The sequence below is a fragment of the Lissotriton vulgaris genome, chromosome 7 (genome assembly GCF_964263255.1).
Source record: "Lissotriton vulgaris chromosome 7, aLisVul1.2, whole genome shotgun sequence".
Lineage (NCBI taxonomy): Eukaryota > Metazoa > Chordata > Amphibia > Caudata > Salamandridae > Lissotriton > Lissotriton vulgaris.
Genome location: NC_141695.1, coordinates 1,696,421,499 through 1,696,493,587, shown reverse-complemented (window position 1 = coordinate 1,696,493,587; position 72,089 = coordinate 1,696,421,499).

The following is a 72,089-nucleotide window of genomic DNA, read 5'->3' as shown; positions in this document are numbered from 1 at the left end:
AGTGCCAATTACTGTGAATTATGGCCACGTCAGATTGACAATGTACGTAGTGCCATTTTTGGGAGGGTCAATTATAACAGTTATTTGTAGTATGTAAGAATGTGACACGCACACACACACATATACAGTGCAAGACCCTGGAAGGAGTTGTATGTAAGGATGTGCGAAATTTATGTAATTCACTTTCACGTAATTATGCTCATTGTCAGCAAAATTATGAAAAATAGAAACCTGTCATTCTGTGCTATAGTTCCAACAAGCTTTGAAGGTTTTGGACAGTGTCTTCCAGTAGGGCTGATGCCTAACAGAGTCTGAAAGCGGATTCCCTGATCAAACCTAATGCACTTTGATGGCTCATCCTGGAGAAACATATCACAGAACTGAATTTCCACAAAGCAACATGGCAGAGGAGCTTCTCCTTACAGTGCGCTGACAGTGTCCTTTGCTAGTACACTAAACACACAGCCTACCACCCCAACATGCGCTGCATGCATGTCACATGCCAGAAATCACTATATATTTTCAGGGGAAAGGAATTAGCCCAGCTATGGGGGACTTTACAGCTTTTACAGATGAATGGTTGAGAGACTCCTTTGTAAATGATCCAAGGGCATATTTACAAGCCCCTAACGCCACTGGAGCAACACTTTTTTGACGCCCTGGTGGCATTGTGTCATTTCCACATATTTGCAAGGTGGAGCTAAGCAGGGGCGGCTCCTCCATTAGGGCAGAGGAGTGTCGTCCCACTGCTTTCTCACAGTGCGAGAAGCAAAAACCTACAATGGTATTTTAAATACCATTTTATGTTTCTGCTTCTCGCACTGCGAGAAAGAAGAACGGTATGCCTGGTTGGGGGCGGGGGGTGGGCCGGTAGGGGAGGAGTGGCTTGCCCAATGTTACGGGCCCAACTGTTTGGTTGGACCTCTGGGGCCGGCCAAACCAGTAATGCGCACTCTGGATTTTCTCTATGCAGGCTAAATGCAGCCTACATAGAAAAATGGCCTCCCATAGGTGTCCGGATGGGCGTCGTACTCGCCAATCACAACATTGCCATTGCAGCGTTGTGATTGGCTTAGGGGAGGGGAGGAAGGCTGGCTTCTTCCTCTTCCAGGAAAGAGTAGGAAAGCAGGTAAGCAGAAGGATACCAGAAAACACGGGATCTGACCCGGAGGTAAGTTTTTATTTGTATTTTTAAACCCCCAATGCGCAAACCCCTGTGCGACCTGCTCCCCCCACCTGCGAGTGATGCCGGCCACCACTGGTGCTAAGCCACTTTACGTTAAATAGGCCCCTTACTGCCAAAGTCTGCTGCAGCAAAGGGGTAGGCAATGGGGGTTCCTGTGGGCATTCCACCAGGCCACCCATTGTTTTTTGACGCTGCCCCAAATCTACAAGGCTGGGGCCACGCCAAAAACTAACACCAGGTAATACAAGGAGAAATTATTAATTTCTCCTCGTTTTGTGCTTTTTCCATGTGTCCAAGCAGTGTAGGCACCCTTGCAACATGGCGCATGGGTGCCTGCACAGGCACTAGGCAGCTTTTTTAGCACCAGCGGTAGTGGAAAAGCACCAGTGCGCTGCCTTTTTGTAAATACTGCACATTTTGAAAATATCAAAGCATGGCATTGCCAAATTTGGCGTAACACTATGCTCCAGCATTTTCTTGTTAATATTCCCCCAAGAGTCACTGTCCCTTAGTGCAGTGAGTGCCTAGTAGCTTCACTCTGCTGTGGGCTAGGGCGCACCAGGGGTTACCGCATGTAACAGAGTCAGCAGTCTAGTAGTTGGCTGGGTGGAGTTAGCCGGGGCCAGGGAAGGAGGAGGAGCGTAGGCAGGAAAGGGGCTGATAGGATAGGGACAGGGACATGGAAGAAAGTAAGGAATAAAGCTCTCTAAAATATAAAAGAAGCGTGGCTGTCGTTCTTGGGTCAAGACATGACAACTGACGACGAGGGTGGGATGAGCAGCCTGCTCTCCCTGAACCCTAGAAACAGCGTCCTGTCCCGGGGGCATCGTGTGAAGAATAGTCGCGGTCGCGACATATGTGCCCCGAAGAAACTGCCGCCTAAAAGAAGAGGCCCGCAGCCAGGGTCCCAGCTCCGCGATCTGGCGATTGTGTGGAGCCATGTGAGAGGAGCGCGGTCGAGCGCTAAATGAAATTTTAAACCCGGCGCCATTTCACGCCCAAAAGTGAAGGTGAGCCCGGGAGCCGTGCGAGGCTAATGTATAAACTGGGAGCCCACCCCAGACTTACTAAAGAGTAAGTATGGGCGGAAAATCCGTTCCGCTCGCGGATTTTGCGGATTTTCGGTAAATTCGCAATCCGCGAGATTCGCGAATTTCCCGCGAAATCCGCAAATCCGCGAGCAGCGGATTTTATGGCTTGCTCGCACTGTTCGCGTGAGTTCGCGGCTTCCCAGTTCAACTTCGCGCCCCGCGAATAAGCGCTAAATTGCAGAAATACGATCTTAGCAAAACTGAAACTACTTACCAGGTTCAAAAGTTCAAGCTCATCATTAGTAGCCATTTCCTGTAGTGCTTCCTGAGGGGCCCCTCCAGAGTTCAGTTGCCTACTTGCAACTATTATGTGACCCTGCTCTGACCCTCAGAATAGTTACACATATGCCACAAAGGTCCTGAATTACAGCTAAGGGAGACAAGCAGGAGCCAGGCTGGAAGTTCAAATCCAACAGTGACACATTAATCAGCCCCTAATTCATTATTGTCAGTTGGGGCAGGGCAGGTGTTGTAACTAATTTTGCAACAATGAAAGCACTTAGCAAGTGCAAAAGATCACTAATCAGGAAGCACTAAGGAAGCAGGTGCCAGCTAAAAAAATATTCTGTGACACATTAATCAGCCCCAAATTAATTCAGGTCACTTGAGACAGGGAAGGTGTGCTTTGCTTTGCCACAATAATGTACACTGGACAACCAGAGGGTGCTGTGATGAAACAGAGGGTGGCATGGGTGGGCCAGAGGGTGGCATGAGTAGTCAGAGAGTGGCAGTGGTGACAGAGGGTGGCAGTGATGAAGAAGAGTGTCCCAAACAGGGTGGACACGTAGAAACAACAAGTTCGCAAAACTTGCGACCCAACAGGTAAGTTCGCGTTTGCGAAAATGTACAAAACCCTCGCGAACTGGCAGAAACCCGCGCGAACACACAAAAAAAAAAATCCGAGAATTCGCGGATTTTTGCAGATTGCGAGTTCGCAAATCCGCAAAATTCGCGAACGCGATATTCGCAAAATTCGCCCATGCTTACTAAAGAGCCCTGAAGGATGAGACTGTCTGGAGAGGTGTAAAGAGCTGCTGGGGAGTTGAGAAACCCCGTCTTGAGATTGCCGAAAGTCGGAGCTTACCCCCGATGCGTGAGGAACGGCATGCAACCACTTGATAGAAATCGGGAGCTGACCCCGAGCCTACCTGAGGGTACAAGCGGACAAGAAGCACAAGAAGGACTGGTGCCTAGCAAGAAGGCTGCTGGTGAGTGCCGTGTGAGCCCTGTGAGCCTGAAATCGAATGCAGCCCCAAAACCTCATGGTGCATGGTAGTTTTAAGTGAGCGGCCATCGTGGAGTCAGGCAGCCTAAAGGGACGTCCCTGTGCAAGTTGAGAGAGGCCATTTTGAAGTCAGGCGCTGCATTGAGGAGCAAGCACTGGTGCCCACGAACAGTTGAAATGAAGCAAGCACGAGTACCTACAAACAAGAACCAATAAGCCAGCACAAGCCAAAGAAAAGACGTGCCTTCACAATGGTGACTCCGAACACCTCCCCACAACGGAACGAAGTCAAACCAATCATCACGGGGGTGTCACATCTGCGGCCTCCAGAACCTTTGACTCTGACCACTGGAGGGAGCATGGGCCCCAGATGGCAGGAGTGGTTTGAAGAGTTTGAGGACTACATTAAGGGATCGAAAGTGACAGCTGATGAGGAAAAATTGATTGCACTCCGCAATTTGGCGGGCCGGGAAATCAGTAAGATAATTAAAGACTTTCCTCCTGCGGACGTAGGAACCTATGTGCGTGAAGCCCTGAACAAGAAATTCCTCCACAAAAGAAATGCCGATTATGAACGGCATGCGTTCCATCAGGCACGTCAAGGAAAAGAAGAAGCAATGAGCACATTTATCACCAGTAGGCATGGGTGAATGTTGCGAATCCGCAATTTGCGAATTTTGCGAATTTGCGAATTCGCGATCCGCAAAATCCGCGAATTTGTGGATTCGCGGATTTTGCGGATTGTGTGGGGCATGGCCGGGAGAGAAAACGGTGCACATCGCTAGTGTGAGGGGCAGGGCCAAACGGGCGAGGCTTATATGCGAGTTCACATGCCTCTTGTGTGCATAAAAGGACAGGCATGGATCAGAGAAGCTCGTGGTCACAGGAACTGCACAGGGATGGAGCTCGTGGAAATCAATTATGCAAAGGCCTCCATCAAGCATCATAGCTAATTTTCGACGATAGATATGGGGAGAGCGCACACCTACCCAGCCTCGACAAAACACACATTTTTGGGTGGGGGGGATTAACTTTGCCATCACACCAAAGAGCGCCGGGGTCCCTCGAGTGAGCTGTCCATCAAGTGGGTAAAGGGCGCGAAGACGGTGCACACACCACTAGTGTGTGGGGAGGGGCCAAACGGACGGGGCTTATATGCGAGTTCACATCCCTCTTGTGTGTATAAAAGGACAGGCACGGATCAGAGAAGCTCGTGGTCACAGGAACTGCACAGGGATGGAGCTCATGGAAGTCAATTATGCAAAGGCCTCCATCAAGCATCATAGCTAATTTTCGACGATAGATATGGGGAGAGCGCACACCTACCCAGCCTCGACAAAACACACATTTTTGGGGGGGCTAATTAACTTTGCCATCACACCAAAGAGCGCCGGGGTCCCTCGAGTGAGCTGTCCATCAAGTGGGTAAAGGGCGCGAAGACGGTGCACACACCACTAGTGTGTGGGGAGGGGCCAAACGGACGGGGCTTATATGCGAGTTCACATGCCTCTTGTGTGTATAAAAGGACAGGCACGGATCAGAGAAGCTCGTGGTCACAGGAACTGCACAGGGATTGAGCTAGTGAAAGTCAATTATGCAAAGGCCTCCATCAAGCATCATAGCTAATTTTCGACAATAGATACGAGGAGAACCCACACCTACCCAGCCTCGACAAAACACACATCATTAGGCCTAACTAACTATTTTAGGATGGCGCCGGCAAGCTGCCAGCGCCATCCTAAAATAGTTACTAAATAAGCTTTATCAGGAAGCACTAATAGAAAAAATAAAGCAGGTGCTCAAGCACCTGCTTTATTTTATCTATTAGTGCTTCCTGTTGAAGCTAACTTAGTAACTATTTTAGGATGGCGCTGGCAGCTTGCTGGCGCCATCCTAAAATAGTTAGAAGTTCAACAGGTTTGAACTTTTGCCCCTGAAATCCGCCGCTCGCGGATTTTCAGTAAATTCGCGGGAGTTCGCGGATCGCGGATTTACCGAAAATCCGCGAAATCCGCGAGCGGAACGGATTTTTCGCTCATGTTTAATCACCAGACTGCGGCGGCTATCGAGACACTGTGAGTTTGATACCTTTTCAACAGATGCTGCCATTAAATCACAGATTATAGATGGGTGCCACTCTGAGACACTCAGGAGGCGACTACTGAGAAATCATCATGAATTAGATGATATCGAAGAAATGACTTGTGTCTATGACCAGGCGGGAGAATATGCTAAGAACATTGAAACTGGACGGAATGTAAGCCTATAACAGGTCTGTCGAGTACAGGCCAGCAGCAACAGTCGTCGAAACTCAAGGGAGAAACAATGGAGGCCTCGGCCGTCGTCCCGCCAACGACACACTGAACACAGGAGGCTTGACCCAGGACGAAGAGAAAGGAAGCCAGAGAGAACAAAAAGGTGCTATAGATGCAGATACGACTATCCACACGTCGAGGCATGCCCTGCCATTGGCCAGCGATGCCGAAGATGTGGGGGGACGAATCACTTCGAGGCGATGTGTGGGGAATATCAAAAGGAGAGACGGAGTGGAACAACTAGGCCATCTTGCTCTGAAGCCAGAAAACACCATGTAAGAGCGGTTCAGGACAGGCCGAAGTTGTCCTCGGGTTCGTCACACTCCAGTTGGGAATCGCGAAGATCCCAGTTGGAACGAGGATCGACGTCCCGAGAGTCTAGATCGACATCCAGAGACTCTGAATATACAGTTGAATATGTGAACATGATTGCGGACCCTGACCAACTCAAAAAATATCCACGTTTGGACATCAGTGTGGGCAATCATGAGACCAAATTTGTATTAAGCCTGGGCGGGCAACTTCGCTACGCCCACCCTTTGCAAAGTAGGCGAAGCAGGCAACACCACGCCCACTTCGTGGGTGTAGCGAAGTTGCCCGCCACCCGCCTCCCTCCCGCCCTCCCTAAATGCTTACATTAATATATAAAAGAATCATAAAACCACTTACCTTATCCTGCCACGTCCCCGGGGCTCCCGCTCGTCATTGCGCCGCCGGCGTGCGCGTCGTGGATGCTAATGCGTATGCTCACGAGAAATGCGCATGCGCGGGCGGCCGCGCATGCGCATTAGCATCCACAACGCGCGCGCCGGCAGCGCAATGACGAGCGGGAGCCCCGGGGACGCGGCAGGACAATGTAAGTGGTTTTATAATTCTTTTATATATTAATGTAAGCATTTAGGGAGGGTGGGAGGGAGGCGGGTGGCACGTAGTGGGGCTACGCGAAGTGCGTGGGTGGACGTAGTTTTTTGCCCACTTCGCGTAGCTTCGCGAAGCCCCACTGCGCCCACCCTTAATTTGTATTAGACAGCGGAGCCTCACTAAATTACATTCCAGTCACTGAATATGAGAGGATGAAGCCCCAGCCACCTTTGACTCCAGCACACGTCCGGGTATTCACCTGGATGTCCAAGAAGCCACTTCCCTGCTTGGGGAAGTTTCCAACAACACTCAGACACAAAACCATATCCATACCAGCCTTCATTCATGTTATTGAAGGCCCGGAGGCAGACTGTCTTCTCAGGCTACCGACTGCAGAGCGCCTCCGACTTGTCGAGATTCTTTATAGGGTCAGCGATGATCCAGACATTATCCATAAATTCCACAAACTATTTCAAGGATTAGGAAAGATGAAAAGGTGCCAAATTCGTCTTCGCATAAATGAACAAATCAGACCAGTGGCACAACATCCCCGACGTGTACCGTTTCACCTCCATCAAGCTGTGGAGGATGAACTTCAAGAACTATTATCAGCAGACATCATTGAAAGGACCTATGGTCCAACTCCCTGGGTGTCGCCAGTAGTCATCGTACCGAAGAAAGGCACCCCTGGCAAAGTGAGGCTGTGTGTGGACATGCGGCTCCCCAACACAGCCATTGAGAGGGAACGTCACCCTGGGCCACACCTCAGTGACATGATTTCTGCACTAAATGGAGCGAGGGTGTTCTCAAAGCTTGATTTGAACAAGGGGTATCACCAGCTGGAGTTGCACGCCAAATATCGATACATCACTACGTTCGCAACCCACCTTGGATTATTTAGGTACAAACGACTAAGCTTTGGCGTCTCCTCAGCTGCAGAAATCTTTCAGGAGGCAATTCGACAGATCATTCACCACATCCCCAACACTTTAAATTACAGTGACGACATCCTTGTGTATGGATCTAACATTCAAGAGCATGAAAAGGCTCTCGATCGGGTGTGCCATGCCCTCCTAGAATCCAATTTGACACTTAACAAAGACAAGTGTGAGTTCCACCAATCCACTTTAAAGTTTTTCGGTCACATATTCTCCGGTGCAGGGATGAGACCTGACCCAGAAAAGATAACGGCCCTAAATGAGACAAAGAGTCCTCAAGATGTCAGTGAACTGAGATCTTTCCTGGGCATGGCCAGCTATTGCGCTCGCTACATTAAAGACTATGCAACGATTAGCCATCCGCTTCGAACTCTCACAAAACAAAGTCAACCATTTGACTGGTCCCCACAGTGTGAACAGGCCTTCAGAGAAATCAAGCAGGCGGTGGACTCTGCCAATAATCTTGCATATTTCTGTCCCCACAGGAAAACAGAGATAACAGTAGATGCCAGCCCGGTGGGTTTGGGTGCGATCCTAGCGCAGTATGAAAATGACTCTGATCAGAGACGTATTATTGCCTATGCCAGTCGCAGCCTTTCAGATCCTGAAAAAGCATATTCTCAACCCGAGAAGGAGAGTCTTGCGGTGGTATGGGCGTGTGAACATTTCCATGTTTTTATTTATGGCAAGCACTTTACCATGATCACCGATCACCAGGCGCTGGTCACAATCTTTGGCAACCCAAGATCCAAGATGCCACCGAGGATTGAACGATGGGGCTTGAGGTTACAAGAGTATACATTTACCATCATACATAAGCCCCGGAAATCAGAGAACCCAGCGGACTACATGTCACGTCAACCGCAGGCATCGTCCGGCCATTCCAGTTGAAGCCATTCAGGTGGCCACTGCACAAGATGTCATTTTGCAGAAGGTGCTACGTCGGCTCCAGACAAACAGGTGGAGACATGAAAGTGAAGAGGAAGCTGGTGATCCGAATGTCAAACAAGAAATGCAAGCTTTTCGACATGTCTGTGATGAACTGTCTGCTACCACGGATGGGTTGGTACTGCCAGGTCAGAGAATCGTTATTCCAAGACAACTACGACAGGGTGTTGTCAACCTTGCTCATGAAGGTCACAGCGGAGTGGCGTCAACGAAACGAGCTCTCCGTGAACGGGTGTGGTTTCCCCTCCTTGATCAGATGGTAGAGCTAACCCTGAAAGACTGCCCCCCAGTGTCAGTTGGTCAGTCTTGGAGATCCTCCTGCTCCATTGCAAATGACCCCGCTACCCAGTGGGGTGTGGCAAGAACTCGCCATGGATTTTTATGGACCACTGCAGTCAGGCAAATATGTCTTGGCTATAATTGATGAATACTCCCGGTTCCCCATAGCTCAATTTGTGTCATCGACAAGTGCTTCCAGCACCCTCACCGTGTTGGATGAAGTGTTTGCGGCCTGGGGTGTACCCAAGGAGCTGAAAACGGATAATGGCCCTCCTTTCAATGAACACGAGTTCAGTGCCTTTGCAAAGCACTTGAATTTCAAACATAGGAAAGTCACACCTCTATGGCCGCAGGCCAACGGCACCATTGAACGGTTTATGGCCACACTTAAAAAGACTTTTCAACAAGCCACCACGGAGAAAAAGAACTTGCAAGTAGCTTTGAACGAGGTTCTTAGGGCATACAGATCAACCTCTCATGCCACCACTGGAAAATGTCCGGCCACACTGATGCTATGGCGACCCATACGAACACGCATACCGACATGGGAAGGAGCCCTGCGACCTGTGTCGCCTCTCCGTGTTCATCAAGAGGTAATGGCAGCGGACAGTCATGGCAAAGACAAAATTAAATCATACACAGATGCCAGGAGGAGAGCGCGATCACCATCTCTACATGAAGGAGACTGTGTTATGGTCAAACAAGAACAAGAAAGAAAGACTGATTGCCACTTTCGAGCGGAACCTTTACTGGTTACCCAGCAGAAGGGCACCATGATAACAGTAGAGTCCGACCGTCGACGAATCACCAGGAATGTGTCATATTTTAAGAAGTGCACTCCAGACATGAGAGAATTCCTCACGAAGATGACTGCAATGCCGGTCAATAAAGGACATGATCGATCTGACCGAGAGAGTGTGAGTCAGACAAGAGATCCTCCAGCGGACTCTGGAACTGATCATGGAACAGTGTCTCTGCGGCCCCGCCGAGACATTCAACGACCAAGAAAACTTATTGAAGAAATTTGAGCCAGTTTGTTTGTTTGTTTGTCTGTTTGTTAAGAAAGGGGGTGATGTAACAGAGTCAGCAGTCTAGTAGTTGGCTGGGTGGAGTTAGCCGGGGCCAGGGGAAGAGGAGGAGCGTAGGCAGGAAAGGGGCGGATAGGATAGGGACAGGGACATGGAAGGATGTAAGGAATAAAGCTCTCTAAAATATAAAAGAAGCGTGTCTGTCGTTCTTGGGTTAAGACACGACACCGCAGAACAGTACTCCCTTTTTGGAGGCTTTCAACATGCTGCACTCAGTGGATTTACACATTAGTAACACACTAAGGGAAAAATGAAGGACAATTGAGAAGAAGTGGGCCAGGATGGCACAACATTTCTTGCCACATGGACTTATATCACTACAACTGGAAGAAACTATTTCTGCCTGTGCAAAGAGCTTTATGTTCAGCCAGAGTGGAAGGACACCGGAATGTATTCCCTCCTTTGCCAGCAACCAGGAGTCTATCTCAAGAGTAACTTTGTCCTAACTGTGTCCAGTTGGGAGGGCAAAGAGCTCGAGATGAAGCCTCGCCAATGGGCATTTCTTTCAATTAACACATTTGTGTTACAGTCTCACCATTCTTTACTTGGTGGTTGTCATGGTCTCGCTTCCCATACTTTGCAAGTGCTAAAATCACATGCTTTTGTGAATGGCCAAACACAACACCTTAGCATTTAGAATGTCTACCGTTCTAGTCACTCTGGGATGGTAATGCGATGAGTACTCATTCATTCCACTGCATATCTTAACTGTCTCTAGTTTTCTAGATGCATATCATCTGTAGCAAGGGCCACTGGAATTATGTGCCATGGGAGGACCAAATTATGCAGCAGGGTTCTGGGCAGCCCTCAACCCTGACCTATAAAAAAAAATCCCTGGGTTCTAGGGTGCTTTCTGCCCCAGGGGGGCAAATTGGGAGCTACTGCCACCATCTGCCCCCCAGGGGCAGAAAGACTGCACATGCCATTTTCCATTGATGGAGCAAAGACCCTTTCCCAAAGGGCTGCTCCCCCTCCCCGGTGTTTAATGGGTGGATCCCTACTTTGGGATCGCCCTCCTGAGGCGATTCCCAAGCAAGTATTCACTAGGGAGGGGTAACATTGAAAAGGGGAACTTCTCCCCTTTCCAACGATACCTCTCCTGTGTGTTTAGGTCCTCAGGAGATGAGATAGCCCCATGAACACAGTGAAACCCGAACTAACTTTTAGTTTCATTTTCAATGTAGTGGCGTCAGCGCGCCATGCGCACAATCGTAATTACATTAGAAATTTTTTATATAACCACAGGAGGTTGGAGAAGCTCTTCCCCACCTCCCGAGACCAAAAAAAAGGAAATCCCTCTGCTATTTGAAGCAGAAGGATTTAGTGCTCATGTGTTGGAGAAAAATAAGTTATGGTCTGTAAAAATGATTGACGGTGGGCCCTACTAGCAACCACCGGCTCAAATTGAATACTGTAAAATGGGACACATGGGGAACTAGTCTTTTTGATAGATGTAGTGTTATAATCTTCCTCCCAATAAAGCCCTCAGAGCAAATGACTGGTTGTTAAGGACACACCATCCAGAATCGTAATATATGGGTTTTCTCAAACAGAACAGCACTCTCCATTGCATAAGAACTCGAGACCAATGGTAAGCACAGCCTTACCTGCACATAGTTTTCACATATTATCTGAAGTTTTCTTGCTGTTTGATTTACATAAAATTGCAACTGAGGCACAGGTTGATTAATCGCAATATGCACAATTGCAAGTCACCCTCATGTAACTTGGGAGACAGTGTGAGCTAGAAAATATGTTGTTACTTATGGACCACTGGGATCAAAGCCAGGTTCCTCATGGAGCCTATGCCTGGATACCCTCACGGATGATTACCGCGCTCTACAAATCCTGCTTGATTGATTGATTGAACCAAAATTCTGAGATGTAAGAGTCATTATCAGCTCTTTCATGCTATTTTCTATCAACATCTAGTAAACTTGGATAAAGGGAAATCCCACTAGTGCCAATCTTTGATGCTATGATAGTGATTCAACTCACCCATAAAAGCTGGCAAAGCTGGACACTTACATTCACATAAATGTATAAAGGCTTCATACATTGTTACTGCTATATATGTGGAAAATACAATAGCGGTGTCATTGCTGCGATATTCTACGTTTGTTATTTTATTTTAGCAAATTTTTATAGAGTGGGAATTACCCAATAAGTGGCAAGTGCTTTACAAATGGGGTGCCTGACTCACTTCATCATGTCATGATGGATATTGTTTCCGAGTCCTGGTGGACATCTCACCTAAAACACATTGTTATCACTTTATTTAGTGAATATATAAATATTCAATGAAAAAAGTAAAAACCTAAAGCTATAGTTAGGAAAACTTTATTTATTATTTCCACACAAACCATACTTAAACTACACATACAATAGAAATTCTAACGTTATAGCTTAATTTAGAATTTACACACCACCTTCTAATTACTATAAGTCATGCACCTACGTAGTGCTACTCATAACTTACAGTTTAACTCAGCATACCACCTTCAAATACATGCTACATAAACTATACCCCCTGACTCTCCCATGCACTGTGTTCTCAAAAATCATCTAAAAGGAGAAGTCATGAGTGTTGTTATCAAAGCTATGATTTGAGATGGTATAAGTGATGCCGTATGCAAGGGTATAACCAGTACATTGAGAAGGCATGAGTTATAGCTAAATATACACACACGTCAAGGGACACAAGCCAAGAATACAACATCCGGTGCGTATTAGGTTATAACACGGATTCAAGGATTGAAAAGAATGCCCATATTCACACAGAGTGGTGTGGCCACCCTACTTACAAAGGAATACTTTGAACCCATTGACCACGGTGCAAATTCCGCCGCGGTGCGGGCATTTTAATCAGTGGCTGGTGTTCGGACGGCCCCCGGCCGTCCTCCACACAGGCCCACCGTCATGTGGGACGGCAGGGGGCCGTCCTCAGCATGGAACGGGTTAAGCAATGTAATATAATATAATATATTAGAATATAATATAATATATTATGATATGCTATGATACGATGCAATATAATATAGTATATTACAATATCATATAATATGCTTTGATATAATATAATATAATATAATATAATATAATATAATATAATATAATATAGTGTATAATATAATATATTATAATATAATATAATGCAATCTGATATGATATAATTTATAATGTAGTATATGTAAAATCATAATACAGTCAAATAGCTTGGATAAGATTAAGGAATTACATAAATTGAATAGATTATGAAGGGTACAAAATTGGATAAGGTAATATCTAACATTTTATCATAATGTACCCATTTCGAAAGCTAAAGCAGAGAATCGCAGGCCTTTCATAGTTGAAAGAAGCACTAAAATAGTAGGCTTTTCATTTTTTTTTTTTTTATCGTTGGGTGGAATAGTCCCAAAGCCGAGTGAGATTGAGCCCCACATCATAGACGTATCTATAGAGAAAGACCGTTTCAAGTTTTCTTTTTCTTCTTTAATTCTACTACAATCTGTCCAAATACTTTTATCTATACCTGCAATTATTTTCTAACTCTACACTGAATTTATTGTTTCCACATTTCTTTGTAGCCACTTTCCATATGTAGTATCGTACAAGTCACTCTTTCCACAGTAGCGAAGACAAGTAATTAATGAAGCTGTTTGACAATGACAAATTTTGTTTTATTTTGCCATTTTCCCTCTCTCGGTCCTCTGGCTGCCAAAAAACGTTTTGCTATCCATCTTATAGTGTTTTCTTTCCTTACTATAGGTTCTGCCAGGACCTTGAGAAGGACAATGCATTCTGCAGCGCTAATTAGCATCCATCACCCGGCACTAGCCGATAAGTATACCCGGTACACTATGAACAGAGGCATATCTATCACCCCAGGGTTTGAGTGATGTTTAAATAACTTACCAAATGAATGCATGAATGTATAATTCAATAAAACAATAAATTAATCTTGCCTTTCCCTGGATGCAGCGCTAGTAGGAGTTATTTTCCTCTATTCCCAGTCTAAACCGCATTCTGGTTTTCATTATAATCATTGGCACAGTTTCCTGTTATAACACAAGCTGCAAACATTGACACTTGGAACTCTAGACATTATCTGTGTCCAAGAACCTTCGTTCACTGATGCTTACGTGTCTGTTTTCAGTCTATTCTGAACTGAGCTAACAGATTCTGACATCCTTCATGAAATGTGTTGGGACAGGAAGTCTTGTTCATGAGTGCTTTCCCTGCCTTATGCTGGTCTCCATGCAAGACACGTGAAAGTTACGGTATGGTTTCTAGATACCTACCTCAGTGAGCATGACAATCAAACATGGCCACTGAGAATGTCCCTGTTTACATGGATTGTGACCCTAGAGCTTGGCTCTGAGGTTGAGGGGACATGCCTAAAGCACCCCTTTTTTCCAGAGAGTTTCCACTGCTCTCTCTATGCCAGGCTGTGGTAGACTAACAGTGGTGGTAGCAATAAATCTATAGTCAGGAGGTGTGGATTACTAGCCACCCTCCTGATCAAGTCTATGCAGTCTTCCCCTTGTCTGGGGTCCTGTTGTATTTGTCTACCTGGGACATATGTTTGAGAGCCTGTGGGTGTACTTGGGAAGGATGGTGAGTTGAGCAATGTGAGCTGTTCTGCTAGGCAGTCCAGCTCCCCCCATGCCCCTCCCAATTCCTTGCACATGCCTGATGGGCTGGGGTAGACACTCAGCCCTTATCTGGGGGCTACAGGATCCTCTCCCCTGGTCAGTGACTTTGCTTTAGAGTTAATTAAAACTGCTCTCTTGGCAATATCCGAGCTGGTACAAAGGTAAACAGTAGGTCATGCTTTGCATGCTTTGGTCAGGCAGTGAACATGCCATAAATGTGCCTTGTGATTGGAGGGGAACCAAGGATTCAAAAGTAGCAGACCCTCTGACTGGATTAGCCTATCACTCAGAGGTGATAAAATTCTAGCCTTAGCGGTCAGTTGTTGTTCAAGACTAGTCTTCGATTCTAAAGAGGCCATTTGCGGTCCACGATGTGAAGGCAAGATAAGGAGCTTGCTCACTACGTCTCTGCTCACCCCCTGGATGGGGGTTGGCTTGAGGAAGTTTTCTCTATGACTGATGGATTATGCTGCAAAGCAATGTGCAAGTTGGATGAGGTGCAAGGGTATCAGCAGCATTGGTCAGAGAACCAGCTGTTCCTGTGAGGCTTGTTGTGGAGCTGGCACTTTGAACAAGGAAATTGCAGACAGCTGCTCAAGATAAGGAAGAGAAGCTTGCAGAACGTTAATGGAGACAGAGAGAGGTGGGAAGCTTGATCCCAGTCTTTGAAAGTGAGCTCTCTGTGCCCAGACCCCTCCCCTAATCTGTGGAAGCCTGTGTGGTACTTCCAGTTACAAGCGCTAGCCGGGGAATCAGAGTCCAGTGGAACAGGCCACCCACCTTTCTTTTTGTGATATCTGGGTGTATCAGGGTGTACGGGCACTCTGACACCACTACCGTCCTACTGTTAGCCAGTGGCTACTAACTTAGTGGGACTCCAGTAAACTGTGCCAAGATATTAGGCACCTGTGATCAGATCCCCTGGTGCCACTAGAGCAGTGTCCTCACTCAGGACGGAAGGGCACTTCTGTTGCTTTGGGTGGAGGTTAAGGGTTGATCAAGAGCATGTGACTTCACATCAAATGCTGAAACTATATCACTTCAATAAATGGATTTGTATCATAGAGAATGAGAGCCTCTGTGCACATGGTCTGCAAGATGCAATGCTAATTGTGTGTCTACGTGTGATCTATGTTTTTATAATGCCCAGTGTCTAGGTGCTATAATACTGTTTGGGAACTCTGTCCTAGAGGGTTGGAGAGACATTTGTTTTTCACTGTTTATCCTAGTTTTATTTGTAGTCTAATTCACTTGTGTGTATTAAAGTACTTTCCTTTCTTAAAAAGTAAAGCACTGACTACTGATAGTATGGTATACACTGTGTTCTGGAAGTCTAACCCCACCTCACCCCTTTCAGTAAGCCTTGAACTGTTCTGTCTCACTACCCTGAGGGAGTCAAATGCCGAAGAGAGATACTTGATTATGCAGTTTTGGGTCCACTAGTACTGAGGCCCCAGGACACCAGCGGGGAACACTCCAGTTGATGCGATTGGAGTGCGGTAAACCCTGAGTGCCCTGGTGCCGAGAAAACCGGATCTAACAATGTTTATGACTGAGGGAAACATTAGAAGATTGCATTGCCAACATTTTAAGGTTTGTTACCTCTGTCCTCTCTGAGTTGGCCTGTATAAACTATCTGATTGGGGGCAGAGGAGTGAGAAAAGGATTTCTTGTATGATTGAGAGCTTGGTCAAACCTGTGGATGTTCAAAGCTTCTACTTGTCACTAGAGGATGAGGCTAGATGGCCCAACTCTATCTGGCCTGCATTCCTCCCTCTTTGTGCCCCTCCAACAAATCGGTTGAATTTGCTAAGGGGCAGCCCAGAAAAACAGACTATACACCTTGACCCACACATTTGCCCATCAGCTCTTCTGTGCAAAGCAGTCTTTGTTTGAGGCAATACACCAGTCTACATGTTAGCTTAAAATGTTTAGATCTGACCATCTATGAATGCATGTCTGTTTGTTCGTTTATAAATACACATATAAAGACAGAGACATAAACATAACTATACAAACTCAGATTTAACGCCTTCGGTGCTCATGACGGAATGGTTCCGTCATGAGCACCAGTGTGGTTCCGTCATGAGCATCAGTGCTCGTGTACTCATGACAAAACCATTTTGTCATGTGCACTTGAGCAGTAAATCCCTCTGCTGCAAACAGCAGAGGGATTTCCTTTTTTTTGGCCTCGGAGATGGGGAAGAGCTTCTCCAAACTCCCAAGGCTATTAAAAAAAATTCTAATCTAATTACGATCGCATGCATGGCGCGCTGACGCCACTACATTGAAAATGAAACTAAAACTTCGTTTCAGTTTCACTTTGTCAGTGCTCATGGGGCTATCTCAGCCCCTGAGGACCGAAACACACAGGAGAGGTATCGTTGGAAAGGGGAACATTTCCCCTTTTCAATGTTGCAACTCCCTAGTGGGTAACTGCTTGGGAATCGCCCCAGAAGGACGATCCCCCAAGCACGGATCCATCGATTAGGCACTAGGGAGGAGCAGCAGCCTCTTGGGCAAGGGTCTTCGCTCCCTCAATTGAAAATGGCATGTACAGTCTTTCTGCCCCCCTGGGGGGCAGATGGAGTCAGTAGCTCCCAATTTTCCTCCCGGGCAGAAAACACCCTGGTCTCCATGGATTTTTTTTATAGGTCAGAGGTGGGGGCTGCCCAGAATGGGCATGCCAATGCCCCCACCCTTCCCCCTGCAAAAAATACAAAAGCCTTTCTGCCCACCCCAGGGGGCAGATGGGGGCAATAGCCCCTGATCTGCCCCATGGGGGGGCAGAAAGCTCACTAGGTACCAGGGATTAGTCTTTTTTATACGCAGGGGAGGCGGCTACCCAGAATGGGCATGCCAATGCCCCCAACCCTCCAAAAAATGCCAGTCTTTCTGCCCCCCCAGGAGGCAGATCGGGGCTATAGGAAGAAAGCCCACTAGGCACCAGGGGATAATTTTTTATATTTAGGGTTTGGGACTGCCCCATAAAATTCCCACAATCTTTCTGCTCCCCCCAGAGGCAGATGGGGGCAATAGTCCTTTATCTGCCCCCGCTAGGCACCAGGGATTATTTTTTTCAAAGTTCGGGTGTGGGGGCTGCCCTTAATGAGCATGCCAATACCCACCCAAAAATGCTGCAGTCTTTCAGCCCCCTAGGAGGCAGATGGGGGGAATACCCCTTATCTGCCGTCGGGGGCATAAAACCCACTAGGCACCAGGGATTCTTTTTTTTAAACATAGGGGTGGGGCTGCCCAGAATGAGCTTGCCATAACCCCACCCCCCAATAAAATTAGCCACAGTCTTTCTGCCTCCCCGGGAAGGCGGATCAGGGCAATAGCCCCTGATCTGCCCCCGCCGGGGGGTCAGAGAGCCCACGAGGCACCAGGGATTATGCTGGATTTTTGATACCTAGGGACCCTAACTCAGCAGGCACCTAAGGAAACTTAGCAAACCTATGCATGTTTTTAAACTAGACACCCAGGGGATTACAGGATGTGGTGACTTGTGTAGCTCTCACCAGGTTCTGTTACCCAGAATCCCTTGAAATGAAATGAAATGAAATGAAATGAAATTTGATTTGTAGAGCGCATGGCTGCCCGAAAGCGTCCCAGCGCTTGCTTAGGGAACCCGTCCTGGTATTCCCCTGCGAGATAACCCATTACTGGGCATCCCCAAGGTGAAAGCCAGGCATCCCGCTGCGAGGGGCCGTTGTGGAGATTAAGCAAGCTATTGCCCAGAGTTGCAGAGTGGGACTCCATGATTGGAATAGGCACCGAGGCGAGAATTGTCAGGTCCGGGGAAATTTGAGCCCAAGACCCGCCGAGGCGGGGAATTGAACCCTGGTCCGGGCCAGACCTCTGCATCAGGGTCTGCCGCTCCAACCACTTGAGCCACACTTCTCCAAACCCACACTTCGCCACACTTCTCCTTGCAAACCTCAAACTGGACTCTCCCGGGTGTCTAATTTTCAGAAATGTGTGGGTTTAGTAGGTTTTCTTAGATGGCCCCTGAGCACAGGACCAAAATCATAGATGCCCTCTTTCTAACACAAAACAACCTGGTTTTACAAGGGGGTTACCTGCGTTTTTGGTCCCGGGCTTGGTAGCCATCTAGGTAAACCTACCAAACCGACACATTTCTGAAAACTAGACACTCGGGGTAGTCCAAGGAGGTGCAACTTGCATGGATCCCCCAATGTTTTCCTACCCAGAATCCCCTGCAAACCTCAAATTTAGCTGAAAAAACAAATGTTTCTCACATTTCTGTGTGGGAAAGTTGTGACACAAATTTCCTACCACCCAGCGTTCCAACAGGTTTCCCGATAAAATGGCACCTCACTTGTGTGGGTGGTCCTAGTACCCACGGTGGGGAAGGGCCCAAAACGTATTGAGTAGACAACAAAATGATCTATCACAAAACAACCTGGTTTTGCAAGGGGGCACCTGCGTTTTTGGTCCCGGGCTTGGTGGCCATCCAGTGAAACCTACCAAACCCACACATTTCTGAAAACTAGACACCCGGGGAAGTCCAAGGAAGTGTGACTTCGGTCACGGTCCATGCAGGTAACAGTGGTGGGGCCAGGTAAGGGTGTATTTTGATGGACGATGCAAAGGAAAAATTAATTATTTATTTATTTAATTTTCCCTCTGCATCGTCCCTTGAAATCCCCCCTTAAGCGGCCCTACCGCCCCACTGCTGTAACCTGCATGGGCTGTGGCTGTGTGACTTGCATAGATCCCCCAATGTTTTCCTACCCAGAATCCCCTGCAAACCTCAAATTTAGCTGTAAAAAACAAATTTTTCCTAAATGTCTGTGTGGGAAAGTTGTGGGATCACTGGTCAAACACAAATTTCCTACAACCAAGCGTTCCCCCAGGTCTCCCGATAAAAATGGTACCTCACTTGTGTGGGTGGGACAAGTACCCGTCGCAGTGAAGGGCCCAAAATGTATTGTGGAGACATCAAAACTACCTGGTTTTGCAAGGAGGGAACCTGCGTTTTTGGTCCCGGACTCGGCGCCATTTAGGGAAACCTACCAAACCCACACATTTCTAAAAAACTAAACACCAGGGTGAGCCCAGGGAGATGTGACTTGTGTGGATCCCTCAAAGTTTTCCTACACAGAATCTCCTGCAAACCTCAAATTTAGCTGGAAAATGGCATTTTCTCACATTTCTGTCTGGGATCACCGCACTCAGCGTTCCCCTTAGTCTCCGGAGTACATGATACCTCACTTTTGTGGGTGGGCCAAGGGCGTGTGACTGGGAAGGGCCAAAAACATAGTGATAGAGGGGATAGCCCAGCAAACTGTAAGCACTATTTTTTTTTAAACAAGTTTTTCGTTCTGGATAGGAAACATTGGGAAATCCACGCAAGTGACACCTCCCTGGACTTCTCTGGGTGTCCAGTTTTCAGAAATAGCTGGGAATGATAGGTTTCCCTGGATGGCCGCCGAGCCCAGGATCAAAAAGGCAGGTGATTCGCTGACAAACAAAGTCCTTTTGTAATCAATAATTGTGAAGTCTCCATAGTATGTTTTGGGCCATTTCCTGTAGCGGGCACTAGGCCTATCCACACAAGTGAGGTACCATTTTTATCTGGAGAAATGAGAGAATGCTGGATGGGTGGACGTGTGTGGCTACCCACAGATTCCAGAACTTTCCATTACAGAAATATGAGGAAAAGGTTTGAGGTTTGCAAGGGATTCCCCTGGGTGTCAAGTTTACAAAAATGCCTAGGTTTGCTAGGTTTCCCTAGGTGCCGGATGACCGAGGGTCCAAAATCCAGAGCTAGTCACACTGCAAAAAAAAGGGTCGGTTTTCACTGGAAAAATGTGATGTGTCCACCTTGCGTTTTGGGACTTTATCTGTTGCGGGCACGAGGCCTACCCATACAAGTGAGGAACCATTTTTATTGGGAGACATTGGGGAAGGCTGGGTGGGTGGAAGTTTGTGGATCCATGTAGATTCCAGAACTTTCCATCACAGAAATGTGAGTAAAATTTGTTTTTTATTTACAAAGTTTGAGGTTTGCAAGGGAATTTGGGTAACAGAACCTGGTGAGAGCCACACAAGTCACTCCATCCTGGATTTCCCTGGTTGTATAGATTTAAAAATGTATAGGTTTGCTAGGTTTCCTTACGTGGCGACAGAGCTACAGTCCAAAATCCACAGCTAGGTACATTTAAAAAAAACTAGAAAAATATGATGCATCCATCTTGCGTTTTAGGCGTTTCCTGTCACGGTACTAGGCCTACCCACACAAGTCAGATACCATTTTTATTATGAGATTTTGGGGAATTCTGGGTGGTTTGAAGTTTGAGTCTCCCCGCACATTCCAGAATTTTCCATCACAAAAATGTGAGGAAAAGGTCTTTTTTTTTTTTTTACAAAGTTAGAGGTTTGCAAGGGATTGGGTAACAGAACATATTGAGAGCCACACAAGTCACCCCATCCTGGATTTCCCAGGGTGTTTAGTTTTCAAACATATATAGGTTTGGTAGGCTTCCCTAGGTGCGGGCTGAGCTAGGGTCCAAAGTTCACAGCTTGGCACATTGCAAAAAGGGTATGTTTTCACTGGAAAAATGTGATGTGTCCACATTGCGTGTTGGGCCATTTCCAGTCGCTGGCACCAGACCTCCTCACACAAGTGCGGTACCATTTTTATCAGGATACTTATGGGAACACAGAATAGTGGAACAAGTGTTATTTCCAATTGACTTTCTTTGCATTTCTGCCTTCAAAATGTAAGACAATGTGTGAAAAAGAAGTCTTTTTGAAAAATGTCCTCTAATTCACATGCTTGTATGGGCACCCACAATTTGGGAGGTGTGCAAATAACCCTGCTTATAAACTCTATATTTTGTTCCCATTTCAGAAATATATAGATTTCCTTGGTGCCTATTTTTCACTCTTCATATTTTACCAAAGGAATTGCTAAATACCCAGATCACAATGAAAAACCATTGCAAGATGCAGCTCAGTTATTGGCTCTGGGTACCTCGGGTTCTTAATGACCTTACAAGTCCTATATATACCCACATCCAGAAGAGTCAGACAGACTTAATGGTATATTGTTATAAAAAAACTGCTTTTTCCAACTCAATTTCAATATTTTTTAATTTCAATTGTTAGTTTCAATAGAAAAACTTCAAAGATTTACACAAATGATCCCTTGCTGAATTTAGTATTTTGTCTACTTTTTAGAAATGTATAGTTCTTCTGGATCCATTATTGCATTCACACCGAATTCTACCACTAACTGGAAGGAGGTTGAAAGCACAAACAAAGGAAAAAGCCAAAGTAAAATACCAAAACTGTGTAGAAAATGTTGTTTTTCTTGCAAAAGTCTACCTGATCCTGAAAGCTGGGAAGAGTGTGATTTTAGCACCACAACCCCTTTGCTGATACCTTTTGCAGGGCAAAACCAGACACTTTCTTCTGCAGCACTTTTCCCCATTTTTTTCCTAGAAAAATAGCTGTATGTTGACCAATGTCTCAGTCCCCTCCAGGGGAATCCACAAACCCTGGGTACCTTTAGAATCCTCAAGATCGTGGAAGAAAAGGACGCAAATGTGGCATGGATACTTTATATGGACAAAAAGTTACAGGGGCCTAAGTCTGAACTACACCAAGTAGCCAAAAATAGGCTTAGCACGGGGGGAAAAGGCCTAGCAGTGAAGTGGTTAAATATTTTAGGTAAACAAACAGTAGGCCTGGTTCACAAATGTAAACTTACACTTTTGTGTAACTAGACTCTTTTTTGGTATTCACAAACTCTAAATAATAAGTTTACGACTGTGGAGAGTCCACAGTTTGGGGCAGAGAACTCCGCACATAAAAATATAGGAGCAGTCGTAAAGTTACTAACATGTATCTAGATATATATATTGTCACTGAAAAAACAAAGGTTACAGGGATGTTATAGTTAGGAAATAGATTTCACTCATACAAAACCATTGAAATTCAGCAGGTATACTTACCTGAACTAACTATAACTTACGCCCTCATAATGCACTGCTTATGGCCAAACATATTACATTACTCATGACATGGTCAGTGACATCACAGATGACATTACTAATGACATCACTGATGACATCATTCACAGACCCACTCACACATCTACTCACATACCCACACTACATTTGATATACCCACTCACACACCCATACAACCTCTCACTCAGCCACTCACTGCTATACCTGGCATCCTTAGTGTGGTTTCCCCTGACTTTTTGCCTCTACCTCCTGTATTTTTTTATATGTGCAGGACTTTGTTTTTGCTGGTTTAGATACTCTGGGCACTTTGCCACTGTGATCAGCGGCAAAGTGCAAGTGCTCCCTGTGTTGTATTGTGATTATGATTGGTTATCCATGATTGGCATATTTGAATTACTGGTATGTCCCTAGTAAAGTGCACTCTGTGTGCCCAGGGCCTGTAAATCAAATAATACTAGTGGGTTTGCAGCCCAGGTTGTGCCACCCGCATGAGTAGCCCTGTAAATGTGTCTCGGACCTGTCATTGCAGTGTCTGCTCATGCAGTTTTTAACTGCCATACTAACCTTGCCAAGACCTACCCTTCCCTTCCCTTTTCTTACATGTAAAGCACCCCTCAGATATGCCAAAGGTACCCCCATGAGCAGGATGCAGTGTATGTAAAAGGTTGGACATGTATTAGTGTGTGTTACTAAATCTTCTTTCTGTATTTCTTTCTCTGCTTCCGTTTGTTTGGCATACATCTGCGTTGGTGGATAATTGTTTGATCCTTGAAGCATAATATGTTGGTTATTTATGAAGTGTATTTATAATTGTATATGTGACACTGTTGTAGTATTGTTTGTCAAAGTGTACAATATGTTTTGGAAAGTCTCTAGCCCAATGACTTTATGTCTAAAGTGATGAGATGTAACATACTTTAAAATGTTCTTGTCCTTCAGGGGCTAAGTATTAACCCCTATTTTATTTTGTATATAGTGTTGCACGTAATGTATGTCTACAGATAACAGGCTTTAGACCAAAGTTCTTCAATCTGTGGAGCGCTACCCCCACGGTGGCCGTGGAGTCATACGAGGGAAGGGGGTCATGCATTCCCTGGCCTCACTTCTGTCTGGAACCTCGAAAAAGAAAAACGTTCAGGATGGTTCATTAAGGAGAGGAAATATGTGCTACGAGTTAATCTGAAAATGTAAAGAGCTGCTATAAAAGATCCTTGGGAGCCGATACTGGCTTTCATTGTTCTAATCACTGGAAGCTTTGTGATGAGCTGTGAAGTGCATGCTTCTGATTGTAATTATATATACAGAGTGCTTACTATCCATGAGGAGGTGTTGAAGGCCATTAAGGAACATGAACAACGGAAAGATAGGGTAGGGAGGGTAGGTTGAAAAAAATTAATTGTGGTGAAATGTGTTGAAAGAATAGGAGTGTTTTATTTTTTTTAGATTTTTTTATCCTTATTTGTACTCAGCTGATATGTATTTGAGAGTGTTTTATACCCGGAGTAGTGCCCAAACACCTGGTAATATGCATTACAGATTGCTGCTGTAAATTGTCACTTGCCTGGCAGGTACATTGCACATTTCTGTTCTGACTTTCCTGTACTGACTTTTTATCAGCAGATCAGTAGCCCTGTTGCATTTTATAAGAGCAGACAATAAGTTAAAATGGTGGGGTACTTCAGTTTCTTATTCAAAATAATTTTCCCAAAAAGTATCAATGTTCTGAAAGACCTTACTAGAAGAGGTGTTTCTGAATGGACAACTGAGCTCTGAAGTGATTGCTTTTAATTGTATTTGCATTTACATAGCGCTTACTATCCCAGAGAAGGTGTTGAAGGGATAGTTATGTACAAAAATTGCATTGCGTATAGTCTGGCTATTACTAAAATCTATATTTCGGAAGCACCATTTTATCGTAAAACGTTTTGCGCATTTTGTAGCAGTGAGTAATGCAAGTATAATACCAACTTACATATCCCCTGTGCTTTCTGTCACAGGCTGTGCGTACCTAGTAGCACTAAGAATACACAAATCCCTATTCTCCCCTGCACCAACCAAGATTTAATTCTGTGGCTCTCTAGTTACACACAGACCATTTATTAAGGTAGATTAACTACTAGCGGTTTAATAATGTACTATATTGCATTGCCCACTGAGTAGCATCTTTTCATTTATTTTTAACTTACACTGACCCTTATTTTATATGTAGCAACCTGACGGTGAAGGACCTAAAAAGGATATTTTGTTTTTAGCCACACCTTTGACTCACCCAAGCACTCACACCCTAAAGGCCCTCCAACCCCCCCAAACATGACTTAAGTCAAAAGCAGCAACAACCAGAGTCAGTTTTTACGCCCTGGAATTAAATAAAGCATCCTATTTAGACCTTACAGTTCATCATTAATGACTGTAAATGTTGTGCTTTAATTATGAAGAATGATGTTCCGCAACCTCCAGTTCCATGCGCTGTAAAAGCCAAGCCATCAGCATCCCATGTAATTCAGTATGGTTCTCCTCGTATGGCGTGCACTCTAGTTGCAACCCATGCATTACAGCCATTATACCCAGGGCCACTCGGATTATGCGATTGTGGAACCACCGCGATTTTCACATAGTTAAAGATTTGCCATATAGTCATTTACCTGCCACTTAAGCTGCTGATTTTAACAAAAAAATGTGTTTATAGCTCAATCCGTGTACTAGTTACTAAAAAGTGGTGACATGTGTTGCTGCGCAGTAGAGGGCCCTGTGCAAAGCTTGGCTGGTCACCGTTTTGTTGCCTATTGCTGATTCGGGTGTTAAAATGGCATTTATGAGGTGCAATTACAGATTGACCGTCTGTCTGGAAAAAAACAGGCACACCCTTCACATTCTTTCAAAAAGGTGTCATCATCCAAATATGTTTTGCCAAATTATGTTTTATTTGTGAAAAAGTACCATTGTGAATTTGTGGGTAATTCTTTTTGGAGACATTTTGTTTGAACTGTGTAGTCAGCCGCTGATACCAACCACTTTCACCCCCAAACATTTGGTTTGTTAAACACTGTTTAATATTGACTCCCACCATAAAAATGATTTGCCGTGGCAATTGGTGACGTTTAAGGTTGTTGAGGATGAGGGGTATTAGGTTCTAGAAACTTTTGTCAGGAGGGGGTCCTTATGCCTAAGAAATGTTGACAGGGGGGTCTCTGCATCAAAAGGTTTTACGACATCTGCTTTAGACCTATATATGTTTTCTATGCATGTTTAGTGCTCTGATGAAGCCTGTAACAAGGTGAAATGCATTGGCTGCACTTATCTGTATTCCGTGAAGATGAAATTGATTAAAGAGTAACAAAAACAAGCAAAGGACCTACTCGTCTCATTTTCTTTTGGTGTTCTATCTGCTAATTCTCCCATGGGTACTCTGTTTTGTTGCCTCTCTATTGTGTCTAAATATATCTCATGTATGACCAATTGGTAGCTGGTCCTTAGAGGTGAGCAACATTTGGTCAAGTCATAAAAACACCTCTGGTAGTGCGGTAACACACACTTGCAGGTGAGTGCGCATGCGCACACACACACCACACAAACACACAAGCACAATAAAGAAGAGAGAAAGGTCAGATACAACCAACACATGATGCCTCCACCTCATGGATGAGCAAACATTCTACAATTTTCCTTGGTGATCCCTTTGCATTTACAAAATACAAGTGTGAAGAACATAAAAGCCGAAGACATATGTTCCATTATACATTTTTTTAATCAGAATAAATCTCACCGAGAAGGTCCCAATGGGATTCTCTCTGATATTGAACTGTTCAATTATAAACAAAAGTTCACAGTAAAACTTAGAGAATTGAAAGACAATGTAATTCCTTCCCTTTGACTTGTTCAGTCTAAAAGCCCATGTCTCAGCTTCCTTGTTAACTGTTCTGGTCCTGCTCCACACAGGGACCAGGATCTCTCTGAATACCACAGGCTTCTCTTGCACACGGGCCTGTGCCTGCAACTGTTAAATGAGGCAAGCCTGGCAATGCTGTCTAGGCATTTAACACAGCCCGTGCTTCGTGCATGCACCCTGATGGAGAAGTTGGTGCCCCTGAAGAACAAGCCAATGGTAATGGGCTCTATTATGACCTTTGTTAGAAACGGGATCCCAGGCTGGCCAAGGCTCACGCCAAAGTCAGTCAGAGACCACCATTCCCAAGTCAGGGCAAGGGAGTTACACATCAAGATAGCCCCTGCTCACCCTCTAGGTAACGTGACGCGAGCAGCAAGGCTAATCTTGGAGGCGATGTGTAAAGCGTTTGCGTGCGCACTGAGCAACAACACCCAAGGCCCACCACAAAGGAAACTCCACACAAGGTTATATAAAAAATAGCCTTTGTATTATAGCAAAACACATTAGATAAAACCACACACTTTACAATGTGCCAACAGGCACGGGCAGAATTTACAGGGGATTATTTACAGGACAGGGCCAAATGGACCACTGTCAGGGATATGCACTTTTAGAACTAGCACTTGTTGTAATTAGCACTTTGTCGGAATAATAATACTTGTAGGTATAACACTTGCACATAGAACATATAATGACTGTAGCACCAAAATAGTGCATGTAGCACACAACCAGTAATTACTGGTAAAGGGTAAGTACCTCCTACGCAACCCTAACCATCTTAGGAAAATCACGCAGGGAACCAGGACCTTACTAGCAGGACCTATAGAAGGAAAAACAATCATTAAAAGCTGAGGAGACAGTGGAAACTTCCTAATTACAGCACCTAACTCAAATTACTCCAAATTTTTCAAAACAAGCCTTAGATAGTTTGTATGGGCGAGATGTGTGCACACTGGTTAACAGTCACCCACTGTCACAGTGAAGGTTCAATCAAGAACTTAGTAAATTAATACATAAGAGCACAGGTGCACCACATAAGTCCAGAGATATAATATCAATAATTATTGATATTATATCTCTGGACTTATGTGGTGCACCTGTGCTCTTATGTATTAACCCCTTCCATGCTTGTGACGGAACGGTTCCGTCATGAGCGTCGGTTGAGCTGTGCTCATGACGGAACCGTTCCGTCATGAGCCGATAGGCTCATTAGAACCTTCAGCACAGTGCGAAAATTCGTGCCGCGCTGAAGGGGTTAAGGAAAAACAATCACCTAAGCATCAAACACATAGCAAAGGGAGAGAAGCAAAACACATGATGCATGAAAACATTCAGAGGTGTGAGAAGAACAATTGCGCAGGAATCACATAAGGCAAGTAAATAACAAATTGTGCAAGGTGCACATAGGCACAACACTAGAACTGTCCCTCAGGCCAACTGGCTTCGCAAGGGCTGAAATACCTTTAGTCCAAAATGTCAGGGCAGGCTGCGCAGGCAGCCAAGAACAAACCTAAACGTGGCAACTGCCCACTAAGTGCTGGGCAGCTGAAGACACTGATGGGAACAACTGGGGGGCGAGTGGGAGCGGCCCGCTGACTTCTGGGGCCACTCTACCAGGTAGGAACAATGCACATTGCCCTCAATTACGTTGGAGTCCCTCTAGGGGGATTTGAGAACAACTGGGGAGATTGGGAGCCTCTCAGGCTCTAGGACAAATATGCCCCCACGAGCCTCGTGGGCTCTTAAAGCAACTGTGGCGCCTTGAGCCTCTCGGGGCTCTAAATTACAAAATGCGGGCGTCATTGGAGTCCCTCCTCGGGGGACTCGAGAACCGAACTGCTCCCGGAGCCCTCTCAGGGCTCTACACAAGAATGGCCCTGAGCCTCTCGTGGGCTCTCAAGAAATGCCTCAATGCTCGTTGGAGCGGCCCTCTGCCAACTGGGGCCGCTCGAAGCGAAAGGAAACTGTCCCAGGACCTGCGAGACCGGAGCAACACTCATCGGCTACTTCTCTGCTCCTGATCTCGGCGGCGGCTGCAGGGGAAGCTCTCTCTCCCCTCGGCTCTGCAGCTCTTCTGCGCCTCCCGGTAAGCTTCTGGGTGAAGGTTCTTCACGGGGCCGCGGCGGCTGCTTTGGTGCCACGGGCGGGGCTCCTCTCACTCTCCGGGGCTCTCCCATGCTCTTGGGAGCCCCAGGGGGTGCAGCGGCAGTAATCTCGGGTAATGCAGGAGCGCGGAGTAGGCTCCCACCGCTTCCTGCTTCGTCTCTTCCTTTGGGCAGCCAATCACCGCGCAGGTCGCCCAGCGAGCCTCCCGCAGCCTCAACCAATGGCAGCACGGCTCCCGGGTGACGTCAGCGGCTGCTCCTTCGGCTTCTCCTCTGCCCTGGTGCTGCAGCATTGATCTCGAGGCTACCACGAGGGGTAGGCTCCCTCCGTGATTAAATAATAAAACGGGGTGGCACCCTTGAGGGACTGGTAATACCCGGCGGGGTAAAATGAGGGGTAGGCTCCCTCTAGCGTGGCAACACCCGGCAGGGTAAAACGAGGGGTAGGCTCCCTCTAGGCTATGAACAGAAAGCGCTCCCAAGCGCTAGGGCAAAAATAAAGCGCTCTCAGCGCTATAAGTAAAATAAAGCTCCAGCAAAGTTCTTAGGCAGGCAGGGGGGCCAAGACTGGGCCCAGAGCCAGCTCACTGGGCCTCCAGGTAGGGAGGCAGTCACCAGTGGCGGTCCTTATGGCGCCCAGCAGCAAAAGCCCCCCTCAGCAAAAGGATCCTGGAAGAGAACAAATTGTAAGGGGACACAGCCCCTTCTTATACTGTTAAATCCCTTGTCTTTGCACAGGGTGAGGGGAAAAACCAGTCACAGCTAGTTTGTGAGCACTCTTGATGTGCTCAGTCCCTCACACTTTTCACTGGCAGGGCTAGGGTCATTAGACGCACCACAGGGGGCGGAGCCAGCATTGTGTGGGGAAAGCCCAGCCCTATTCAGGACCCAGGTGCACCCCTCCCTCATATCACTCATGCTAATCTCCCCACTCACCACCGGGCAGACCCATCCAGACTCCTGGAGCCAGACTCACCAGCCAATCACACGCCAGCACCCTTACTGCACACACATACCAATGTCTAGAAGTGGCACTTCCACACTAGACACATTCACGCCCACACATCATTGCTCAGCATTCAATCTCACGAGTTCGCACATAGCAAACTTGAGCCTGCACTCCCCACACATCAGGAATTAACATGGACACGCACATTCCCCATGCATTCCTATGGGAGGGCAGGCCTGCCTCACTACACGCACGCACTTTACTCTGGGACACAGGGAAAAAGTGCGCAGAGACCATAAATCACTAACACAGATCACATACTAAAAGCAAAAAGATTAGGGGTGAACCCGCCAGAAGGGCCAAGTCCAACAACCTTCATTAAAAAAATATTGTTCTTATTATTATTCCTATATTTGTATTCTTCTTTCTATTCCTATATATTACTTTGCCTATGTTTTCATTCATATTCTTGCACTTTTCCTCACTTCTGTTACTGTTCTTTTTCTTTTTTTCATTCTCACTGTAACTCTCATTCCCATTCTCAACACCACTCTCATTTCCACTCTCAATGCCACTCTCACCCTCACTTTTCACTCTCACTCATTCTCACTCTCACCTTTACTCTCATTCTCAATCTCACTGTCATTCTCACTCTTCTCACTCTCACTCTCATTCTTACTCTCACTCTCACTTCACTCTCATTCTCAATCTCACTGTCATTCTCATTCTCACTTTTCTCACTCGTATTGTCATTCTCTCACTCTCACTCTTCTCACTCACTCTCACTCTTGCTTGCGGTCAAACTTTCATTCTCACTGTCGCTCTTCTCACTTTCATTCTCACTCTCACCCTCATTCTCACTCGTATTGTCATTGTCTCACTCTCACTCTCACTCTTCTCACTCACTCTCATTCTCACTCTCACTCTCAATATTCTCACTCTCAATCTCATTCTTACTCACTCTCACTCACTCTCATTCTCACTCTCACCTTCACTCTCATTCTCAATCTCTCCGTCATTCTCATTTTCTCACTCTCACTCTCATTCTTACTCTCACTCTCACTCACTCTCATTCTCGCTCTCACCCTCACTCTCATTCTCACTTGTATTGTCATTCTCTTACTCTCACTCTCACTATTCTCACTCACTCTCATTCTCACTCTCACTCTCACTCTATTTCTCACTCTCATTCTAGCTTGCAGTCAAACTTTCATTCTCACTCTCGCTCTTCTCACTTTCATTCTCACTCGCTCACTCACACTCACTCTCACTCATTCTCAATCTCACTCTCATTCTCACTCTCATTCCCATTCTCATTCTCATTTGTGTACACTTGCAAGGAGTAGGAGGCCCATCTCTTTCTTTCCTTCTTTCTTGATTAGGGTCTGGTGGAAAATGTGCTGAGAGGTAAGGCAATGAAAGTTTTCAGGATAGGACATTTTGGCGTCACTGAGGCTTGCGCTGGTACTTGTTTATCACATAAAAAGTGTTTTCTTACAGTGCTTGGGAGTTTTGTTATCATGGCGGGGTAGATGAGGGTAATGGATTGGTACTCGAAGTCTGAAGGGATGATGAAGCAGAGTGACATACCCAATCAAGGCCTGGGACTGTCGGAGAGGCTTGCAGGGGTGGACCTTGAGCTACAAGACAAACCTAAGAAGGAAAGTGAAGAGCTGCTGCCAGCAGGCCGGATGCCACACATGCACCCAGACTGTGAACAGGAGCTGTGAAGACGGGGCTGGCTTTTGCGCTGGTGGCACCCAGTGCGACATTTTTAGCTCCCCCACACCCCATGACCACCTCCCCGGATTCTCACACTACCACCAGGCAAAAGTGCCCCACATCTCTCCAATCAGAAGTTATTGCTAAACGCAGCACCCCTCCTGCGCCACCTCCACAGGTCAGCTCCCAGTGCGGCTGCACCGATCCCACTGCCCTAAAGCCGGCACTGTGTGAAGAGGTGCCTGTGAAGAGACAGCATTTGCTTATATTGCATTGAGAGGAAGGAGCTGATGCAAAGAAGCATACCCTTCAAGTTACCTACCCTAGGGGTGTCTTACACCCGCTCACCAATAAGCCTCCCGTCTGCATCCATCTTGCTGCTACAGCATCCTTACATTGGTTATGTATTCTTCATGCGGTGTATACAACAGATTGTACCTTAGTATGGTGATCAGTTTGTGGTCTTTTGGGAGCACTGAGGGCTGAGTCGGTATGTGGGCTCAAATCTGGAACCTGCTGATTACTACTTTTGATTAAGAAATGAATGTTTAGGGCCAAGAACATGTCAACAGATGTTGTCACAGCTGGGTGAAGAGTGCAGCAGAGCAGTGCCCATGTGGAAAAAAAATGGGTGATCTATGCCAACACACTCTCAGTCTTGGACCTCTTCACAAGGGGACTTACGACCTGAAAAGTTGCGAGCGTGGAGACTCCGCACTCGTGGCGGTATCCACATGTTGCACTGCAAGGAGTGTGCTGTGCTGGGGTTCCACCACAAAGGGGGAGACTCCACCACGAGTGAGGAGACTCTGCCATGAGTTCCGAGACTCTGCACTCCAAACTTTATGAGCCATATGTTCCTTTGTGAATCGGACCCTCTGGGCTAGCTAGATGTAGGTAAATAGGATTTACCGATTATAAAATACCGAATTTTACTGATTCGGTATTTTAGAATCGGTAAATCAAATATAGGTAAAAAATCTGTAAAAATTACGGAATCGTTAAGATTCGGTAATTACCGAATTGGTAATTACCGATTCAGTATTTGCCCTTGATTCCTATGGACCTGGAGGCCCATAGGAATGAATGTCAATTACCGAATCGGTAATTACCGATTCGGTAATTCAATTCAATTCATATAATTTGTATAGCGCACTACATACCCAGAGGGTTTCAAGGCGCTTAGGAAGGGGAGGAGGATTATTTGTCAAATATCCACGTTTTAAGCTGCTTTCTGAACGCTAGGTGGTTCTGGGTGAGGCGAAGGTAAGCGGGGAGTGAGTTCCATGTTTTAGCAGCCAGGTATGAAAAGGATCTGCCTCCCATGGTGGTCTTGTTGATGCGGGGTACAGTGGCGAGGGCCTGGCTGGAAGAACGTAGTTGGCGGGAGGGGGTGTAGAAGGACAGTCGAGAGTTGAGGCAGTGTGGTCCGATGTCGTAGAGTGATTTGTGTGCGTGGGTAAGCAGTCGGAAAGTGATCCTCTTATTGACGGGAAGCCAGTGGAGGTCTTTAAGGTGACCAGAGATGTGTTCGTTGCGTGGGATGTCTAATATGATCCTGGCTGAGGCGTTTTGGATTCGTTGGAGTTTCTTCTGGAGTTTAGCGGTGGTACCTGCGTAGAGGGTGTTTCCGTAGTCCAGTCGGCTCGTGACCAGAGCGTGGGTGACTGTTTTCCTTGTTTCGGCGGGGATCCAGCGGAATGTTTTTCTGAGCATGCGAAGAATGTTGAAGCAGGAAGAGGATACGGCGCTGACTTGTCTGTTCATTGAGAGTGAAGAGTCTAGGATGACGCCAAGGTTCCGTGCGTGGTCTGTCGGGATGGGTGCTTTTCCGAGGGCTTCCGGCCACCAGGAGTCGTCCCAAGCAGAGGGGTTTGTACCTAGGATGAGGACTTCAGTTTTGTCTGAGTTCAGTTTCAGACAGCTTTGTTTCATCCATTCGGCGACTTTTTTCATTCCTTCGTGTAGGTTAGTTTTGGCGGTGCCGGGGTCATTGGTGAGAGAAAGGATCAGTTGAGTGTCATCCGCGTAAGAGATGATGTTGAGGTTGTGTTGGCGGGCGATGGCCGCGAGGGGGCTCATGTATACGTTGAAGAGGGTGGGACTGAGTGAGGATCCTTGAGGTACGCCGCAGATGACTTCAGAGGCCTCGGACTTGAATGGAGGAAGGCGGACTCTCTGGGTTCTTCCGGTGAGGAACGAGGTGATCCATTCCAGTGCTTTTCCTTGGATTCCGATGTTATTGAGGCGTTGTAGAAGGGTGCTGTGGCAGACTGTGTCGAATGCTGCAGAGAGGTCGAGGAGGATGAGGGCGACTGTGTCTCCATTGTCCATTAGAGTTCGAATGTCGTCTGTTGCTGCGATGAGGGCGGTCTCAGTGCTGTGTTTGGCTCGGAAGCCAGATTGTGAGGGGTCGAGGGATTTGTTGGCTTCGAGGAAGGCGGCGAGCTGGTTGTTGACGGCTTTCTCGATGACTTTGGCTGTGAATGGAAGAAGCGAGATGGGGCGGTAATTTTTGAGTTCGGTGGGGTCTGCTGTTGGTTTTTTCAGAAGGGCGGTGAGTTCAGCGTGTTTCCAGTCGTCTGGGAAGGTAGCGGAGTTGAAGGAGCAGTTGATGACGTCTCGGAGGTGAGGTGCTATGACGGAGGGAAAAAGTCAAGGGTGGCAGGGTGTCACTTTGACACCCTGTTGCACCCCTGAATAGTGCTGGGGTGCACATGTGGCATACATACATGCTCTAAGGGCATGTATGTCTGTCATATGGTCCAGGTGTAAATGCACATTTATGCATTTACATAGGAATTCCTTATTTACCACCAACTAATAGTTGGTGGTAAATAACGAATTCTAAACGCCCAGAAGCACTCTTTTAAGTGCTTCCTACATCTCATTTACCGATTCGGTAAATACCGAATCGGTATATACCGATATGTTATTTACCAAATCAGTAAAATAGCCTCCTACGGTACACAGTCAAAGTATCGAGTATTAAATATCGACCTACCAAAATATCGTGTTTGAAATTTCGAAGGTGCAGAATATCGATGTCAAGAATATTGTTGGACAGAATATCGACCCTAAGGTAAGTAATATCGAAATTCTTTATATCGATGTAAGTAATATCAAAGTTAGTAATATCGATAGCATATATATCGATGTCACTAATTTCGATGACACTAATATCGATATTTGTATTATTTTATTGTTTTTTATTATGTATGTGTTATATGTTTAACTTAAGTATTTAAAATAATTAATATTATATGTGTATTAATTTTATATATTAATAAATGTATCTATAAGCAAATTATATGTTTTAGTACCGGAGCGGGTTGTGGGTTTATAGGGGAATAGGGTGGGAAGTAATTTAATTATGTTAAATTGATTATTAATTAGTAGGATTTATTAATAAATTGTAATTAATTGGTAATTATTTTTCATTAATTGGAAATTAATTTTAATTAATTGATTAATTGATAAATATGTTCTGTAGCGGGTTATGGGTTTATAGGGAAATAGGGCGGGAAGTAATTTAATTAGGTTAAATTAATTAATAATTAGTAGTTATTATTAATTAATTTTAACTATTTGGTAATTACATTTAATTAATTGGTAAATCATTTTAATTAATTGATTAATTGATAAACATGTTCTGTAGCGGATTGTGGGTTTATAGGGGAAAAGGGTGGGAAGTAATTTAATTATGTTAAATTAATTATTAATTAGTAGTTATTATTAAATAATTTTAAATAATTGGTAAATAAATTGAATTAATTGGTATTTCATTTTAATTAATTGATTAATTGATATATATATGTTCTGTAGCGGGTTGTGGGTTTATAGGGGAATAGGGTGGGAAGTAATTTAATATGTTTAATTATTTATTAATTAGTAGGAATTGTATATTATTTTAATTAATTGGTGATTAATTTTAATTAATTGGTAAATAATTTTAATTAATTTATAAATGGATAAATGTGTTCTGTTGCGGGTAGTTGGTTTATAGGGGAATATGGTGGGAAGTAATTTAAATTTAATTAAGTAATAATGTTTTTAAAATAATTGTTTTGTTAATATTATAATTGTTAATTAATTATTAATTGGTAATTAAATATTATAAAATGGTATTTTTTTATATTTATTTTTGGTTAAATATATTTAGCTAATCATGTTTTTTTATAATTATGTATAGGTATTGTATATGGTTTATATTTATTTAATAGTTTATATTTTTATTATTAAAAAAAGCTTTTATTTATAAGTATGTTATTTTAACCCCTACGCTATCCAACACTTTCCCTACTGTTGCACTCTCTGGAGTGGGAATAGTAATTGTTACCCCTACGCTATCCAACGCTTTCCCTACTGTTGCACTCTCTGGAGTGGGAATAGTAATTTTTAACCCTACGCTATCCAACGCTTTCTCTACTGTGGCACTCTTTGGAGTGGGAATAGTAATTTTTACCCCTACGCTATCCAACGCTTTCCCTACTGTTACACTCTCTGTAGTGGGAATAGTAATTGTTATCCCTACGCTTTCCAAAGCTTTCCTTACTGTTGCACTCTCTGGAGTGGGAATAGTAATTTTTACCCCTATGCTATCCAACGCTTTCCCTACTGTTGCACTCTCTGGAGTGGGAATAGTAATTTTTACTCCTACGCTATCCAACACTTTCCCTACTGTTGCACTCTCTGGAGTGGGAATAGTAATTTTTAACCCTACGCTATCCAACGCCTTCCCTACTGTTGCACTCTCTGGAGTGGGAATAGTAATTTTTACCCCTACGCTATCCAACGCTTTCCCTACTGTTGCACTCTCTGGAGTGGGAATAGTAATTTTTACTCCTACGCTATCCAACGCTTTCCCTACTGTTGCACTCTCTGGAGTGGGAATAGTCATTTTTACTCCTACTCTATCCAATGCTTTCCCTACTGTTGCACTCTCTGGAGTGGGAATAGTCATTTTTACCCCTACGCTATCCAACGCTTTCCCTACTGTTGCACTCTCTGGAGTGGGAATAGTAATTTTTACTCCTACGCTATCCAACGCTTTCCCTACTGTTGCACTCTCTGGAGTGGGAATAGTAATTTTTACTCCTACGCTATCCAACGCTTTCCCTACTGTTGCACTCTCTGGAGTGGGAATAGTAATTTTTACCCCTACGCTATCCAATGCTTTCCCTACTGTTGCACTCTCTGGAGTGGGAATAGTAATTTTTACTCCCACGCTATCCAACGCTTTCCCTACTGTTGCACTCTGTGGAGTGGGAATAGTAATTTTTAATCCTATGCTATCCAACGCTTTCCCTACTGTTGAACTCTCTGGAGTGAGAATAGTAATTTATACTCCTACGCTATCCAACGCTTTCCCTACTGTTGCACTCTCTGGAGTGGGAATAGTAATTTTTACCCCTACGCTATCCAAAGCTTTCCCTACTGTTGCACTCTCTGAAGTGGGAATAGTAATTTTTACCCCTACGCTATCCAACGCTTTCCCTACTGTTGCACTCTCTGGAGTGGGAATAGTAATTTTTACTCCTACGCTATCCAACGCTTTCCCTACTGTTGCACTCTCTGGAGTGGGAATAGTAATTTTTACTCCTACGCTATCCAACGCTTTCCCTACTGTTGCACTCTCTGGAGGTGGAATAGTAATTTTTACCCCTACGCTATGCAACGCTTTCCCTACTGTTGCACTCTCTGGAGTGGGAATAGTAATTTTTACTCCTACGCTATCCAATGCTTTCCCTACTGTTGCACTCTGTGGAGTGGGAATAGTAATTTTTACTCTTACGCTATCCAATGCTTTCCCTACTGTTGCACTCTCTGGAGTGGGAATAGTAATTTTAACTCCGACGCTATCCAACGCTTTCCCTACTGTTGCTCTCTCTGGAGTGGGAATAGTAATTTTTACCCCTACGCTATCCAACGCTTTCCCTACTGTTGCTCTCTCTGGAGTGGGAATAGTAATTTTTACCCCTACGCTATCCATTGCTTTCCCTACTGTTGCACTCTGTGGAGTGGGAATAGTAATTTTTACGCCTACGCTATCCAACGCTTTCCCTACTGTTGCACTCTCTGGAGTGGGAATAGTCATTTTTACTCCTATGCTATCCAATGCTTTCCCTACTGTTGCACTCTCTGGAGTGGGAATAGTCATTTTTACCCCTACGCTATCCAACGCTTTCCCTACTGTTGCACTCTCTGGAGTGGGAATAGTAATTTTTACTCCTACGCTATCCAACGCTTTCCCTACTGTTGCACTCTCTTGAGTGGGAATAGTAATTTTTACTCCTACGCTATCCAACGCTTTCCCTACTGTTGCACTCTCTGGAGTGGGAATAGTAATTTTTACCCCTACGCTATCCAATGCTTTCCCTACTGTTGCACTCTCTGGAGTGGGAATAGTAATTTTTACTCCTACGTTATCCAACGCTTTCCCTACTGTTGCACTCTCTGGAGTGGGAATAGTAATTTTTACTCCTACGCTATCCAACGCTTTCCCTACTGTTGCACTCTCTGGAGGTGGAATAGTAATTTTTACCCCTACGCTATCCAACGCTTTCCCTACTGTTGCTCTCTCTGGAGTGGGAATAGTAATTTTTACCCCTACGCTATCCATTGCTTTCCCTACTGTTGCACTCTGTGGAGTGGGAATAGTAATTTACACTCCTACGCTATCCAACGCTTTCCCTACTGTTGCACTCTCTGGAGTGGGAATAGTAATTTTTACCCTTACGCTATCCAACGTTTTATATAATTAATTTAAAAAATATTAAAAGTATATTTGATTTTTTATATTTTTTACATGTTATTAATGGTATTGTTTTATGTTTGTAAATGTATTTGTAATTTAGAATATATTTTGTTAATTTATAAATTAGCAAAATAATTATTACAACTTATTTTTCAGTACATATATATTATATATTTCCTCTATATATTTAATTAATGTATTATTATTATATATGTATTATTTATTAATTTTAAACATTATTAGATACTTTTAACTATGTAAATTTTATTTATTAGTGTTATTTACTTTATTTTACATTTATATTTTAAAAGAAAAAAAACGATATTTTTAACATCAATATTTTTAACATCTATATTTTTTGTTGTAGATAGGATGTCGATATTCTTGCCCTCGATATTTTTGACTCGATATTTCTGTAGTTCGATATTTTGTAGGTCGATATTTTATCAGTGAGCGCCCTACGGATTGTGCTGTACCTGTAGACCGTCGTGGGACTTCGTGGGACCAGGATAACTGCCGACTCCTTGCCGGACCCGCTGCGCGGGTCCCGCTTTGACACCTGCCTCTGTGGGGCTCATAGACTGTGTGGAACTGTGCCTCTCTGCACCGGCAGGGCTGCGTGCAGCTTGGCAGGGACTCAATTGACCAGGAGTCCCTGCTCGTAACAGCTGAGGCCGCTCTCCCTGCCGGTCACGCCCCCTGCCCTGATAAATCAGCCCTGACTCATTCGCCTGCGGGAAACTCTGTGGAGGGGAGCGCCCTACGGACTGTGCTGTACCTGTAGACCGTCGTGGGACTTCGTGGGACCAGGATAACTGCCGACTCCTTGCCGGACCCGCTGCGCGGGTCCCGCTTTGACACCTGCCTCTGTGGGGCTCATAGACTGTGTGGAACTGTGCCTCTCTGCACCGGCAGGGCTGCGTGCAGCTTGGCAGGGACTCAATTGACCAGGAGTCCCTGCTCGTAACAGCTGAGGCCGCTCTCCCTGCCGGTCACGCCCCCTGCCCTGATAAATCAGCCCTGACTCATTCGCCTGCGGGAAACTCTGTGGAGGGGAGTGCCCTACGGACTCTGCTGTACCTGTAGACCGTCGTGGGACTTCGTGGGACCAGGATAACTGCCGATTCCTTGCCGGACCCGCTGCGCGGGTCCCGCTTCGACTCCTGCCTCTGTGGGGCTCATAGACTGTGTGGAACTGTGCCTCTCTGCACCGGCAGGGCTGCGAGCAGCTTGGCAGGGACTCAATTGACCAGGAGTCCCTGCTCGTAACAGCTGAGGCCACTCTCCCTGCCGGTCACGCCCCTTGCCCTAGCTCTACTTAATTGGTTGGGGTGACTGCTGCGCGGTAGCGCGCGGGAGCGCCCGGGGCTAAGCCCGGGCAAAGGGCGGGCCCTCTACGGCCCTCAAAGGCCGGATACGGCCGGGACGGGCCACCCCCCTTTCGGTTGACACAATAAAGGCATATTTTCCATAAGGTAAAGACCCCTTCTATTTACCTTGTTTACATACTTTCGGATTTCTGCATACCCCACGGCCCTATAGCCCATTCCCACCATGACCTCCAAGGGGGACCATACCACCGGTGAAGCGTGCGCTGGGGAAACGTATTCTTTAATAGATGAATTAAATCTTCTTTGTAAAACCAAGTATACCATACTGGAAACTCCACCCATGACTAAAAGTGCTAGTACCCCCATAGACATGGCTACCCTTCCAGATCCCCCAACATTAACTAACTTTTCCCGCAACCCGACCATGTTAAGTACTGAACTTTCTCAGGTTTCCTCCGCGAAACGGAACCTTAACGATGTTAACCGTGGTGGAAATAAATCCCAAATTGAAAAACAGTCTCGTACCCCATCCTGTGCTAATTCCCCAACGATTCCTCTGATTGCTGAATCCCCCCAAGTACAAACACCCTCCCCCCTTCTCCATTTACTACCCCTCATTGAACAAATGGTTAATGCTATGATAGCCCCACTGTTAGAAAAAATTGTCATTTTAGGGGATAGGCTTTCTGGGATAGAGAAAGCCATTAAGTTAAACTTGCAGGCTGATAAATGTAGTGACGCCTCCAATTGCCCTAAGACATTTCCTACCCATCTAGGTTTAAATCCACCTGTGCAGGAAAAAACTTGTCAACCACAATCCATTGGCCCTGGCGCTCCAGGGCAACAAACAGCTAAACACCCTGTAAAAGTCCCACTTTCTCATCCGTCCGCACCCAGAGCAGGCCTAAATAATGTGCACTCTATCCACTTACCACCGGAAGCGGCCCCCTACGTGTGCATCCTTGCGGGTGTACCTCCCCTTCCACCTGGCAAAATTGAGAGACAATATGACCTGCTTCATAAAACTAAATTTTGGCTGTCAAAGCATAGGCCACTGCCCCGTAATTTATACGGAGCAATTAGGAGCGTTAGAAGGGTGGGCTGGTTGGGCCCTCATCCCAAAGATGTGGCTGGGGACTTGGTACTTTTTTTAGAGATCGAAATATTGCACCTTATTTGAAAACCTGCCTGCCCCAAGTAAGAGATGGCCCAATATCTTTATGGGACCTACATGATTTCTTCCCCATAAAACCGTGTTTCCCTCCCTGAATATCTGGAATGAACTTAAGTTATTATTTATGAATTCCTTCGATACTGCCTAAATCTTTATGTTTGGGACTCTATTTTACTGTACTTTGGTCTCTTAAAATGTATTTTAATAATTGGTCTGTAAATTGTATCTGTTGTAAACTTTTATGGTTTTTTTCAAGATCCGAATAAAGTATTTGATGATGATGAGTCCTCACATTGATAGATGATGGAAGGATGCATTTCACTGCTAAAAAAACAAGCATTTATAATGCAATAGGTCTCGCAGCATTAAAGTTTGAGTTATTGGTATTGTGTATGACAATGCCAATAGTTTTTAACTTTCACAAATGTGACACCTATAGTATTTCTATTACAATTTGTGTTGTATTTACGTGACTTAGATGTATTGATATTACAAATAACAATGGCTTTTAATTTTTTTTTAAATTAATATCAGCAGAACAAGCAGCAATCTGAGGACACCCATCCCATGCACCACTACAACCGGCGGGGAAATTGGATAGATGGAAGATAGCACCCCACCCCTGCCCCAATAGAATAACCCCCCACATCCTTTAACAAGTGACACCTTTGACAGCAACCCTCTTTATGTGCACCAGTCACTCTCGCCCTCAAACTAAGGTGCAAAACTGCCACCCCAAAGGTGAAACGGACACAACACCCATGGGCACTCACCTGCCAACGGCCGTAGGATAGCAGCAGCACAGAGAGTGGGATAGCGGTGCCGGACATGGCGTGCGTGGAGGGCATGCTGTACTCAGAGTTGTAAAAAACCCCAAGCTTCAACACGGGCAGCGAGGAGGGTCGGGGGCACCGCACTAAGTCTGTGGTGCGCTGGCCCAGGTACATCACCCACACCCAGACGATGATCAGCCGCCGGCCCACGTAGGGGTCCACGTTCCAGATCCAGAAGGGGAAAAATTAGATACAGAAGAGCTCGTTGCCCAGCTCTGTGCCCAGGGTGAACAAGTAGTACAGCGCCCGGTTACTGATCTCGAAAGGCTGGCCTTCCTCCCCGGTTAGAGAGTTCCTGCGCTGTCCTTTACCCCAAACCCGGTCCTTGGGTGGCCTGTGCTGCAGCTCCTGGTGCTCCCGTCCATTTGCTATGATTTCTTCCGCCCCGGAGTGCTTCTCCACGGCTTCTCCTACCCCACACAGCCGCTGGAAGCGCGCCACCTTGTCCGGGTGCTGCAAGTCCGCGCAGAGCTGCCACAGCCTCTTCAGCGTCCCCATGTTTCAAATCACGGGGCCCGGGCTCGGCGCCGCAGCTGATAACGGCTATCTCCCCTCCGGCCTGAGCCTGTATCCAGCTGCGGGGGAAGGCTTATCCGGGGCCGCCCAGCACCTGGAGGCAGTCAGCGCTGCTCGGCCTCCGCCCCTGAGAGGAGGAGCCGTGATACGACGGAATACAGGGCACTCGAGAGCAGCAGCGCAGGCCTTGCGTTACATCTGCTGTCTGACTGGGAAACTCGAGAGCCGAAGCGGCCTTCTGAGCCAAAGTCAACCACGTACACACCACTCCCAGCAGGCTCCGAGGGGCAGCGCTCAGGGAACCAAGCCACACCTGCAAATGTGAGAACCCACCCTACTGACAGGCGCAAGACAGAGGCCGGTGGGCCACACAGCGGCCGGTCTTCGCCGCCAGAGGGAAGCCGCTGTGACAGCAGTCACGAGACCGACCGAGTGCTTCCTCCTGGTCAGCACGAAGGCGGCTTCCTGTCGTCCATTAGAGAACCCCCTCCGTTTCAAAGGCTTCTTGTGCAACCGTAATTAAACGAAGAGCAGATAGAAGATGTGTTGTAATGGCTACAGCGGCAGACTTAGAAGCTGAGGGTTTAGTCTTGGCGGGAGGCTCAGGCTACCTGTGATTCTGGGCAAATCACTTAAATCTCTTTGCGCCTAAAATGAAACATGTCCCTGTCCGTCTGTAATGCAATTGGTTGCTGCTAATGTTAAAATGCTTTGATACCATGGGTCGAGTTCGCGCTACAAGAACGAACGTGTGAAGCGGTGGCTGCAGGGGGGGGGGGGTCTCTGTATGTGTGTGTGCGTGCATGTGTGTAGGTGTGCTCGTGTGTATGCGCATGCGTAAGGGGGAGGTGTGGCTGTGTGGTACAGCTTTCCAGGAGAGGAAACAGGAGCTGGGCACAGCGAGCGCGTTCGCGCGGCCCGCTCAATTCCGAGCGCGCAGCCAGCTCCTTTCCCCTCTCCTGGGAAGCAGAGTCGCTCACAAGAGGTCTCTGGCGAGACCGCGCTTTCGCGCTGTTCAACGCCACAAGACCTAAAAATGGTCTGAAAAACACAAGAGGTGTGAGCAACAGTTGTTTTTGTACTGACTGTTCATGTTATTCCCATAACAAAAGCATAATTTCAGGAGTTTTGCATGAGTGTAACATGAAATTCCCCAAATTACACAAAATACGTTAGCGTAACTCATCGGCGGCTCCTCCGATATGGCGGCGGAGAGTCACCCACCCTGCCAACAGCCGCAAAACTTGAAAAATAAAAGAATAACACAGGTTCATTATCGTTTTATTTTTGGCATGATCCAGTCTTGGGGGGGGGGGGCAGACAATGGCAAGCTGGAAGGAGAGTGGTGGGCAGCACTGCTGTCAGTGCACATGTCTGTTTGGCTAGCAGTCTCAAGACGGCCAAACTAACATGCACACTGAAGCTGTCAGCTGTCTGAACCCAGCTGCGTTGCCGGGTTGGAGACAGCAAGCAAGGCTCCACGGGGAGCACAAATTCACAGCTCTCTGGCCAATCCTGGTGGGTGCTGCTTTCAAACACAAGAGCAAAGTCCGGATTGGTTGCAATGGAGCCTGTGCAGTGTGGCAGCAGAGGAGCACAGAGTCGGCGATGCGCTGAGAGGCAGGTAAGTGGTTTTATTCCCCCCATGGCCCAGTCCCCCCCCCCCATCCCGCCACTGTGCCCTGATATCAGCCGCCACTGGCATGACTAAAACTTCACCCAGAGGTAGTAGGTATCCACAGATCATTAAAACATTGATGCTGTGGAGTTGCCTCAGCTCTTTGGATTACTGGGCCATGGACCATATTCTAGAACAGATTCCACAGCTACAACAACTTCTTTCATGCCAGGAAACATACCCTTTGTTGCCGCGCTGGCACGTGACCCAGGAAAAGACGCAGCAGGTGCGCCCAAGACCAGTTACCAGTTATTATCATTCAGAAAAGCTGATTAGGGAAAATGTCAGTAATCAGTAAAACGACCACCTCGCGTCAATCCGCGTCAAAGGCCGCGTGTCATTCCCGTTCCAAGATGTCAGCGCGGCCCTGCCACCCCCCTCCCCCTGGCGCGCGGCGCCGCCATTCACAAAGCCGGTCCATACTACTCGCAGTCAAGTACACTTCATCTACTCGCGGACGGCGCGTTTCTTTCACAAATAACGCAGCCCAGGTAGGCCCTCAGTACTTAACCTTCAGCAATGTGTTGCTATGGCAATAATTCTCGGCGGCGACCACAGAGACGTGACCATTAAGGAGTTTACATGCCTGAACTGGTAATTTACATCGCTACCTCCCGGGGAGACGGGGCTCAAACAGAAGAGCTGCCAGCCCTTGACCTGCAGAATCGCACACAAAAGTAGTACAAAAGTACCCTGGCAACGGACCTCTAACGGGAAGGTATTGTGTGCTTGCATCAAACGGTGGGTTAGAGAGACAATGGTCTGCATTTCATAAACAAATTACACCCAAATTGAATCATCGTCTTTTTTTTTATTCCTCATGTAATCTTTTTAAAGATGTACATGAACGTTGTGGTGGGTTCAGCCTTCGCAACTTGTGACCATCAAGCGTTCGATCGAGCAAGGAGAGACACTGCACGAGATGGGAAGACGTCATTGGCCAAATGGCATTTGACACTGGGCCCAGATTTTCAGAATGGGCAGGGAAGGCAGCAGAGCTGCCAGAAATGCCGTGCTGCATTGCGTGACATGGAGGGAGCAGGGAAGCATCATGTCTACAGAGAGATGGCTCTCTCCTCCCCTCTCACTAGCGCAAGGAGAAATAAAAACATTTCTCCTATTAACGCCTCCTTTGAAGTGGCGTTGACTTTTGGTGCTAAACCCTGTCCACAAATGTTTGTAGATAGGGTTTTACGTCAAAAGGCACAGGTGGTTGCATAGGAACACCCATGTAACGGTCTCTCGGAACCTGCAGCCTGATTCATCAACAACCCATTTTGCGAGTCTATTATAACGATTCATAAGGAATCGCTATTACAGGCCTGCAAAACGGTATTCATGTAGGAATGGCAAAAAAATATGCGATTCCTACATATTCCTTATTTGCGATTAGCAAATTGCTAATCGCAAATAAGGAATAACTCCCCATTCATTCCTATGGGCCAAAAGGCCCATAGGAATGAATGGGGAGTATTCCTTATTTGCGATTATCAATTTGCTAATCGCAAATAAGATAGCGATTTAAAGGGTGCCAGGGGTGTCCAAAGGACACCCTGTAGCACCCCTTAAATGCAAATTGAAACAGGTGTTGCGCACACACATGTCCAAAGGACATGTGTGTGTGCAACATGCAACTTAGAAAAATGCTTTTAAAAGCATTTTTCTAAGTTTTCGCTATTTACCACGAGGTTTTGACCTCGCGGTAAATAGCGGGCCGAAATTGCGAATTCGCTATTTAAAAAAAGGATGATGAATTGCGTTTAAGGAATCTCAAATAGAGATTCCTTAAATGTAATTCCTCGCAAAATAGCGAAATCGCTATTACCGATTTTTGCATTTGGGATGATGAATCCCAAATGCAAAAATCGCACTCGCAAAGGGCTAGATTCTCAGAATCTGGCCCTTTGCGAGCGCAAATCAGCTTGATGAATCAGGCTGTAAGTAACGCAAACAGTGCTTCACCCAAAAAATGTGCGCTGGGAGGTAAATTAGGAAAATAACATTTTGTCCTACTAAGTGTCACTCGCTGACCCAGCTCAAAATGTTTGCAAATCTACCCGTAGAAATTAAGAAATGGGGGGGGGGGCTGTTATTGAGCACTTATAAGTACAAGGAATGGGCAGGTATTATCAAGTACTGGGTTCTTGTACTTCTTTACATTTAATGTGTAAGTACCTGCACTTGTCAGCAAAGGTGCCACACATAGAATGTGAGAGTATTGACACTTTTTGGTAGTAAACAGATGCTCTGTGATAATGAATGCCCACACTTCTATGTTTCCATTTGAAGCACTGGATGACTCACAGTTGAAAAGCACTCACCTAGCAAAGCAGAACTCTGTTTCCATGGATACATGATTGAGCAGCACAGCCTTTAACTCGACAGCAGACATGGGGCATATTTACAATACGCTGACATCTACTGCCAACCAAGCTACGAAAGGGAATGATCTGCACTGAACACAAATCAGTCAGCAGGCACATGCCGCAGGCACTACACTTCTCAACAACTGCAGCATGCAGTGGCTCTAACAGAACCCCTATGCAAGACCACCACTGTCCCCGCTGTGAAGCTTGAGCGCAAGCACATGCCAAACAAGTCAACCTAGCAGTACAAGCACAGTGTGATGCAGTCTACACATTCACACATCGTGAACCATGCAAACACAGGCACAACCAAAACATACATTTGATAAGCAGCACAACGGGGGTCAGCATATTTTAGATTACTCAGAGTTTTAGGGGCTTTGTAACTTTGTGTTTGGGTTAATGGCACACAGCAACCAAAACACTAAACGTAACAAACAATAAAAATACCAGGCAAAACCTATTCTATGCTGGACAAAGGTGACACATCCCTTGTTGTCTTCTTGGATGGGCCTGCAGCCTTAGACATTTTTGAAAATCAAAGATTTACTTATATCCTCGAAATCTCTCTAAAATGTAAAGAAGCGGCCCTCAGGCGGTTCACTTCTTTTCTGGTTATCTCCAAACAAATACACATTCTCTGATCCTAACCTCGAAAACTCTCTAAAATCCTCGAAAACTCTCTAAAATGTAAAAAAGTGGCCCTCAGGCGGTTCACTTCTTTTCTGGTTATCTCCAAACAAATACACATTCTCTGATCCTATCCTCGAAAACTCTCTAAAATCCTCGAAAACTCTCTAAAATGTAAAAAAGCGGCCCTCAGGCGGTTCACTTCTTTTCGGGTTATCTCCAAACAAATACACATTCTCTGATCCCCCCGTCATGCGTTGCACCTCTAAAGGATCCCTCTTGGCGACAAAGCCATTCGCTCTATTTATGAAATGACTAAGAATTTTTAAGAAGGAAGCCATAGTAGCAACACACCAATGTGCGATACACAACTTTATATAAAACAATGCACAAATCTGGAAATCCTCATTCTGCAAATCCGCCTAAGCAAATCCACAACTGGATGCCCTTCAACTTCCTGTGACTGAACCCTGAAAAAACAGAATGTAACCTCATTCACCGGCTTAGTGATATCAAAAGCAATAAAGATTGTCTGAAAGGAAGCCCAGCTTTGTTGACACCTTCCCTATCACCCAAAGATTAATCATTGTGTTTCTAGCTTGACCCTCACTTAACCATGTATTACTATTTTTATATTAAACACATTTTAAAATCATCCACAATGGCTCTAACTCACTAGAAAACGAAAACAACTTCTTCCACTTTAGGACTCCAGCTTGATGTACATGCACTCTTCGCCCGTTGCAATGTACTCCTAATTCAGACGCCCCAGGAAATTGTGGTTTGGGGCGTTCTGCAGCCACAAAACAATAAAATTGCAGACAAGAAGCAAAATTTGTGGTATATTTGCAACAGGTACAAAATGTACCTGTCAGAAAAATGCAGTGATTCAGCTAGCAAACTACCATCACCCAACTGGGGTGAGCTGGAAAGACTGATGTCTGTGGCCAGAAAAAGCACAGATTTTAATGAAAGATTTGCGCCCTCTCTCGCACCATCATGTCATGTCGCTTCCCAGCGTGGACACCTGCTCTTGGAGGGAGCTGCTACAAGTTTCGACCGGCATGACATGACCCATGGGTGGGGGTGGGTTGAGAGGTTCACGCAGGGACAGGGGGGATCGCACGCGGGGTTAATGTAATTAAAGTATATATATATATATATATATATATATATATATATATATATATATATATATATATATATATATATATATTTTTTTTTTTTTTTTAACAGAGTTTTATATAGGGCAAATTTGAACCGAATCTGGTATCAGAGCACTTTACATAGCACCAATTGCATTACATGACACGTTCATTTTTGTTAGGCCTCGGGGAGATTAAGTGATTTGCCCAGAATCACAGGATTTTTAGAGTCATTGCCAAGACTCGAAACCAGTTCCCAGATTCAAGGTCGACCGCCTCAGCCGTTAGGCCAACTCCTCTCCCCAATAGTTAGACTATTTTTCAGCTGGCTGTGTCTCGCTTTTCTCTGCTCTCCTGCACTCCCGGAACAGGAAAAATACTACAGTGTGTTCTGTCGGGTCAAACAATTGTTTTGTGTCAAAGGTACTAATCACAATTAACTAAGGGTGGGCGTAGTGGGCGTAGTGGGGCCTCGCGAAGCTACGTGAAGTGGGACAGAAACTGCGTCCACCCACGCACTTCGCGTAGCCCCACTACGTGCCACCCGCCTCCCTCCCACCCTCGCTAAATACTACCCGCCTCCCTCCCGCCCTCCCTACCGCCCTCCCTAAATACTTAAATAACGTTTTTAAAAAGAATAAACACCACTTGTCGGCTGCGTCTCCGGGGCTCCCTCTGGTAACCGCGCCGCCATCTTGGATACTAATGCGCATGCGCGGCCGCCCGCGCATGCACATTTCTCATGAGAAATGCGCATGTGCGGGCGGCCGCGTATGCGCACTAGTATCCAAGATGGCGGCGCGGTTACCAGAGGGAGCCCCGGACACGCAGCCGACAAGGTAAGTTGTGTTTATTCTTTTTAAAAACATTATTTAAGTATTTAGGGAGGGCGGGAGGGAAGCGGGTGGCGGGCAACTTCGCTACGCCCACGGAGTGGGCAGAGTGTTGCCTGCTACGCCTACTTCGCAATTGGCGAAGTAGGCAACACTACGTCCACTCCGTGGGCGTAGCGAAGTACTACGCCCAGGGTTACAATTAACTTAATTAAAGCACTGTTAATATTCCGGTTTAGTCGGGACACACCAGGTAGGAGAACTGATATATTGGAATTCTTATATTTCCATTACTTCATGGAATAAATGGCTGTTGTACATTTATATCATAGGACAAAAACATTTATACAAAATACACAACATATAATGAGGAGGTGTAACATTGATATTTACAACAAATAACTAATACACAAATGTAAACAATACAAAAAATGGTTTACACAGTCAGTTCAATTGTTACATATATTCTTCAGTCTACATCCTGTATTGTCCCTAGCACTGAATGTTAAGATGTAGTGACTCTGGACGTGGTATTGCTAAGCGTCGCCTTCACAGTTTTGTGCATTCATTGCACTATGTCGGAAAGAATACTCTGAAGCTGATTCATTAAGCCAGATACCTCTGCGCACTGCCCACACTGCGAAGGGGCTTGACTAGTAATTGTTAATTGTGATTAGTACCACTGACACGAAGCAATTGTTTGACCTGACAGAACACACGTTAGTATTTTTCATTATTGCCCAGGTTCTGAGGGATACTGTGTTACCCCATTATATTTAGTGACTCCAGGAACAGGAAGGAGAAGCAGGCAGCCAGGCTCCTCCCTCCCCTAAACCAATCACAATGCTGCAAGTAGCGTTGTAATTGGTTGGGACTCCGCCTAACAAGGTGCTTATGGGGGGGCCATTTTCTCAATGCATGCTGCATTGCAGCCTGCATGAAGAAGGGCAGAGCGAGCATGAATGGTTTGGGCGGCTCTTGAGGGCCAGCCAAACAGTCTTTGCGCACTTGGTAATGGGCAGAAACACCACTCCTCCCATGCCCTGCTCTCAGAGCAGCCCCACCCACCCGCTACCAAATATAAAATGGTAATAACAGAAACGTATTACAATTTTATGTTTCTGCTTCTCGCACTGCGAGAAGCAGTGGGGCCACGCTCCTCCGCACTGGTGGAGGAGCCACCCCTGGCTGCGCCACTTTCCCCCATCTCATTGTAAGGTGGGAGTAGGGTGGAGGGGACTACAGCAACAGCTCCTGGAGGCAGCCCTGTAGGGGGGAAGGGGTGGGTCCGAGTGGGTTGGAGGAGCTAGAATAGAGGTGACATAGAAGGGGAGAAGAAGAGTAAGCTGCCACAGAGGGGGAAGAGGGTGATGAACCTGAAAAAGTGTGACAGGGTGGAGCAGGAAAATGTAAATAAGCCAAGGAGGGCAAGGAAGGAAAGAGCGAGCAGGAGTATGATCAGCGTGGGGCTAGTGGGTGAGGGGAGGGCAGGAAACAAGTGGCCTAGGAAGAGAGCAGGAAGCACTTGTGCAAAATGTTAGTAAGTAACCCCCTAAGGGATAAAGTTTATCTTAAAAACCAACAAACATAGAAAGGTACATTCTCTTTCTTCAAGGTTCCAAAGGAGTATAAGGCATTAGAAAGAATGGTGGTGGTGTTGGCAAGTTTTGGTCTCGTTGACACATCTGGAGTGAACGGGTAAGGAGGAGTGAACTGAATGTGACAGTAGCAATGAGGAATGTGCAGATTGGGGTGACAAGGAGGTTCTTTAAACAATAATGAGGGACACTGTGTTTGATGCCTTATGTGTGGTCTGGTAGAGCAGAATCACTTTTGAGGATTAATGAGGAGTACTATGATTGGGGACTTGTGGTGTGCCCTTGTTGGGGATACAACAAGGCGGACTCGGTTATTTGAAATATCTTGTTTGTGTTTTTGAAGAGTGGCATAGTTGCAGTTTTGAGATGGCTTGGGCAAAATGTAAATAACATATTAATTCACATAATTTGGGCAATTTCATGATACACAAGTTTCAAGACATTTTTGAATTTATGCTGTTATGATACTTCACGTAATTATACGCCATTCACAGTAAAAATTTACAGCAAACACATGGGAACAACAGAAAGCAAGGGACTGTTGTTTACTCTATGTTTTTAGCACAAAGTGTGCCCGATCTTCAAATTTCAATGAGAGGGTGCATTTCCAGCTAAAATATAGAGCTAAATGACAAAATTTCCATTTCACATAATCGCGCAGAAGCAAATTAAAAACATTTTGAACAGCCCTAGCCATGAGGATACTTCTGATTGCACGCCTTGATTTGATTGTGGCAATAAGGTTGGGATTCTGGGGTCATATAGCTGGAGCACAGGCTAATTGAAGCAGCTGTAGAAGGAGCCTAAACATCCCCTTGAAGTACCTTCCTTAATCAAATATCCCTCTTCTATTGGCAGTCAACAAAATAGCTATGTTATTTATTGCACCATTTGGCTGCTCTGTTTAGAAACATCTTTATGTTGCTGAAGTACATAAGAGGAGGAATGAGATTACTCAGAGAGACACATGAGTATGAAGAAGGGCTAAGTATTTCTTCGTCATGATGCTGTGTACCTTCCTGGAAATAACATAATCCCTGCATTAGAAGGCTTGCTTCCTGTCCTTGCATGGTTCCATTAAGTCATTGACAATCTCGGGGATAGCTCTTCATTCTTACAAGAATCCACTGAAACAGATGATTGATGCTATTAAAATTCTGAAGATTTTGCTGCATGCTGTTCTGAGTAGAAGCAATATTATCTGAAGTACCATCAGATGGGTAACCATTTTTTCATTGCAGAGGAAAAAACCAGTGGACAGCTATCTTGTTAAAGCTCTTGGGCAATAAGAAGCAGTTTTCGGGTTCACCTATTGGTTCTCCAAAGAAGGTACGTAAAGCTGTTAAAATGGAGAGCTGGCTCCATTGAGTACTATACCATACTAAGGGCCCGATGTAGGTACCAAATACCGGACGGAAACGGCCGATTTCGGCCGTTTCCGACCGGTATTTGGCCTACTGAGATGTAGGGGACCTTTTTTTGTCCGATTCGGTATTTTACCGATTCGTTAAAATTACCGAATCGCAAAAATACCGAATCGGTAATTTTACCGATTTTTTTAAATTTGGGATGTAGGTGGGACTACTTTCAGTCCCACAGGCCCTTCAGATTCGGTATTTTAACACCCAATCCAATTGGGTGTTAAAATACCGAATCCAGGTGTGCATGCACATGTGTGCATGCACACCTATGCCATGTGACAGACAGACATGCCCTTAGGGCATGTCTGTGTGCCACATGGCTCACATGCCTGTTTTGGGGGTGCTAGAGGGTGTCAAAGTGACACCCCCTGCACCCTTGCACAAATCGGTAATTACCGAATCGGTAATTACCGATTCGGTAATGCCCATTGATTCCTATGGGCTTCAAGGCCCATAGGAAGCAATGGGGGATACCGAATTGGTATTTACAGAATCGGTAAATACTGAATCTGTAAGATTCGGTATTTACCGAATTTGAAATACCTACATCTCCCCCCCTCTAATTTACCACTTCATAAATACCGATTCGGTATGATTCGGTATTTATGAAGTGGTAAATGTAGATTTACCTACATCGGGCCCTTAATGTAGGTATCCAAATACCGGTCGGTAACTTCGGCCGTTACCGACCGGTATTTGGATATTGAGATGTAGGGCCACCTAAAATACAGAATCGGTAATTTTACCGATTCGGTAAAACTACAGAATCGGTAAAATTACAGAATCTGTATTTTGCGATATAGGTAGCACTGTAATCAGTGCTACAGGGCTTTAAGAATTCGTTATTAACACCAACTAGAAGTTGGTGGTAAATAATGAAAAGCCTTGAAAAAGCATTTTTTTTGCTTTTCAAACGCTGCCATGTTGCAGACAAACAGGCCCTTAGGGCATGTATGTCTGCAACATGTGCACCCATACACGTTTGAGGGGTGCAACAGGGTGTCAAAGTGACACCCTGCCACCCTTCAATGTTTCCCCCAATTACCGAATCGGTATTTACAGATTCGGTAATTGACATTCATTCCTACGGGCCTCCAGGCCCATAGGAATGAATGGCAATTACCGAATCGGTAAATACCGATTCGGTAATTACTCAATCTTACCGATTCGGTAATTGAAAAAGAGAAATTACCTACATCCCATTTACCTACTCTTAAATAACGAATCAGTATGATTCGGTATTTAAGAGTAGGTAAATCGATATTACCTACATCTGGCCCATAGTGTCTTATTCTGTGTGAACATTCAAGTCTCTTGACTACTGATACAACTTCTGTCGATAGTGGTGATGGAGAAGTCTCCACTGCTCCCACTGCCAATTTATGTACTTTGAAACATTTCACGGTATGCTTTTTGCACTACATTCTTGATAACACATCATGACGCCACAACGTGTAATTACGTGCCATGTGCAGCAAACATTTGCTGAAAATGTGTGGCAATAATGCCAACAGCCAGAAAACGAGTGGCTGTTGATTGGACCACCTGGGGTTTTCATGCTATTTTTATTTTACAGTGAAATGCATCTTCCTATCAACAATTGAAGCTAAGACTTATTTCATGCTAAAATATAGTGCAAAATGACATATTTGCTTTTCACAAATTTATGCCTAATTTCACATAATTTTCCAGACATTTCTCATAGTTAACCCCCCAAAAATTAACTACTGAAATTTCACACACAGCTCTAGGTAATGGTTGTCTGGATGGTGGTTTGTTACAATTATTATTACATTTAGGTGCTAGTGAATAAATATACTATTGCCAGAAACAACTCAAATCTGATTAACACAATTGGAAAATCTGTGCAAATACTAGGGAATTATTAATCGCACACAAGTTTCGACACGCCTCATTTGCACGTGTGACTGCAGTGGGTAGTTTCCCTGCACAGATTCACTATGCAGATGTCCACTGCTGAGCCCAGCCTGCATTTCAGCTGAACTGACATTAAAATGAATGGCCATCTGAGTCAGGGCACACAGTGTTACTAGATTATGGCGCCCACTTCACCCCAGTCAAACCAACCTCTTTTTTCATGGTTTATCTTATCACTCATCCTCTCTATGTGGGAATTTATGCAGTGATAGAAGTAAGCGTCTGATTTCTGTAAGTTAAAAATATCTGCAGAACATTTACAAAAAGTCCTGGGGGATATGAAATTTGCAGACTGCTATGAAATATGGGTTTGAACTATCCCTTATTTGTGCCTTGTGGAACAGGATGAGGTTTCTTCCAGACCTGATGGTGGGATGCAGTGTGTTCCATACTGTGGGTTGTTTCACACTACAAACATATAATCTTCTATAGTTCTTTTTGCACCAGTGTTCTGCTTCCCCCTGTTTGCATGGGTGTCAGAGATTTTACACTGCAATATCGAAGCTGATCTTTTTATGTTTGGTGGTTTGTTGAAATCCTTTGTTTATAGAACTGCTGCTGGGAATTGACCTGAGAGCAATCATTTAGCCAATGTTCTTCCTTAATTACTGGGGTTGTTTGTGGTTACTGGTGAAGCAATTTGAGCTTCCTTAGTCAGGCAATGAGGTGCCATTACTAGTGGAGCAGCGTAATTTTGGCTCCACCCTTGTTATTATTGATTAGGCCATATATAAGGTTTATTAAGGGTCTTTTGCACTCATGTGGTATGGTGTGACTAATGAATAGAAGTGCACTTAAAGCCATATAGAAAGTGCATTTACCATGTAACCTGGACATTTATAAATATGTATACAACAATGCTTCTTTTACATGAATTGCATTTCTCAAACATATTTTCATGTGTTTGTTTCAATAATATTGATGAATCTACATGTATTCACGTAATTATTTAAAGGTAGACAGTATTTACTGTATTAGAGCACACGTATCTATCAGAATTGCATGTTACACTTATAGCATTCCTGGCTGAATTTGTCTTCACGCAGTTACAACTACTTGTCCTCGCACAAGCCGCCGTAGACATCGCAGCAAGCAACGCTCCTGCAGGAGTCATAATTCGGTCCTAGAATAGTAACGCACGCCCTCCAGTACCACAACCAAACTAAGCTCTCCCTATTCTTCCCACCTTTTGCTCCTTCTCTTTCTCTTTTCCTGCCACTGAGGGGGTGAACAATCAATGGTCGCGAAAGGGACAATCTCACCGACCACACAAAGGTATACAAGCCCGACCGCAAATGCGGGGAGGGCAGGAAGGACGGGGCAGAAAGCTGAGATGGAACCCACAAGAAGACACAAACAACAGGACGCAATGCCAGGACTACGTAGCCAGTCAGAAATGCCAAATGCCAATGTTATGTTATGTGATATTGTTACTTCTGTGCCCCCCCCCACGGGGCGTCTCTTCTGCCTCTCGTCTAATTGCCACCCATGTAAGTGTAATGCACCGTGTATATATAATTTCAATAAAAAATTTACTGAAATAAAAAAAAGAAATCTTAGCTTTGCTAACTTGACCAAAGGCCTTAAGCATTGGGATTTCACAATGTTTAACCTTCAACGTGAATGTTTTCTTCGGGTGCAGGGTTCCTCTTTCCTCTGCAGGTGCCTAGTGCATGATCTAATGAATGGAGAAAGGCACATTGTGTGAACAAGATAGGGAAGCGTGAGAGGAGTCGAAGGTGATAAAAATGAGTGAACAGAAGGGAGGACTACCGTCTGTGTGGAATGAGGAGATAGAATCCAAGTTTGCTTCAAATATATGGATCAATGAAGAAGCATTTCGAGTGTGTACCCCAAAGAGTGTTGTTTGAAGGTGATCACTAATTGGACCTTTGATACTGTCCTAGAATGGTCTTTTGTGGTTACTATTTCCATTTTCATAATCTTTATTTTGGCAATACATGCCCTAAAAGACGTGCATACAATCATAAAAACAACATTTCTCATTTTAAAAAACATTGGATGAAGAAACAAATTCATGCAGGTACAAGATGTGTGGTAGATAATTCAAATCAGTCAATAACCTCTACATCATCAGCTGAAAAGTTTTCTTTGTAAAGTGCATGTGCATTAGCAAAATTATACAGTGTTCAGCACACCCCTGCGTTTAAGCCATATCGCCGCAAGAAATTTTGCAACAGCAAAAACAACTATAGGTGACAAATCAGTTTTAAGAATGTGATAGGCTTGTGCGTAATTCGCATGTTTTTACATAAGGGCACCAACCAGTGCCTCCTCGTTTTTCGATAAGCAGGGCAAAAAAACATAATATGTATTTCACTTTCCAGGTCACAACTGCAATTTTGACAATATTTCAGAGCAGCTGAAGACCAATTACATGTAAAAGCTCTGATTGGTAATGTGCCATACCTCCACTGCAAGTACAGCTTCCTCGTAAAAACAGGGAAGATATCATCCATGACAATTTCAAAGTGATAAAAATCTTTTTGCTTTAAAAAACAATCTGTTAGAGTGCCGCTGTGTACACTACATATAGAGGCAGTTAATTTACTTTCATAAAAGAGTTTGGACAAGCTTTTTCTTGGGGTCCTGGGACAAGCAATTTCAGGGTTGTACCACATTTGCGGGAGCCCTTGCTTGATAAAATCATTTTTAATATAAGCGAGCCACGGGATTTTCCACGCATTTGGTAAACTTAGAATTTCTAATAATTCCTGTCTATAAGCAGAGAGCTCCGGAGTACTCCATAGTCTCCGCCAGACCGCTAGAGGCTTCAGGCCCACGACCTCATCTATTGGCCTAAGTCCCATATCAAATCTAATGGGTAACAGGGGAGTACTGGGGGGCAACGTCAACAGTTGCCTGAGGAATTTATTTTCTATGACAACAATCTCAGGCCTGCAGGCATACACCCAAAGTTCACCCCCATAGGTGACCGCCCCTCTCACTTGTGTTTTATAAATCTCCACAACTGATCGAATAGGTTTTATTTTAGAGGTGTTAGAGAGCTTTAAAATACCCCCTTTAAGCTGGGACTGCCTGAGTTGGGTACAGGGGTATGGAGAATCATAAATTTGGATTTCAAAACGTTGATTTCAAAACTCCTCTCCTCACAAAATCCCACAAAGCCATCCAAAACCTTCTGTATCCCCATTGGAGATTTTGAGAGCAGCAGGGTGTCATCTGCGAACATTATCGCAGGCACCCTGCTGTCAGCTAGTTTGGGAGCGTCAATATATTGTATCCCATTTAAGTAAGAAATTACCCCATTGACAAAAAGGCAAAACAGGGTAGGCGCCAAGACGCAACCCTGTCTCACCCCCCTGCCAACTGAGAATTTTGCTGATAGGAGACCATTTCTTCCACACCTGACCCGTGCGAAGTTGTCATGATGGAGCCGTATTAAAATATTCAAAATTTTATGGGGAATGCCCAATTCGGCAAGTACAGCCCATAGCTTGCATCTTGGAACCAAGTCGAAGGCTGCTCGCAAATCCACGAAAACCGTGTAAAGGCTTCCCCCTTCGATCTTAACAGACTTCCAGAACAGCATGTTCAGCCGGAGAATCTGGTCCATTGTATGTTATGTTATGTTAAAATCAATTTATAAAGCGCTCGTACGCCCGTGGGCTTCATGGCGCTATAGGAAGTGTGAAGAATCCGTACAACATAACACTAAGCTAACAATGGCTAATGGTAGGCTTGAGAGAACAACCAGGTTTTTAGTCCCTTGCGAAAGGTGAGTAAATCCTTACTCTGCCTAATCGGTAAGGGGATGGAGTTCCAAAGTGAGGCTGCTAGATGGCGAAAGCAGCAGCCACCCTGTCGCTTCCTTTTAAAGCGAGGCACCTCCAATAGGGATTTTTGAGCAGAGCGCAGGCTTCTAGTGGGGGTATATTTAGAAACCAGACTGCGAATAAAGGCAGGGCCTTTATCTTGTGTGGCCTTGAAGGTGATACAGCCAGCTTTAAAGGCTATGTGCTGGGAAATCGGAAGCCAGTGTAGCTTTTCTAGTCCTGGTTTAATAGAAGACCATTTTGGCTGTTGTAAAATGAGTCTAGCCGCCTGATTCTGGACTAGTTGAAGTCTCTTCGACAGGCCCACTGGAAGTCCCAGGTAGACACTGTTGGAATAGTCCATGCGGGACATGACCAAGGAAATAGTAACCTGGATTAAGGCAGACTGGGTGAGTAAGTGAGCAATTTTTTTTATTTTCCTCATTTGGAAAAAGCTTGCGGAGACCACAGCACCCACCTGGGTTTTTAAGGACAGGTCCGTATGGAGCGTGATACCTAGGCTCTTTACAGCAGTGGACCTTACAGGGGGGGTGCCCAGGTCTGCTGGCCAGTAGTTGACACTCCAGCTGGATAAACTGTTCCCGGGCAAAAGTAGTTCTGTTTTGCCCGGTAGATATATTATTAGATATATTATTTCTGAACCCTGCCTGGTAGGGGCTTAGTATGGAATTTTCCTCCATCCAGTCCTGGAGACGGTCCAGTATTAACCTGCCAAAGATCTTTTGCGGAACATCGATCAAACTGATCGGCCTGTAGTTGGCTGGGAGCAGAGGTGAACCCTTCTTGAAGATAGGCACAATCTCTGCGCCCAGCCAAGTACCAGGTATTGGCATCCCTCTCAGGACTGCGTTGTAAATAACTAAGAGGTATGGGGCCCATACTGTGGGTTGATGTTTAACCCCTTAAGTGCTGCTGACGGCCAATGGTCGTCAGCAGCGCTACCTCCCCAGTGCTGCGCACGACCATTGAACGTCCATTCAGCACTAGTTCTAATGGACAGCGCAGCACTGGGGAGAAATGTTTACACGCAGCTAAGGTGTTAAAGAGATCACCCGGGAGCTTATCCAACCCCGGGGCTTTCCCCGCTGCCAGTTTAGAGATTACATCACTGACCTCCTTCACCATAAATACAATAACGTCTGAATGCCGTCTTTGATCTGGCAGCACCGCCCCTAGATCTCCCTCCAGGTTAGTGAGTCCTACTGCGTAGAGGGTTTGGAAGTGTTCTTCCCAAACACTTTCAGCTATGTTAGCCTCCACAGCTACAGCTGGCTCTGTCGAGCCTGTATTTACAATGGACCAGAATTTACGGAGGTCTCTGGCTGCAAGCTCATTAGATAAGCCAGTCCAGTTGTCATGGTCCCATTCCTCTCTTGCGCACTTCATTATGCGCTTATAGTTAGCTCTCATAGTCTGTACTACTAACTTAGCACCCTTGTGTTTTATGGCAGAAATAAGTTCGGCCTTTGCTCTTCTAAAGGCGGAATTGTACCATGTAACCCTGGTACCCTTTACTGGCCGCTTGACAATACAAGGGTAGAACACATCTGACAATTTGTTTATTAACTGTTTGTATAGGGTCCCTAACTTACAGAAAATGTCAAAAGTGTGTTCGTCATTAATTGCAGCACTGAACTTCTCTAGAATAGGAAGAATTAGAGCATAGAGCTCCGAAACTCGCTCTGGCTTTTCCACTATTTTCGCCCACTTTACTCTTCTCCTACCATTAGTTAGGAGCATTCTCGGGTCCGGGGCGCCTCTCACATCCAGAGTCTCCCTTACAACTAGGGAATATTCTTTATCTTTGTTCAGATGACTTTTAGACTAGGAGTGGTACAGACCTCCATGCACTATTCTTATTGCGTTTCTTCAAGGTATGCAATGCTCTTGCTTTGAAGAACTTCTACTTAAGTTCTTCCACACTGACACCTTTCTATTTTAATGGATCTAATTGGGATTTCATTTAGCACTCTTTAGTGTAGGTTAGTTGGAAAAAATTAGAATCTCTCGTGCATTATTGTCAAGAGGACCGACACTTTCAATCCCACCACCATACTGTTTTCCTTATCCTTTGCATAATTGCTACTGAAGTTCTCATTTATGGCTTGCTATTGAGGATCATCTTTGTATGACCATTTTGCTTTCCTTTGGTAATTTTGTACTGCTATGTTTCACGGACTGGTTTATATTACTTTGGATTTGAATTTTTCATAAATTCATACTTAATCTTACTTAATGACTCAGATTTTCACTGTGTGACCAAATGGGCTGCATTGTAATTGTGGCTTAAAACTAACCCAGACTCTTTTATTCCTCAACCACTCTAAAAGGTCTGTTGCAGGTGTGCAAGAAAGGGGGCCCAACTCCTCTGCGTTAGCACTAGCAACCACAAATACCGCTTGCCCACCTGCCAATATCAACCTCCATGAGTCCTCTCTAAGGTCTCATCAGAGCCCAAGACTACTTTTCACTTATTTCACTTTCATCTGCACACACATTGCATGAGACAACACTCTCACTGCAGGCTGTCATCTGTCCATGGCAAATATCCCTTTTTTACCCAAACGAGCTACTTCCGTCGTGCCGGCATGTAGCCCGCTGCTTCAGCGCTGCGTGTTATTGATTAGTACATAACAGAGCGTTTCACTGTGAAGAGTATATTATTGATGGTGGTTGGGCAAGGCTGACCTCCTGGAAAATATTCTTTATAGGCCTCAGCGAGCCCAGAACATAGATGATTATCTGGAATTGGACCTCCTTAAACAGGACTGTGCCTCCTTGGCCTGCTTTTTTAATGTTACACAAACCAGTACTTTCTGTTTCCTCAAGTATCTCACCCTCCAGAAGTTTATTTAGTTGGGTTAAAATAGTCTTTACTGTGCCAGACTTGTGGTAAAAATATCATAGTGATCGCAGTTTCTTGGAGCCAAACTTTTAGACTTTGAACCTTGTCCCACGGTTCTTCAGGTCTTTACCACTTGTACAGGCTTTAAATATTCTTTCCAACAATTTCTCTTCTGGGTTTACAGAGAGCACAGGATGTCCAGGTCTAGGGACCTCCAGGTAATGTGTGCGATACAAATGTAGTCAATGGTAGTAGTGGTAGCGGTAGGAGTCCCCTCTAGATAAGAGGCAAACAAACCCAGACAAAGCGAGCCTTTGACATAATACAAGGGGTTGTATGATGGAACAAAGAGTTCCTCAACCCCGCATACCTAAACAGCACGGTCTGTATAGCGACCGCATCTTAACCATGCATTGCTTTACGACGCATACCTTTACCACGATTTTTCATGGTAATGGAATGCATGGTAGAGATGTATGCGTGGCTAAGGTTACCACCCACTTCCCATTCCCCCTGAGCCCTAAAAACGACCCTGCCCTCCCTTAATCCCTAAAATCTACCCCAGCCCCCTCCCTGACCCCTAAAAAAACTCCTAAAAAAATGCCCCAAACACCTCTTGAAAACTTCCTCAAACCCCAACCCCTAAAAACTACTAAACCCCCATCCATAAAAAGAACCCCAAACCCCCTCCCCAGAAAACTTCCCCAAACCTCAAAGCACCTGTAAACTACCCTGAACCTCCACCCCTAAAAACAACCCGAACACCCTACCTCTAAAACCGTCCCCGAACCTCCACCCCTGAAAACTACCCCGAACCACCAACACCCCTAAAAACTACCCAAACCACCCTCCACCCCTGTAAACTAACCCAAACCCTCACCCATAAAAACTACCCCGAATCCCCCACCCCTAAAAACTACCCAAACCCCCACCCCATATAACTACACAAACCCCCACCCCTGAAAACAACCCAAACCCCCTCTATTCCTTAAAACTACCCCAAACCCCCACCACCCCATAAAACTACCCCAAACCCCCACCATTCCTTAAAAGTATCTCAAACCCCCACCACCCATAAAACTACCACAACCCCTCCCCCAGGACCCTGCCCCAGCCCCACTTACCTTTACTTGTCTGCTTCCCGACGCTCTTCTTTCCACGCCCATTCCGAACACTAGAGCGCATTTGCCTTAACCACGCATGTGCTTGGTTAAGGCACAGTCGTTGTACGGGCAAGTGTGGTTACGCTGGCGGGCTTCCAGAACTGGTGGCTCCAGCCTCGTTCCAGATGTTGCCCTCTACAAGACCAAGAGCTGTCATTTACACTGTGAGAAGCAGCTATGAATTAAAATGGCTCTAGATTTGTTTCCTCATCCTTGTCAAGGATCGGAAGTCAATTTCGTTCAAGAGGCTGGCCTCTTGTTGAATTAATATTTGCCCATACCCTTTAGTGTTTCCCTGTACATGCACAGGCCAGTGGTCAATTTGTAAACAAACATAAGTGCTGGGGCTCCTGTCAGGAGGTAACTTGCACCAGTCCATTTCTCCTGTTAGCGCCTAATAAAACAGAGCCAACTACTAGCCATGAAAGTGGGAGAGGATGTGGAATAATGACCAGAGCTGCCGACTTCAGAGCTAAGGAACCAGGTTTAAGTCTCAGCGTCGGCTCAACATCCTGTGATTCTGGGCAAATCACTTGTCCTTTATTGGAACTCATGAAAAGCACTGATGTTGATGATTAAGTTCCAGTGCTGAGCACCAGAAACCACCAGGCTCGAATTAAGCATTGGCACAGGCAACACTAGAAGAAGGTAGCAGGTCAAACCCATCCTACTGGCCATTGATCAAGGCCCACAAGCCTTGCACTACCCAAAGTCATCACAGGTCTAATGGGGTAAAAAGTTACCACAACTCGAATTTCGATGTTCTTTTACTCTCTCCCTTCTCAATAAGTACCATTGAGTTGAATAATAATGAAAAATAGGTTATCCAGTGCCAAGATGTGTTAGGGCTGATAAATTAGTAAATATATCTTATGTTATACAATGTCTGTATAGGATGGAAGACATTGACACTCCATGCTAAAACCCCTCACATGAGTGTGTACCCCACAGATTAGAGGTGATAAACAAGAGGGAAGGCCAATGGGTGGTCTTGTCCTCAAGGGTGAAAACAAGAGATTTAGCTAAAGCTGAAAGGGTTGAAAAAAACAGGATGCAAACAAGAATGATTCATATGAACAACTGATAAACGAGTGACCATTGGACGGGCCATAAGGCTTATGTTGTCTCCAGGGTTTTAAGTGGGATGAAAAAACTGGGGGGTCTCTCAAAGGGGCGCGGCCAATGTCATTATGGGCGTGGCTTAATAACCGCTTGTATTTTGCTGTTTCTATCACTGCATCCACATATATGATACAACAAGAACATCAAACCTAGAACAAGTCAGCACTATTGGCTTTATCAATGGTTGTTAGTTGCATAAGATAAATAAGCAGCAACTATGGCTTGTTATATAGAATATTGAGAAAGCTTCCTCTTAACCCCTTGTGCGCGTCTGCGATTCTGCGCCTGTACGGCACATTCCGACCGCGGATGCGGTCATGACGGCCAGAGCCATCATCAGCACGCGAGCACTGTGTGCCATGACGGCTCCTGGCCGTCATCAATATGTCATGGTGACACCACGACATGTTGCTGCTCCTGAGTTTCAAAATGAGAAGGGAAATCCAGACGGAAATGACTGTCCTTAAGGATTTCCTTTTCCCTACAAAGCTTACCTGGCATGACGACATGCCGTAACTTCTCCTCACCTGAGCAGTGTGAGCACCCGCACAGCCATGTGACAGCTGTCACTACAGTCCGGAAAATAAAAGGAACCGCTTGTGCTAAGTACACAAAACAGAGCCCGATAGAGACCCGTTTCGAGGCCTCCTTAAAAAACTGCCGGTGCTCAGACCCGACGAGACCCTGCCCACTTAAAGCCCTGGTTGTTCCCATAAAAATGTGAAAGGCTGGTCAGTAGAGTGCACTTTGGGTTAATTGAAGTCACTTTCCTAGATTGATATGTTGCGTAACAACTGTGCACATATATCAGTCTGAGGAGCGCCTACCAGCTTTGATTAGAACCGAACCCTGAACCTCATAAATGACACCAAAACACTTCCCACTGAAGCTACTGACTGCAGCTCAGGGCTTTGCTTTCCTTGCCCTGCTCGGGACCCAGGCAGAGACAGTCAGGGGACCGTCTCTGGCTGTCACCTGGTGATTCGGTGGCAGATGCGTCGCCATTTCAGGGGTTTCCAAAGGCAGAGCCAGCTGAGGACCTGCCAATGGAAACCCTGGCGTTCAAACCCTTCTAACTGAGGCGTAAGAACTGCAAGGTTGATGGACAGGGCATCTGCCCTTATTTATCATGTATTTACCCCTACATGAAGCCATTTGTCTTTAGCTTCTCAAAACTTTCAATCAACTCAACGTTTATTGAAAAACATCTATAGATTTTTTAGGTCGTGTAATGGTCAAATGATGTATAATAATCAGCAATAATTTGACAAGGTGAGATAAGACGTCTTCAATTCAAATAAATAATTAAAGAAGGAAAGATCCTGGAAGGGCGCCAGGGACATACTTTTCCCCAACTTTAGCCACACATGTACTCGTGCAAGGCTGTCCAGGTTCTCGTGGAGAGTTTAGGAGCTAAATTGAAACATTACTAAACACAACTTCATGGCCAGGGCCACTGGAATTAAGCAGCAGGGGAGGGTAAAATTATGCTGCAGGGTTGAGCAAATTATGCAGCAAGAAAAGGCAAATTATGCAGCTTTATGTTGCACATTTTGTAATGGTACTACTTTACTATTTTTTCATTTTTAAGCTTGTTAACAGTGTCTGGGCATCAGTTGTGCCTCATCAGCAGAAGTTTAACATCCAAATATAGTAAAAAGGTACATAAAGGTGAACAGTCAACCTTTGCAAAGGGCCTTTCATGTGTTGCTGTGTTTTTACTAACTTTTGAACCGTTTGAGCTAGAAACAATTTTTTTGTTAAAATCTGCACATTATGCAGCAGATGATGGATTATTTGGCAAATATACAATTATGTGACAATCGCTGCAGCCGCACAATTGCATAATTCCAGTGTCCCTGATCATAGCCAAGTTACCTGGATAGCAATGCTGTATTGAAAATAGATTGGATTAGTCAAATTCTTTCAGTGCACAATCATTCATAGACATAACACATCAGTGGTGTACCATTTGCCCCCACTGGCCGCACAGGGAGGGGGCGCCCAAGCTCCAGGGGGTCCACTCTGACACTGTGCACAGGTGGCGGGTCCCTGGCCTGAGAGCTCTTGACTGGGTCTGGGTCAGGGGGGTTGAGGGGCCCTCCTAACCCATCATCAAATCGGTAAACATCCTTTACACAGACTGCGTTACAACGCATTCCCCATTACAACGCCCTGGGGAGGTAGAATAGTAAATTGTGTTGTAATGGACAATGCGTTGTAATGACTTGCGGTGTAAAGCCCTGCATTGTAAAAGTTATTGCGGAGTAAAAAATGCGGGGTAATGGCACACGTTGTAAATGCTTGCGGAGTGTCATATTCCATAAAATCGTCCTCAGGTTAAGATAGTTCTTTGGTTCGATTGTAATGACACACTGCCATAACCAGGGCTCGAGTTGGGGATACACGCGGGTGGACGGCGTCCCCCCACTCTTTTCACAGGGTGGACGCCGTCCCCCCTGCCAAGAAGCTGGGCCCCACAGAAATAAGCTGAAGGTGTCCCGGTGTAACTTTCAGACACCGGGGACACGTTCAGCACGTGACGTCATGGGGTCATATGCATATTGTCAGTCCCCTCACTTCTTTTCTAGGACTTGTGCCCTGGCCATAACCCTGGGGTATCCAGTGACCACTTTAGTTGCGGCATGACTACATCCTAGGCAGATTCTGAGGATATCCACTGACTACATCCATGAGTTCCACCACAGGCCCTGTGGGGCGTGGATCCCCTTCCCTGGACCTATGTGGATATAATTGCCCTATGTACTTGCTGCTTACAGAACATAACTTATTATATCCTATGATAGAAAATCTTCCACTGGATAGCTTTATGTAAGAGAAGCCTGAGTCTAAAATGTAAATGTAAATGAATTTATATAGCGCAAATCACCAACCGGTCTCTAAGCGCTTGCTTAGAGAACCCGTCCTGGTGTTCCCCTGTGAGATAACCCCGGCAGGGTATCCGCAAGGTGAAAGCCAGGCATCCCGCCGCGAGGGGCCGTTGTGGAGATTAAGCAAGCTATTGCCCAGAGTCGCAGAGTGTGAACCTGTGAATTGAGTAGGCACCGGAGCGAGAATTGTCATGTCCATGGACATTTTAGGACTCAAGACCCCGCCGAGCTGGGAATTGAACCCTGGTCCTGGGCTGACTTCTGCTTCCAGGTCTGCCTCCTCTAACCAGTGAGCCACACTTCTCCTCCAATGTATCTGGCTTATGTTGGTCACAGAGGGTCTGATTCTTAAGAGTCTGTAGGACTCACTGTAGGGATAGGGTCATGCCTACAACATGTGAAGGTTGCTGACTTTAACCTGGTCCAAAAAACTGCAAACTTTTGGTGTCGAAACTGATTTCCGTAGCTTGCCTTGGAGTCTGTATGAGGATTATAGGCCAATTTCACTGATGGGAAGAAAACAGCTGCAAATCCCCTTGGCACAAATAACATTTTTATGCTGCAGATGGTAATTGGGAATGAATTATGTGTAAATAAATGGAGAATGTAAAGGTGGAAGCAGTGTGCTGTTTTTAAAACACTATTACTGTTTGCACAAAGGACTAAATGGGCAATTACTACCTGTTATAACTCATCTCCTAATGGGCGCTTGTATAATTTCAATTTTGAAAGCACAAGTAAGTGTTGGAATGAAAATGCAAATATTAATCAATGCTCACACACCAGCATCTGCTTTACTCACTCCCCGGACATGGAACAGGGATTTCCCAGCGTGTTACTCTACGACTTCAGAAAAATGTAAACATCTGGCATCATATCTGCCCTCATAAGTGACATCCCTTAAGGGTGAGTAAAATTGGATATTTTTTCCATGCATAATACAATTAACTCTCTTGAGAGTTACAGTTTTTTAAAATTGGATTACACTGTATTTCCTGATAAGAAGCATGGTGCCCTACACTTTGGTCATGGTGCGATTTTTTTAGATCTACTGTTCGAATTCTGACCGCCAACTCCACTTGAGAGGTTAAGGATTAGTAAAGTAGGGTGCATCTGTCTACCTGCCAAGAGGTGCTGCTTGCATTCTACTTTGAAGATAGAGATGACTGCTCAGAAGGGGCGTTGGTGGTGCCTTTGCATGCCTGTGTGAGGGGAAGCAGGCACAGCTCGTGGGTGACAGGCGCGGGGGGGGGGGGTTCAATGTAAATATATATTTTTTAAATAAACACTTACTTGCTGTCAGATCCTGCATCTCTGCTCCTGCTCCCCCCATTGGACTCCAGGAAGCACAGCTAGGCTCCCCTGGCCAATCACAATGCAGGAATGCAGTGTTTTGATTGGTAAGCACCCAGGCTCCACTGACGGATCACAAGCTGCAGTGCAGCGTTGTGATTGGTCTGAGCACCGTGGTTCAACGCTCAGCCAGGAAATGCGGGCCTGAACATATTCTCCCCGCAGGCTGTAATGCAGCCTGCTTGGAGGACAAGGAAAGTGTGCATGACTGTTTGGCGGGTCCCCTCTGCCCTGCTCGGCCTGCAGAGCAGCCCCGCCCACAAAGCAGCATGGAAACAGTTATTATAATGTTATGTTTCTTTTATTTGCACTGCTTAAAAGCAGTGGGGTGACGTTCCTCAGCCACAACAGAGGAGCCGCCACTGGAGTCAAGCATAGGTTTTGTGCTGGAAGGGTAACCTTCCAGTACAAAATACCATGCATAGACTGACGTTAACCTTTTCTATCTCTGTATGTGTGCTGTAAAGTGCAACACACGTACAAAGTTCGAAAAGGAAGGAGAAATGAAAGCTGCGCCTTCTTCAAAAAGGCACAGTTTTCTGATGCTAAACCCTGTCTACTTTTTACTTCATGTATCAATTATCTCCCTTGAACAACCGGCATAGGGTATCTGTTCAGACCCCTAAGCACGACAGACAACTAACATAAGTCTTGACAAAGGTGGACTCCATTTTCGCCTAGAACCACTAATCTTCTGTACAATTCAAGCCTCCCCCTCCCATGTTTACATAGAAATTGTTTGTGATGATACATGGGAGTGACTATAAAACAGCTTTGAATGTACCATTTGTATTTAACAAATTTTATGTTTTACACCTTTCTGTCTGTATTTTTCATTGTGCAGGCCACAACAGATTGTGTTATTAATTGTATGTTCCAGTTTTTAACTATTTTGTCTAGATAATTACATTATGTATAGGTATAATATGAATTGTTTTTATTATTTCATTCTTTAATAAATTTTGCTGTATCTTACCTTTGTGATTGCACTAGTTCTGACTCTATAGTTTACCTGGAGGCTATGTTTTAGGTTTTTCTGTATTTTTTCTCAAGGGAATTAGTTAATTATTACTTTATTTAGTAAACATGTTTTAAAGACAGAAACCGTGGGTGGTTGCATGGGAACGCCCATGCTCCACTTATGGTACACCCCCTTGGCGCTAAGTAATGAAAAGCAGTGATATGCGCTGCTTTGCGTTTCTTTCACATTTTTTCTAGCACTGAAAGTAAATCAGAAAAAAAAAATTCTCCAATTTCTGTGACTTTTGTGATGCAAACATGGGTTAAATCTTAGTAAATCTCCCCCACTGAACCAACCTGAAATGACATACAGATGGTGTGTCTGTTGAGGGGGGATGGCAATGACATCAGTGCCTGAGGGTGTCTCAAAATCAGGAAGGATGTTACTTCCTTTCAGTGATATAGCGCCGGGAAGCATGAAAGTGCGTGGAAAACCACAATAGTCAGACTCACAAGAAGCTTCAAGTACCAAGAGAAGACCAAGATCATTAGAGAAGTATCACTGCTGCTCCTCGGAGGAGGGGGCACCAGCTTGTTTGGGAGAGGGGTTTGGCTTGGACCAATGGAAGAACCAATCGGCAAGGTCTCTTTGACCATCAGCTCTCTAAAATGGTCAGAACGTTGGCTGGGGATGCCATCACCTACCTAAAGTTGCGAGTGCTGCACATAAATGTGAAGTGTGACACCCGTTAGCTGAGCCAAGGCCAAAACCACACCATCCTTACTTGGTGTGCAGTGCCAGGCGCACACACCGCGAGCAGTCATTCTTCCACTGACCTTGGCACCTACAGGCACTACCAAAGAACCTTCACAAACTCTGGATCCAAGACAGAAAAGAGAATATGACATTGCTCCAAGAAGGGAGCAGGGAAGGAAGAGCGCAGACCAGGTTAGTGATTGAAAAACTATTCAGTTGTGGCTAGAGAGATTAGAACAACAAAAGCTACCCCTACCAAGGTACACTGAGATTCACTTTGCAGAAGCAAAGACCAATGCAGCTCACCAGCAGCTGCAGCTCCAGAGCGGTGCCCCACAGGATAAATACAATAGGACAATGTAATTATTATTTAATTTGTCCTGTACTGGCCCAGTTTTGTTTTGTTTACACTGCAGACTGGTCTGTCAGCCAGCAGGGGGAGGACTGGTTGGTGCACTTAAGTGCGCATGATGGTTTGGCCTGCCATCTAGGTTGGCCAAACAGTCATGCACACATAGCATGTTTTCCACTCAGCTGTAATGCACAGCCTCTTTGGAAAACATGCACAGGCCCCCGCTCCCTGTCTAAGCGCCGAACCACAGTGCTCAGACCAATCATGATGCTGCTATTAGCAGCCTCGTGATTGGCTAGGGGAGTGTCATCAACAGAAGAAGAATGAAGAAGAGGCAGTGGTCAGGTAAGTGGAACTTTATTTTTATTTCTTTTAAACCTCCCCCCCCCCCCCCCCCCGGGCCCACTACCACTGCCCTGTGTCAGCCGCCACTGCTGACCAGTGAAGCCTATTTCTCCCAGAATGCCATGGGTGATGTTTCCATTAGTACCCCAAGACAACCGCCCCTGTTAAATTGTGCACAGTAGCACTTGTGTGTGATTGCATTAAAAACCTTTTCTTACTGTTGAAAATGAAAGAACAGGCTGGGCAGTGATATATTTCTTGTCACCTGATGACTGTGGAGTTCTAAGCCTCTAACCCCACACCACCTCCATGAGTAACCTTTGGACTGCTTTACTTCACCACCCTTGAAGTCAAGTGCTGAAGGGGTGAGCTTGGCTTTCGCCCCAGAACACCAGTTGTAATTGGCTCTGGTTCACCATCCTGAGCCCGGTAATCCTTAGTGGCTCCAGAACTTCCTGAACGAGTTACCCCACTTCATACAGCTAATTCTAAAGATAATTACTTTACGTATCTGGAACATACATGCGGTGATATTACCTTTTTGAGCTGCGTACAACATTTACTTATGAAAAAGGTTTGCAAATTTGGCCCATAAGGATGGCTAAAGTTTAGGGAAGTTTACATTTGTGGACAACACATAAACACATCTGGGGGCTTATATACAAGCCCTTTGGGCCACCAGTGCATCACTTTTTTGATGCAGCAGCGGCGCAGTGTGCTGGCCCATATGTACAAGCAGTGCTTAATTTGAACTGGTGGTTTTGGGCGCTCAGCATCAGCACTTAATAATCAATACCAATGATTTGCACAAGCACCAGTTAAGGACATATTCATTTATGGTAGGGAGGGGAGATTGAGTGATTCGCCCAGAATCACAGGATGTTGAGCCGAGCCGATACTAGAACCTGGTTACTCAGCACCGAAGTCGGCAGCTGTATCATTACGCTGCATACTCTCCGCACTTTTATGGTGAGTAGTTGGTTCCGTTTAAGGCAGCGCTAACAAGAGAAACGGGCTGGTGCAAGCTGCCTCTTGGTGAGAGCCCTGGCACTTATGTTTTTTACAGATTAACCTCTGTTTACAAGGCGATGTAAAGCCAACCTACATGGCTTTTCATGGCCTTGCAAATATGGCCCCCTTTTCCATGGTTTTTGCGGTGGGTGTACCCACGCAACATCCAGGGAACCTGACGCATTCCGAGATTTATAAGGTTTCATAAACCTGAGAATGCATCAGATTCCTACGCCTCCCCAGGGGAGGAATAAGGGAGGCACAACAAGGAGAAATACCTTTATTTCTCCTTGTTTTTCCTTTTTTTTTATGTGTGCTGTATTCTGCAGCACACATAGAAAGAGGAGATCACCACATGTGATTGTTTTTGTTCAGTAATGCGTTCCCTTCCTGCACAAAAAGAATCACCCCTACAACACAGACACTCTTGCACCATGGCACAAGTGTGCCTCTGCTGGTGCATGGCAGCCCATTGTGTTCCAGCTCAGGGGAAAAGTGCAGCAATGCACTGTATCTTGTAGGTAGGGTGCATTCCCGTCCTTTTCTTTTGACACGCGTCAGCGCAGCCAGAAACCGGTCCTCGGGTGCTTGATTCCGGTCTAGGAAAGACATGGCTTGGTAGTTCGGGCTGGACTGTTCCCATGAGGCACAGGGTCAGAGCTGATTTGCATATAGCCAGTGTCTGACCTAGGGTGGTGTGGAGTGCAAAAAAACGATGGATTTAGGCCCAGATCTTTGTACTGGGGTGAATGTAAGACATTGTTCTGCATTCTGTCCATCAACTGTGTTTTTTGCGCTGCTTTGCGTCAACATATTGTAAAAGAGGCCCCTAAATAGGTGGCAGAGTCATGGATTTGATGCTTCATTTGAAGTTGGACCAGTCCAAACATATTAACTACCAATGGCAATTTTCTTGCCTCTCCGACAATGCCAATAGAGATGCATTGGATGGTCAAAAAGACAATATGGCGGCAAGTGCTGGTCCCATCCATAGCATCAATCCAGTATTCTCTTGCCTTGAAGTGGCCCAGGTTGGAGGGATTTCCAACAAGATATTAGCTCAGAGAAGTTCCATTGACTTTCATTCATGAGTGCCTTCGTTTTTTTCAATGAATGTGGTCCATGCTTAATTATTCCCTGGTACGCGCAGCATTAACACGCGGGTCTCTGCAGATTTCATCAACATGCGCAGACACGCAATATCTTCCCATTAGTAGCCCAACGTGAAAAAAATCTATTCATCGGAATAATTTGATGCATCAATAGGCAAAATAATGAAATATAAGTCAGAAAATGAATGTTCCCCCATGCCCATGAAGCTGTATGATTACGGCATTAATGCTTTGCACACGTTTATGATATGTTTACACACCATGGGCAAATTAGAGTATATATTTCGCAATTACTCCTGTGGAAATCCAGGCCCCCACCCGTAAAGCAGGGGTATCCACTCCCTGCCGCCACGCTGCGGATATTATGACAATTGTCACTGATGTCGCGGGAGGGGGGGCGTTTGCAGAGCCTTTGTGTAACCATGCTCCACACACTGTGTTGTTCCTGGTAATTAATTAATACCTCACATTACGGATCCCCAAAGGGGACATAAGTGGGCCTTTACCAGAAACGAGTTTCTGATTTTTTAAATCCTATATTATCCTGTTAAGTGTCGAGCAATATTAATAATACACTTTGGAATAAATTAATGCCCTTCCTGCCGAGCCGCACACAGCCTTCGCGCGAGGCAAGCGTGCAGATTAAGGAAGTGGGCGCGCGCGGCTGGCAACATTGATGGCGCCAATGTATAATTTTCGGCGCCAGGCTTTGGGGGAGGTATGGAGCTAAAGAAATGCTGAGGGGACAGGGAGTACGAGCGCTGAATGCTGAGCTTTAGGAAAGTGGAATTTCAACCTGCTTTTTTAAAGCCAACAAGCACTTTTACGGTATAAGTGCACAAAAAATGAGTGCTGAATGCTCAGGTGGTGCTGCTGATGAAACCACTCG